Source organism: Camelus ferus, chromosome 23 (genome assembly GCF_009834535.1).
Source record: "Camelus ferus isolate YT-003-E chromosome 23, BCGSAC_Cfer_1.0, whole genome shotgun sequence".
In the NCBI taxonomy this organism is placed as follows: Eukaryota; Metazoa; Chordata; class Mammalia; order Artiodactyla; family Camelidae; genus Camelus; species Camelus ferus.
The window spans coordinates 12,829,745-12,890,692 of record NC_045718.1 but is presented as its reverse complement, the minus strand read 5'-3'; the positions used below and the strand labels follow the sequence as shown (position 1 = coordinate 12,890,692).

The 60,948-nt window shown below is 59.5% G+C and overlaps 3 protein-coding genes and 1 long non-coding RNA gene across 12 annotated transcripts in view; 1 reads left to right on the top strand and 3 right to left on the bottom strand.

Moving 5' to 3' along the window:
* The first annotated feature begins 813 nt into the window (after positions 1-813).
* LMOD1 (leiomodin 1) lies at positions 814-30,278 on the top strand. The gene is made up of 3 exons (XM_032466902.1): positions 814-1,747; positions 27,612-29,051; positions 29,566-30,278. Exons 1-3 carry the CDS (start codon positions 1,487-1,489, stop codon positions 29,590-29,592), a joined length of 1,728 nt encoding a protein of 575 aa, XP_032322793.1. The 5' UTR covers positions 814-1,486; the 3' UTR covers positions 29,593-30,278.
* On the bottom strand, positions 22,324-25,465 carry LOC116659380. 3 transcript variants are annotated; one of them, XR_004314747.1, is made up of 5 exons: positions 25,352-25,465; positions 25,044-25,199; positions 23,528-23,658; positions 22,818-23,005; positions 22,324-22,563 (listed from the first exon to the last, which is right to left on the bottom strand). It is a non-coding gene; the product is annotated as an uncharacterized LOC116659380 (long non-coding RNA). The 3 variants fall into 3 exon arrangements; XR_004314745.1 differs by lacking the exon at positions 25,352-25,465 and having other exon boundaries at positions 25,044-25,351; XR_004314746.1 differs by lacking the exons at positions 23,528-23,658; positions 25,352-25,465 and having other exon boundaries at positions 25,044-25,351.
* A 3,647-nt stretch (positions 30,279-33,925) lies between the features above and the next one.
* Positions 33,926-37,033, bottom strand: SHISA4 (shisa family member 4). Of its 2 annotated transcripts, none has more exons than XM_032466903.1 (5): positions 36,529-37,033; positions 36,202-36,373; positions 35,316-35,449; positions 34,542-34,709; positions 33,926-34,387 (listed from the first exon to the last, which is right to left on the bottom strand). In XM_032466903.1, exons 1-5 carry the CDS (start codon positions 36,689-36,691, stop codon positions 34,341-34,343), a joined length of 684 nt encoding a protein of 227 aa, XP_032322794.1. In that variant the 5' UTR covers positions 36,692-37,033; the 3' UTR covers positions 33,926-34,340. The 2 variants fall into 2 exon arrangements, with proteins under 2 accessions (XP_032322794.1, XP_032322795.1); XM_032466904.1 differs by having other exon boundaries at positions 36,619-37,026.
* Positions 37,034-42,011: 4,978 nt separating this feature from the next.
* IPO9 (importin 9) overlaps positions 42,012-60,948 on the bottom strand; it is a 42,419-nt gene continuing 23,482 nt past the window's right edge. For 3 of the 6 annotated variants that reach the window (XM_032466896.1, XM_032466898.1, XM_032466900.1), the window contains 11 exons: positions 60,868-60,948; positions 54,045-54,271; positions 52,328-52,476; positions 51,825-51,953; positions 50,942-51,217; positions 50,593-50,759; positions 49,877-50,010; positions 49,217-49,339; positions 48,729-48,833; positions 48,560-48,636; positions 42,012-48,274 (listed from right to left, as the gene is read on the bottom strand). The exon at positions 60,868-60,948 is cut by the window's right edge and continues 79 nt beyond it. In XM_032466896.1, the coding sequence (XP_032322787.1) occupies positions 48,164-48,274; positions 48,560-48,636; positions 48,729-48,833; positions 49,217-49,339; positions 49,877-50,010; positions 50,593-50,759; positions 50,942-51,217; positions 51,825-51,953; positions 52,328-52,476; positions 54,045-54,271; positions 60,868-60,948 (1,579 nt within the window). In that variant the 3' untranslated portion in view covers positions 42,012-48,163. Of the gene's footprint in view, positions 48,275-48,559; positions 48,637-48,728; positions 48,834-49,216; positions 49,340-49,876; positions 50,011-50,592; positions 50,782-50,941; positions 51,218-51,824; positions 51,954-52,327; positions 52,477-54,044; positions 54,272-60,867 lie in introns of those variants that run through there. The other 3 variants (XM_032466897.1, XM_032466901.1, XM_032466899.1) reach the window with 3 other exon arrangements.

Here is a 60,948-nt window from a genome sequence, read left to right as displayed (position 1 = left end):
TTCGGGAAGGCAGGGACCACACTGATTTTCTGTTTAGTCACATCCCTCACTCTTGGAGCAGCGCCTGACACGTGGTCAGCACTCATAAGTGTATGCTCACTGACTCATCCACAGCCTCTGAAAAACAACCCCCCCCGGGGGGCCCCAGCCCTTCTCTCACCCTTCCTTTAGGCCTCTCTGCCTCCCCTCTGCACTCCAGTCCCACCTGCCTTAAATGAGAGGGGACTACTGGGCGCTAGACGCCAGGCCAGGTTTTCCTCCCAGCGAGGGCTGATGGGGTGACTGTGTCCGTCTCAGGATGGACTGGCGCCAGGAAGGATGGAAGCCACTGCGTAATGGGTTGCGCGAGGGCTTTTGGAGGGACTTTGTGGCAGGAGATCGAATGTCCTTGCGCCTTGTGCAGGGCGGTGTGATGGGCGAGCAGTGAAAGTCCTCTTACAGAACATGCCAGACCCGCTGCAATAGGATCCCTCCAACAGCCTGGAGTTACGTTTCCCTGAAGAGGCACCAGATCATGCTCCGGGCTTACACGCAGTGGGGACCCGCAGGAGGTCTGTCTCCAGATGCCCCAGCAGAGGAAGGAGCCAAGGAGAGGAAAGAGGCTTGAGCTCTCTTCCCAGGAGCTCAGGGAGGTCGACACCCTGTCAGTTTTCCTGCGTCCGCACATAGCACCTCCTTCTGGGAACAGCCCATCAGCTTTCAGTCTGGGGACTCGGGATCTTTCTCTCCCCCTCCCCCCCCCTCTCTCTCTCTCTCTATCTCTTTCTCACAGCGGCCAAGGCAGCCTGGGGCCTCTGATGCTGGGGTCCTCAGGTTCCTAGGCAGTAGAGACTGGGTGGGCGGGGTGGCTCAGAGCTGCTGGAGTCGAGTCTCGGTTCTGGGGCTGTAAACGCCTGGGAGTCCCCAGCACATTACCAAATACAGTAGAAAGGAGTCAGCGGACCAGCGCTGACCACGGCCACGTCCCCCCGGGTGGGGCCGTCACGTGGGCACTTGAGCCCCACGTCCTGTCTGCCTTCCTGCCCTCCCCCACTGGTCTCATCTGCTCCTGCCAGCCTCTGCATTTTTGTATCTTTTTCCCATTGCGTGGCCCCCTTGTCTTTAAAAGGCTAAATGCTCTGTACTAAATTTGGTCACACAGCGCTCCAAGATTCTCTGGAATGTCCTCAAGTTTCAAACAGCTCTGACGGCAAGGCAGGCCCGCCCCTGCCCAGGGATTGGCTTCTCTCGTTGGGGCTGGGCTGTTGTGGGGCCTTATTGGCCGCTGGTTGGACCAGCCCAGGTCCACTAGCCCTAGGCTCGGGGAGGCGGCTGCTCCCAGTCCACACATCGGCACCTGCGGCAGGCAGGGCAGGGGAGCCTCAGTCCTCCACCAGCTGGGGGTCTGCTCCCAAGCCCACTCCACCCATCCAGATCGGCTCGGCCCCCCTCTCTGCCCACCAGAACCCCTAGAGCCCCTGCAAGAGTGGCAGCCCATTTTGCCAAGATGTCTAAGGTGGCCAAGTATCGCCGGCAGGTGAGCGAGGACCCTGACATCGACAGTCTGCTGTCCACCCTGTCCCCCGAGGAGATGGAGGAGCTGGAGAAGGAGTTGGACGTGGTGGACCCAGACGGGAGCGTTCCCGTGGGGCTGCGGCAGAGAAACCAGACGGAGAAGCTGTCCACGGGCGTGTACAACCGGGAAGCCATGCTCAACTTCTGTGAGAAGGAGACCAAGAAGCTCATCCAGAGGGAGACGTCCACAGATGTGAGTGAGGGAGGGGGCAGGGGACCAATGCCCAGACAAGGATTCTCTTTCCTTAGAAGAAAGGTTGTTGTTGGCAGAGGAGTTAATGTTTCCGGAATGATTGTCATCCCCTGAACTGCAGTGGGAGTTCCCTACCCCTGACTTCTGTTTCATGAAGCAGAGGTTGGCTGTGTTGGAGGACCAGCAGCCACAGCATCTGCAGGGTTACCCATAGTGTGGGAGCCGGAGGGCGCCCTCAGAGTCGTCGTGGTCAAGTTGACTCATCCCCGCCCCTCAACACCTGGCTTTTTCCCTTCCCATCCACCATCTTACTGTGAGGGGGGCAGAACCGTAGAACAGGGCTCGCAGTCTCTTGCCAGCCTTCTCCTTGGGGAGAACAAGTGCCCCCCCACCGAGCCCTCTGATCTCTGGGCATCTCCTGGCATGTGGACCGTGTGAGGTGGCTGGTCACATGCACTTCCCAGGGCACTGAGCCAGGGCCAGGGTCTGTGAGGTGGGAACTGTGCCTTAACCCGCAGCTTCCGTCTCATCCCCAGAAGAGGTGGGGTCTGCGCTTTCTGGAGGAGCCTCTTGAGGGAGCAGCCCTCCCCTTGGTGGTAGGACTGTTACAGGCGTACGAGGCCCCTTCGCCGTATTTCCCAGCCGCTGGGTGTTTTTCCGCCAGGAGGGGCCCGGGGAGGGCCGGAGGGACTGTTCTGGGAGCATCTGTCCACGTCGAGGGTGGGCTTAAGCAGTCGGCTTTGTGTTGTCCTGGGTTGATGCGGAGTTTTTTCTCCCCGTGTGTTCACATGTGGGCTTCTTGGGACAAGGTGGACTGGCCTCACCAGAGCTGGACTTCGTAGAACCCCTTGGTCCAGGGCAGGGGTGTCTGGGGGGGAGACTCTGCTGGCCGTGCGCTGGCCCTCCTGCCCAGCGCTTACTGGCTGCCTCTCTGTGCACCGCGCGTCGCTTGTGAGCCCAGGCAAGGAAGGCTCCGTCTCGGCCGTCCTTCGTTTGACTCCCGTGATGTGGCAGCTCTCAGGGGCGATGAGAAGGGCAGCATTAGCAGCACTCCTGTGAGGGGTCCATCTGAGCCGGGAGTAGTGCGGGTCACCAGCCAGAGCACGCTGGGGGCATGCGTGGCCCCCCGGAGATGGGGTGTGGGGAGGAGGGGCAGGGTGAGGTGGAGGGGCTTTGCCAAAGACTAGAGAGTGGGGGTGTCTGTCATGTGCAGCAGCATCGGAGCCCTGTGCTGGTCACCAGGGACTCGCAGAGCGCTGGGGGTGCTGCACTCCAGGGAAAGCTGGGAGAGGGGGCCCGGGTCAGGCGTGGTGAGGGGAGACGAGCCAGTGCGGGGCTTGCTGCGAGTCCCTGGCTCTGAGCCCACGATGGCCTTGTGTCCAGCAGCCTCTGGGCTCAGGAAGATGCTCTGGAGGCTGAAGACAAACATGAAACCCTCCTAGTCCCACGCAGGCTATGTAGACCGAGACTGCGGTGCACCTGGATTCCTACAAACAAACTGTCTTCCTTAGCCTGTGCACACTGGTCTCCACGGCGGAGCCGAGTCGGGGACCCACGGGGACGCCCTGCTGGGGAGGCGCCCGGAGGTGGGGGTCCCCTGGGGAAGGGCTGCGGTCCACCCACACCTGCTTGCCAAGGCAGGGTCCCCTGTGCGGTCTGGGGGTGGCAGCAAGTGGAGAACGTGGCTCCGCCAGTAGCCATAGCAGAGTCACCTGGTCTGAGACCCAGCGGCTCTCACGGGCTGGTTACTGAGTGGCCCACGGTTAGCTGACCGGCCTGGTCTCCTCATCCAGGGACCAGGGTGGGAGCGCCCATCTCGTGGGGCTGGGGCGAAAGCACTCTGCACCCACCTGGGCAGGTAACAAACACACGACCTCCCATCTCAGTTTACTGGGTGGAGGGGCCGCAAGGTCAGTCAGGGGACAGAGAGCCCCCAGCCCCTCCTGCCCGGTCACCTGGGGACCTGGAGGTCCCTCCGCACGAAGGGTACTTGATCACGGTATTGTGCACATGCTCTTTAAAGGAGCCTCATCTTTTAGACCTAAATACCGAAATACTTACAGGAAGAACCTGCCAAATTAGGGCATTGGCTTTAAAGTAATTGGGCGAGGGAGGGGCTCGCAGGCATTGCTGGCGTGTTGGAGCAGGGCGGGGAGCCCACGGCGCTCTTGGACGAATCTCTCTGCTTCTCTGTGGGAATCTCCAGTAGTAAACACTGTCCTCTGTGATAGGCAGACACTGAGAGGGGGAGGCAGGCCCGGTCCTGCTCTTCCTGGGGCCGGGACCCCAGAACTTGGCTCTGGCTGTGCCGCCAGGCGGGTCTAACTGTGGAAGGGCCTTGCTCTGCCTCTCCCCCTCCTCCCTCGTGACTCTCCCTCCACCCCACCCCGAGCTGCTTCCAGGTCAGCCCCCGTTTGTCCTTGGCTTCCAGACACCACTTACCCCAGGGAGCCTTCCAGACCCCCAGCCCAGCAGGGTCAGGCGCCTCGCTGAGCTGAGCACGCCAGCCACATCCTGGCCAACCTGGTCCTCGTGTCATGTTGTTGTTGACCCTGCTTTTTGTTGTTGCCGTTTGGGGAGGGGATTAATTGGGTTTATTTATTTACTTATTTAGTTATTTTAATGGAGGCACCGAAGGTTAAGCCCGGGACCTTGTGCATACTAAGCACGCACTCTACCACTGAGCTCTACCCGCACCCTCCGGAGCCTGCTTTTTTGTGCAGCTGGTGTGGTTCTGTAGGACAGATGCTAAGCAGGGGTCAGGGTGGGGCGGAGGAGGCTTGACACAGCAGACCCCTGGCTTCCTTCCCTCCCTTTAAAGGGCCTGGTGTGTGACACCCCAGCCCTCCCGCCCAGGTGGAAGACGGCCCCGAGCAGGTGTGTAGCCAGCAGTTCAGTGAAACCCTAGTCCTGGCTCGGGTGTCAGGAACCAGATCCCAACAGGTCAGCCCGCGTGTTCTCTTTCCTTCCCGAGTGGGAAGGAGACCTCCCGCCTGCCTTCCCGGCCTTCCCCCTGGCGTGGCGGGGCTGGGATTAGCACCTGTGTGCAGCCAGGAGCAGGGCAGCTGAGCTGCGTGGACAGAGCTCTCTCGGTCCTCCCTCGGGGTAAACACAGAAGCCCACCAGGACCTCCCCACAAGCCAGCTTCTGGGCCCCAGCCCCCTGAGGTCCCTTCTGCTCGCTGCCCCCCATGGCAGCCCCTCCCCATCCAGTCCCAGTTCCCAGCCCGTGTCTGCAGTTTTCCTGCGAGGCTGGGATGCCAGGAGGAGGCGGGAGCGTAGCCCTCAGACTACCCTTTGCCCGGAGTGCCCTGCGCAGTACGACTCCTTGCTTAAGGAGATTAACCCCGATGGCGGGATGCACAACCAGAATAGCCCTGGAGGCCCAGGGGAGAGGGCAGGAGAGGTGCTGGGGGCCTGGTGCCCTGGGGAGGCAGCATCAGGCGCTGTCGATAGGCAGAAGGCTCAGAGCCTCACCCTGGGTCTGTAAGCTGCCTCCGTCCAGTTTGGGAGAGAACTTGACTGTCTCTTTCTTCTTTTTTTTATTGACTTATAGTCACTTTACAATGTTGAGTCAGATTCCAGTGTGGAGCGCAGTTTTTCAGTCACACGTGAACATTCGTATACTCGTCGTCACATTTGTCTGTTCGCTGTGAGCCACACGGGGTCTTGTGTGCATGTCCCTGTGCTCCCCAGTGTCGTCTTGTTTATCTCCTCTGCGGATGCCTGTCAGTATCTACAGCTTCTGAAATCAACTTCCTTAAACTAGGTGGTGAGACTCACGTGTGTTTGCTTTAATTATTCTTACTGGTTTATTACGATTTCTTCTGTCTGTGTTGGAATATTCAGTGTAACCAATTTTGAGCAAGTGAAGCATCAGTTCCTGCTCCCGCTCAGCTGACCCCCCCAAGGGGGTAAGAGCCAGGCTGAGTGGGACATGTGATGGGGGTGGGCGGATGGCAGGACCACAGCCAAGAAAGTTCAGCAGTGATGGGGGTTCAGAAGCAGGCGTTGGGTGGGTGTCCCACTGGCCAAGCAGAGGTTGGTGCCAGCTTCTGGCCGGCTGGGGACTCAGGGTCCCCAGGCTGAGCAGGCACCCCAGTTGGGGGTGGAGCCCATGCCCGCCCACCCTGTCTGCCTTCCCTCAGCCTGTCCCTGCACCCGGGAGCCTGGAGAGTGTGTGGCAGCTGATATGGCTGCCCACCGGGGCCAAGACGTGTGCTGCCACCTGGGTGACTGCCCCAGGACAGGCTCAAAAGCCCGGTGTGGGGGTCCAGGGCACTGTTCTCCGAGCTCTGAGGTCTGCAGGCTGGGCGCCTGCCACAGTGACACCAAACAGGGAAGGGGGGGGGGGAAGTTGATACTCCACACCTGCCCAGTCGGATAAACAGGAATAGCCTTTCCAGAGGGGCCTGTGCCTGTTTACTGGGCCTCTCAGGGCAAAGCGGACAAAGGAACAGGGTTCCAGATTCAGAGCGTCTGTTCCCCTCCGTCTCGGGCTGAGCTGGAGGTGGGGGTGGAGCACACAGTGTTTGGAGCCCGAGGGGTCCAGGTGCCATCCTGCCCTGCCCCTCTCAGGCTGGAGAACTCGGCAGGTCCCCTCAGAAGGAAGAACGTTTCCTTGCTGAGGACCTTCCAGACAAAAGGCCTCATGAACATGGCTTCGGGCTGCTTTACAGGTCAGGTGACCTTGGAGGGTTACTGAGGGTGGCAGAGACCTTCGCCTCCTCTCCAGAGTTCCACTTCCTGCCTGTGTATGTGCCACATCAGCTTTTTTTCCCAGTCTTTCATGAGATTAAGAAGAATGCCGTGGGTGGGCCTGGGGGCTGACCCACAGGGCGGGTGTGCAACTGCCCCCTCAACCGGGGCCTGGTTCCTGTGCCCAGTTATTTCACACCCTGGCTCCAGAGCCGGAGCTGAGTGCGGGGCAGGCCTCGGCGCAGAAGGGGCTGGGGGAGGTGTCAGGACGCCGTTTACAAACAGCCAGGAATAGAAGGGCCTCCTGACGCCACGCCCTCCTCTCGCGTCCCCTCGCCCGCCTGCCTCAGCGGGGTCCCTGGCCTCCTCAGCCTTTCCTTCCTCCTAGAGACCCAGGCTCCTCAGGACCCCATCCCCAAGACCTGCCCGTGGAAGGGGAGCACCTTGGATGCAGGATAAACTGAGTCTAGAGCTTAGGACGGGGTCTGCAGAGGCAGCTGAGCCTGGGTTCAGTTGATGCCCTGCAGGTTGCCGGCTGTGGGGCTGGGATATGACCCTTTGCCTCTCTGAGCCCGAGCTAGCCGTCCACAAATGGAAATAACACGGGTCATGGGACAGTGTGAGGCTTAGGCGAAACCATGCTGAGAGGCACCTGGCAGGCAGGGTGGGTTGGAGACGTGGAGATGAGGCTGTGAACTTTGCCCTCCCTTCACTCCTGCCCCCACGGCTCCCACTCTTCACAGGCAGGACTCATGAAGCATGGCTTGTGTTTGTAAGGAGGGAGGCAGATCCCAGTAAATCATTAATTCTCCAATATTAGTGAGCTCCCTGTAGGTTCTTAATAAACGCCAGGTCAGCGTCAGGCCATTAGCCCCAGGGAGCTCACACTAATAGGTGGGACACACACACGCACCCCCTGTGTGTGACGTATCGACACGTAACGTCCTGTTATAAAGAAGTGATGAGGATTGGGTTCAGGTGATGCAGGGTGGGTTCAGGTGATGCAGGGTGGGTTCAGGTGATGCGGGGTGGGTTCAGGTGATGCAGGGTGGGGTTCAGGTAGTGGGGAGGTGGGTTCAGGTGATGCAGGGTGGGTTCAGGTGATGGGGGTGGGTTCAGGTGATGTGGGGTGGGGTTCAGATGATGCAGGGTGGGGTTCAGGTGATGCAGGGTGGGTTCAGGTGATGCGGGGCGGGGTTCAGGTAGTGGGGCGTGGGTTCAGGTGATGCGGGGTGGGTTCAGGTGATGCAGGGTGGGTTCAGGTGATGCAGGGTGGGGTTCAGGTAGTGGGAGGTGGGTTCAGGTGATGCAGGGTGGGTTCAGGTGATGGGGGTGGGTTCAGGTGATGTGGGGTGGGGTTCAGATGATGCAGGGTGGGGTTCAGGTGATGCAGGGTAGGGTTCAGGTGATGCAGGGTGGGTTCAGGTGATGCGGGGCGGGGTTCAGGTAGTGAGAGGTGGGTTCAGGTGATGCGAGGTGGGTTCAGGTGATGCAGGGTGGGTTCAGGTGATGCGGGGCAGGGTTCAGGTAGTGGGGGGATGGGTTCAGGTGATACAGGAGCTTACAGGGTAGCTTGCGGGGACAGCATTGTAGGGTTGAGCGAAGGAGAGACGTGGTCTGATCTCTGGGATGTACAGAAGGCAGGAGGGCAGGGCTGGAGGAGGGTGTTGCAGCTGCTCTGGCAAGAGCTCAGGGTGGTTTGGGGGGGAGGATCAAGCTGGAGAAATACTTTGCAGGCGGCACAGCCAGTGGTGGCTCGCGTCTTGCAGGAAAGGGAAGAGTGGGGATACGGTCCTGCCTGAGCTACTGGGTGAGCCTGCTGCCATTACTGATGTGAGGAGTGGCTTTGAGGGAGGGTTTGGATGGGAACAAGCTCGTGGGGCTGAGTGGCCCCCGCGGTGGGTGCTGGCTTGTGGGGAGCTTGGGGGCGAGGAGGGTCGGTGTGGAGGTGACACTGAAACCCTGAGCCTGGAAGCACTAGGGAGTGAGGCAGGTGAGGAGCGCCAGCTCAGGGCCACGGTACATCCCTCCGGCATCGCGGAGCCGAAGGGAGGAGACAGAGCGGTTTCTCAGACGCAGGTGAAAGGGGCTCCCAGGTGGGTCCTGAGTGTCCGTTCTTGCTGAGAGATGTAGTAGGACGAGAACAGAGACTGTGTGGTAGCCGGAAGGACAGAGGCCGCCGGGACCTCGATAGAAGTGAGTTCGCAGTAGGGAGGAGGACGTGGAGAGGTCTGTGGGTGGAGGAAACAGACTAGTCTATTTTTTCTGAGTTTTGTTCTCATGGGGCACAAAGAAGCAGGCTGGAGGCAAACTTGGATCATGGGAGAAGCTTTGAAAGCAGTTTCTGTGCTGGTGGGGAGCGTCAGGAGAGAGGGGACTTCGAAGGTGCAGGACACACTGCGGTGGGGGGAGGGTGCAGATGAGTCACACGGGAACCGTGGGGAGAGGACAGTGTTGCCACGTGCCCGGTGCTGCTCGGGGAAGACACGGGGGCAGCCAAGCACAGGCTGGACTGAAGGGAAGAAACCGGGAGGCTGTGGTCAGAGGTTATGCCTCAGGTCCCGAGAAAAATGCTGCGTGCTCCCCGGGAGACGTGGGAAAACAGGAAATGCTCCCAGATACGAAGCCTGGCCTGTGAACAGTCAGCAGCAACAGCCAGCTGTCAGAGTTGCTTCAAAACCCAGTAGATTGTCACCTCCAGGGCATCCATCTCCTGTGCACAAGGCCACCGTGCCCAGCAGGAGGGGAGACTGTGGTCCTCTACTGGTACGTGGCCGGCTGGTGGGTTGAGCTTGGGGCTGCAGGCCAAGCAGAGGTCCTGAGCCCTTCCCGGCTTCACTGCTCACCCGCTGAGCAGCCTCAGATACACGCCGACCGTTTCTAAGCTGTACTTTGTTTTTATTCCTCAATGTCTGTATCTCATTGTATTTGACAACAGTGGATTTTTTTCCTAGCACGTGTTTTTATTGAAATATAAAATACATAAAGAAAAGTGCACAAAACACGTATGTAGAGTTTCCCAGACTCTCAGAAACCAAAGAAGAACCAGAACGTGGCGACCGCGGAGTCCCTGCACGCCCCCCCCCTCCGCCCTGCTTCCTCCCCCAGGAACCCTGCCCTGCCGCCCGTGGGCTAGTGCTGCCTGCTTGAAACGACGCAGTCAGACTGTGCGTGCCCCGCTCGGCCTCACGCCTGTGGGGCTCAGCCGTGCCGTCTGTGGTGGCTTTTACTTTCACTGCTGCACCGTATCCCTTCGTACGAATGATTATGTCTCACGCCACTGTTGACGGACGGGGGTTGGTTTCAGTTTGGGGTTATTGCAAACAATGACGTGATGTACGTCTCTGGGTGCACTTGTGGCTTCATTTCTGTTGGGTGTGCACCTGGAGTGGAATTGCTGGGACGTAGGAAACACATGAAGCTTTAATTTCTTCGCCTGTAGACAGAGGTCGTCCTCCCTGATCTGGTGTCTCTGTGAGACAGAGGTGCTTGGAGAAGGCCCAGCACAGCGATGAGCAAACAGCATGCGTTTAATTAAGTGGTGGCCCATCGGCATGTCTACTGGAGGCCCTCTCGGAGCAACCAGTGCCGTCTAGTCTTGGGACACTTGCTGCCTCTGTCCGACCCGGCCTGTTCGGATTTGGACGCTGCACCAAGACCCGGTCGGACTTCTCGACCCCACGCTCGTCCTTTCCAGGGGTCGTGGCCCCTTCCCATGCTTGGCTGACTTACCCCATGTGGACAGACTTCCCAGGGCCCAGGCCCTTTCCGGCTCTGCTCAGGACTCTCCCGTTGGCTGTTCTCAGCATTGTCCCAGTTCTCAGGAGGAGGCCCCCGTCTCATCACCACAGCCCAGTGGGACTAACTGTCGGTGTCCCTGCTCCCACCCCAAGCCGCTCCTCACGCCTGGAGGAAGTAGACATGTATGTAACCTCGGCCTGGCCCCAGGGCTGCCTGGGGACCTCTGCACCCTGCCGTATTCCAGAGGTAGCCTCTCTACCAGGCCACTGCTTCCTCAGCAGGTGCCCTGGCATCATACCTCACTGAGAAACTTGAAGCCTTCGGGTGAGAATACCTTTGAGTTCCTCTTCTGCTGCCGGAAAACTTAGAGCCCCAGACCAGAGGCCCTTCCGCTCCCCTCTCCTCTCGTGGAGAAGGTGGACTCCTCGGAGACCCTCGTTCCTTTCACCATCTGTTTTCTCTGTGTCTGTCTGTCCTCTCTGTCCCTCCTCACCCTCCCTTCCTACTGGCTCTTCCTCTCCCTGCCCCCGCCTGGCTCCTTCACGGAGACCACGGGAACAGCTCACCCACGCTGGCCGTCACCATGGACCTCGGAGTGGCCATACTCCTCCAGGCGCTCTCCAGCCCCGTCCTGCGAGCTCTCTGTGTTGGCCGACCCCTGCCAGTTCTCACACTCAATGTCGCTGCTCTGTGCCCGCTGGTTCCCTCCTCTCCCCTGCCGCCGTCCTCATCCGCTCCCTAGCCCCTCTGCCGCCGGGGCCCAGACTCAGCTGTTCTCAGGGCTCTGCCCGTCCGGTCCCGCGGACTCAATGCCACTGTGTGCTAGCCCGCTATCTCTGGCCTAGATCTCTGTCCTGAGTTCTGGGTCGTCCACAGGCCTTGGGGCCTCCTCAAGTGTCTCGGCTTCAGCTCGTGTGAGATAAATTAATCATCGCCACCCCACTCCACACTTGCCTTCCCCTGTACTTTGGTGACTAGAAGGTGACTAACCTCTGCCCGTGTCCCCAGTTCTCTAGGGGACAGAACCTGATGCATCCACCTGTCCCCCTCCTCCCACCTGGCTCACTTCTCTGCTCGGAGGATGCCTGACCTTGCCGCCCACCGCCCTGCCCTTTCGTCCACCCTGTCTGACCGTCCACCCCACAGCTACCAGCGCCTTCTAACAAAGAGAAGTTGTGATCCTGACACCATCCTGCTCGAGAGCCTTGAGTTGCTCAGCGTAACGGCCCTGGTCCAACCCACACGCCTTCGCACAGCCTTGGGGGTCCTGGGCAATTCAGCACCTCCCTGCCCCTCCAGCTGCTAACACTCCTCTCCTTGACCTCTGCCCTCTGCCACTTCCAGGCCGGACAGCTGGCCCTGAGAGGCACCGTGCTTATCCTGCGGCCCCTGTGCCTACCCCCCACCCCACTGGCCAGGCTAATCCTCGCCCCCCCCCCCCCGATTCAGCTCAGGGACAGCCAGTCCTGTGCAGTGCGCCTCCCCTGTCCTGCCCAGCAGGAACGGAACGCGATGTTTGGCATTGTCTGTGCTTCCCCCAACACCTGAGGGCAGGGCCTGAGCCATCCCCTTGTCCCTGCAGCGGGCACGGTGCCCAGCTCAGTTGACACCTGGGGCAGAGCTGGGAGGAGGGCCCTGCAGACGAACAGTCTGCGTGTCTCTGTCAGGGTGCGCTCTGCAGAACCAAGCCCATCAGAACGCTGGCTGAGCAACTGTCTCCTCTTCTTCCAAAGATGCAGTACCTGGTCCTGTTCTAAACACGTGGGCGAGAAAGCAACTTGTTGCCTGCGCCGATGCCCTAGGGCTGTCTCCAGAGGCCCAGCTGACAAGTGTCCCCAGAGTGGGTCACCCCACGTGCCCCAGTGGCGGGGCAGTCCCCCTGCCTGTTCCTGCATATTTAGAAACACGTGTTCTCTAAGTCCTGGCCTGGAGCGCTGGAGACCCCCGTGTTCCTAAGGTCAGGGCTCTCCCGCCCTGCACCCTGGCCTGAGGCGGGAGGAGGCAGCGGTGCACTGCGGGAGGTGAGCTGCTCCAGAAACTGACTTACTGTTGTGGTGTGATGGGGCTCATCACAGGTGCTGTCAAACACGGGGAAAGAGCGAAAGTGAGAGGAGCCCCGTCACCAGCCACGGCTGTCAGCACCGCCGAGTCGCGGGGGAGGCCCGCACGCGCTCCCTTCTCCGGTCGAGGTCGCCTTATGCGCAGACACAGATTCATGTGATTTGTCTGCTGCTGCTGCTTATTTGCTGTCATGCGATCGTGGCCATTTCCCACGTCACTGACAATTCTGAACGTCTCAAGGTCGTAATCATCCGTTGTGTGGCTGGGGGAGCCTCTGCCTGTATTTACAAACTTTGGAGTAAATACACTTTCCAGGTCCCCGAAGGAATCCCCAGACGCAGGCTCCTTCCCCTGGCCTGGGCGCCCATCCCCAGAGAGATGGAGCCAAACTCGATAAACAGAACCTTTGACGCGCTGTTCCCAGCTGAGGCTTGCGGCCAGAGGGGCGGGATAGCTCGGAAGCAGAGGAGAGGCTCCCTGGACTCTGGAGACGGAGGGTCCGCTCCCAGGGCAGGGGACGTGAGGCCACACAGGCTGTGCTCCGGTGGCTCAAGTTCCTGGTGCCGGCCCATAGGCCAAGCAGGGCAGCCCCGCTCCCCCAGGCTGTGTCCTCCTGCAGCACCGTGAGCAGTCGCGCTGGGGGAGGGGACAGCCTAGTGGTGGAGCTCATGCTGAGCACGCACGAGGTCCTGGGTTCCATCCCCAGTACCTCCATTTAAAAAAAAAGGGGGGAAAAAGAATTTTTTTCTCTACTTGAAAAGAGAATTGAGGCTGCAGCCTTGAGAAATTCCAGGTGTGGGAGGATGTCAAGGAGGGAAGGTCACTGTTGCCTCCTCCTGCTTCCAAGGTCCTGTGCTAGAGGTGGCCCTGGTACCGGTTCCTCCCCCCAGAAAAGCAGAGGGAGAGTGTTGGGGCCCAGCTGCCCCCAGGGAGCCCTCAGCTGTCTTGGGACATCCACCTGCAACCCAGCCCTTCCAGGCTGGATGAGAGGCCGAACGCTGCTGTCGCATCCGGGCTCACAGGCCTCCGCACACTCAGCCTGAGGTGCGCTCGCATCAGCCGTGCAGGGTGGATGGGATAAAGGAACTGGGGCTTATCGAGGTTGCCCAGCAGGTGATCGTGGAAGGTCTCTAAGTCCTTCTGACTTCAAGTTAACAGGAAAAGAACCTGTCCCTCAGCCTCCTTTCTGGGCCTCCCTTGAATGGGGGCCATGTCTGCTGCACGCCCACCTCGGGGACAGGCGCTGGGCAGGTGCCTGGGCTGGCTGCTCCTGCAGCCGTGCTGTGCTCGAGGTGGGGGCTGGCCTGGCCCCACCCCTACCCCGGCTCGGGTGCCCCTTCCCCCAAGGGTGGGCCCAGGCCTGCTCACCACCTGCTCTCTGCGGGAGCTGGGCTGTGGGAGGGGCCGTGGGCCGTCCCGCTTGCCACCTCCAGGTGATGGGGGCCCCCGAGTGTCTGTGGTCGCACGGGAGCTGTTATTTAGGGCGTTTGTTGCTCATCACAAGCGGAAACAGAAGGAGGCAGAACCGGTTGTCCTGGGTCCGCTCCGTTCAGGGCAGGACCGCCCCCCCGCCCTGTCCCACGCCTCAAGGCTGCCGAATGCTGGGGACGTGGCCAGTGGGGGACGAGCGAGCCGTGGTCTGAGTGTGAGGCTCACACCCGGTCCCCACGCCTTAGCAGGAGGCACGAACGTGAAGGGAGCCCTTCGGGAGTGCCATTGTTGGTCACTTGTTGACGTAATTCAGGGATGGCTTTTAAACATTTATGTTTTATTTTAAAAAGCACAGGGTTTATTGGGGAATCTTGCTGTCAGCACTTCCTGCCGTGTGTCCCTAACGCACATCACAGAGAGACGCCAGGCGTGGCGCTGGGTGTGCACATGTGTGCACGTGTGTGTGCGCATGTGAGCGTGTGCCTGGGCTGCTGGGAAGCGGAGAACTGGCTCAAGGTCGTGTTTAGGCAACGCCTGTCAGCTCCGCTCAGCACCTGAGACCTCAGCACAGACGCCACTCAAGTTCACCTCACTCGTTTCTCCTCCCTTTTGCAAATGTGACCCCTGGAGCACTTGCGGTGCCTGCAGAGCGTGGAGCTCCCGCTTCCTCTGGGTGCCGCTTGTCCGCGAGACAGCGTTTCCAGCAACCGCCCCGGCACACAGGTGTTTTGGCCTGGTTTTTTATGTTTTCTGTTCTTCCTTTAGTCTTTATCCTTCAGAAATTAAAGCAGGAGGAGGTGAGCGCAGCAGGTTAGGTAAGGCTTTGCTTAGTGCGCCCCTCCTGTCATCCTGCATGTGATCAGGAGCAGGATCTCTTAATTGTCGTTAGGATGTTTACTGAGATACAATTCACCTGTAGCTTTTACCCTTTTAAAGTGTGCGCTTCAGTGGGTTTTTACTAATTCATAAGTGATGCTACCAATTCCTCTAATTCCAGAAAACTTTTTTCACCCCAAAAAGAAACCCCACACCCACCAGCAGTTCCTCCGCAGTCCCCCTTCTGCCAGAGCCCGGAAACCACTCGTCTGCTTTCTGTCTCTGAACTTGCCTGTTCCGGGCGTTTCACATACATGGAGCCACAGCATGTGGCCTGTGGCTCTGCCTTCCCATCACGTGTCGAGGTTCATCCCGCTGGCGTGCACCGTCGTTGCTCGTCCGGCTGAATGGCGTTAATTTGTGCGGTTCACCGCGTCGTGTCTGCTCAGCACTTCATGAGTTTTTGGGTTATTTCCACTTTCTGGTTCTTATGAAAGATGCCGCTCTGAACAACCATGGGTTCGTTTTTTTGCGGACATGAGTTTCCGGTCTCCTTGGACATACACCCGGGAGCGGAATTGCCGGGTCACGGGGCGGCTCTGTGTTTAGCTGTTCAGGAAGCACCAGACGGATTTCAAAGCAGCTGTGCCGCTCACACCCCCGCCAGCTGCGGAGGCAAGCTCCGGTTGCTCCGCGTCCTCACTCGGCCTGTCCTCGTCTGCCTTGTCAGCGCGGCCGTCCCCGTCTCTGGGAAGGGCGTCTCACTAAAGTTTTGCTCAGCTCAGCGGGTTTCACTCTATCAAATAATGTGGCGACTCACTTGCTCTTGGCCCTCAAAGCCCCGTCCTCCTCCTGAGGCTCCCTCGTCCACAGTCACCGGATTTGTTCTTGTGGTCTCAGGGCTGCTTGCACACCTGCGGCCCCCAGGGCTGTGTCTTGAGCCCGGATCGTGCTCCTGAGCTACCGGCCCTCATGGGCGCCGACTCCTCAGGCATTTAGACGTTGGCTCGGCCCCCAACCACCGTCCCAGTCCCGCCTGCCCCCCTGTTCCCTCGTCCTGGTTTTAAGCCTCGCCGTGTCTCCAGTCCACCGAGCTGGAAACCTCGGGGTCACCTCCCAGTCTTCCTGCTGTTCCCCACTTGACCGAGTCTTACTAACTGGCCCCCAGAAACATCCACAGACTTCCTCTCCTCGGCTCACGGGCTCAGCCCAGTGCGGTCTAGGCCCTACCACGTCCTGCCTCAGCTCCTCTCTCTGCCAGAGCTGCCGTCCTAGGTGCAAACCTGATTGTCACCCCTCAGGGTAAATCCGTGTGCTTTTCTGTTGGCCCTCGCGTGACGCCCACACCCCTCAGTGTGAAGTCCAGGTCAGGTCTCCTCCCCTCCCCCGACCCTGGGGACAGAGAGCATCTCCACGTCCTTGGACAGGCTCGTGTGCTCTGCCCGTGAGCGTCCGCTGCCCGCCTCCTGTGCCCGGACCAGCCCCCTGAAGGGGCCACCTGGGTGGCTCGCTGTCCCCTCTTCCTGGCCCCCCATCGCGTGTTCTCCGGGTCCTGCACTGTGGGGCTCCCGGCCTCCCCGACGTGAGGCTTTGACATCCTCGCCTGCCCCTCTCCTCCCCTATATCTCTACCTCGCCTCTCCCCTCCGTGGAATGACGTGACCCACCTCCAGTTGTCCTGGAGTTTGAAGGAGCTAAGTGCTCAGGCCAGTCCCCAGCTCGGACGGACTTCCCTATGTGTCTCAGAAGGACAGACCCAGACTCTTAGCTCAGCTATGAGGGAGTCCCAGCCCTGTCGCTCTGGCACGGGGAGGCCCGGCACCTTCTTGGGTTCAGCTGCAGGAAGGGAGCTGCGTCCGGGAGTCGTGGTGACCCCCCCACTCGCAGGAGGGAACCTTCTAAAACAGTTTGCAGGTGCCCGAAACCTTGGCAGTGGGGCTCAGGGGTGTCATTTTATTCCAGAAGCGTCAGCAGTGGGTGGAGGTACAGTGGAAGCCAGTGATTCCCACTTGTCCGAGTCCTCCCCGCTGAGATGGCAGCGGAGAGCGGAGGAGGCCCCTCGGGACAGCTCCATGGCCGGCTCGGCGGGGGCCTGGGGGCTCAGGCTCCCAGAGGCTTCTGGCAGGTGCCTGAGAGCTGTCGTCAGTCTGCCTGCCCGGTGGGTGTGAGCACACCTGCCGGGTCTGAAGCAGAAAGGGACCATGAACTTTGGGTTTGGGGTTTTTTTGTTTGTTTTTTAATTGTTTGGGGGGTAGTCAGGTTTATTTATTAGTGGAGGTGCTGGGGATTGAGCCCAGGACCTGGTGCGTGTAAGCACGTGCTCCACCACTGCTCTGTCCATCCTCCCCACCACCATGAGCTTTCAAACAGCAGAACCCAGATCCAGAAAGTTCTGGTCAGACGGGGTGATGGGCTCAGTGTAGCAGGTGAAAGGAGCACATGAGGGGAAGAAGGAGGCTGCGCTCCATACGACCCAGGGGCAGAACCGGAACCAGAACCAGGAGGACTTTCCGAGATGGAATCAGCTTTAAAAAACAAGAAAAGGCCTAGCTGCCTCTGGGGACTGAGCTGTCCGTCCCAGGAGGTGTTCAGGTGCTGCGGACCCGGGAGGCACCCTGTAAGCAGGACTGAGATGTCTTCATTTCATCCCAGCGGTTGTTAAGTGCAGAGCGTGAGGCCAGGGCCGGGGCCCAAGTAAAGGCTGGCCCTGGCCCTCCCGCCGCCCCCGTCCCATCCGGGCGCAGAGCAGAGCAGGCAGCGCTCGGCCGGCCGTGGGCCCGGGGTAGCTGCGGGTCTGCGAGGGGCCCTGGGCCAGGCGCTGACGGCCACCGGAGGAAGCGGTCCGGCCGGCACGAGGCGAGGCCGTGGTGCAGCTGTCGTTCTTTACAGTCTCTGTCTTGCACAGAAACATGCTGATGAATTTGAACAGGAAACGATACACCTGGGCTTTGCTCCGGGGTAACCTGAGGGCAGAGGAACACGGGTGGGAGGTGTCAGTGCCTGAGGAGCTGGCCTTGGGGCCTTGAGGTCCCTGTGCCGCTTTCTCTGGTTTGGCGCACAGTTGAAGTTCCTCACAGTAAAGAGTTAGGAGGAGAGTGAGGAGTTGGGCAGACGGGGGACAGGACACTCTCAGGTGCAGGGATACAGTCCCCACGGGGGCAGCCAGGCCACAGAGAGCGCACGCGTGTCCCACTTGGTGACCGGAGTGCAGGCAGGACACGGGCTTCGTCCTGAGAGCCTGGGGGCTGCTGACCAGACTGACATTTCAGAGCGAGGGTGTGGGCTATGGCGCGCAGGAGGCTCAAAGAGAGAAGGGAGACGGGGCTGGGGGCCAGTCAGGAAGGTGGGTGGAGGCGGGTGGCCAGGGAGCAGGAGGAGCAAAGACTGCCGTCCCCGAGTCCAGGTCCACAGTGGAGACAGAGGAGGCAGAGGGCTGAGCTCCGCTCCTGTTTCTCTATTCAGCCTGGGCCTGGCCGCAGAGTCTTTGGGACCCGCTGCAGAACAGACACGTGGGGCCCCTTGTTCAAACACCTCTAAGCCCTTCAAGAGCGGACAGCAGAGCCTGACACCGAGCGCCGGCCCCCCTGCGCGTGGGGCCCCGAGCAGAGTCCAGTGCTGCCCAGGCCGGCGCGGCCCTGGGAAGAGGACAGCATGTCCCTCCTGCCACCCCTGGGACCTAGTGGGACCCGGCGCTGCTGGGGACAGACGGCTTCCATGTCAGGCTCTCCTCAGGGCCTCCACGCTGGCCGGGCCGTGTCTGCGTGGGGGTCTGGGGCACGGGAGAGGGCAGAGCGCCACCCAGACTTGTTTGTGTCTACAGAGCGCTTCCCCAGTTTCTCCAAAAATGGGGTTTGCCGCACACTTCCCAGGATGAGTCACCCGACCCGGCGGCCAAGACTTAGGTCTGCAGGGGGCACTGGGGCCAAGTCTCCGTCCACCCTGAGCCCTCCTGCCCTGGACAAGGCTTCCCCACGGCCTCCCAGCTGCCCATGTCGGCCTGGCCAGTGCGGGCCCAGGGCAGCCGTGACCGGCGCCGGGTGACAGCAGACAGGCCCCCTCCCGTCTCAGTACTGCGCCCGCTGCCTGGTCTCCTTCCCCTGGGTGACATTTGACATCCCTTCACAAGAAGGCCTTGCCTTCAGACTCCACGCAGTCCAGTGGCCGAGTCTGGTGACACGTTTGGTGCAGGGGCCCAACCACCAAGTCTGCACTTTATCGACTTTTCTGGAAGACGCTTCCCCCGCTTCACTCACGGGGCAAAGCAGGTACGGAGGTGGCCTGGCCTCGCGCTGGACTGCAGTGGTGTCCTGGTCCCGGGCTCACTTAGCTCTGCCCTGCCTTGTCCACCCCTCCGCCCCCAGAGCCTGGGATGTGAGGCGCACATTTCTGTCCACACCGGAGTCGGAGGCTGTGCGGAGACCCTCCGGCCCCTCTGCTGGGCCCTGACGTTCACGAAGTGCTGGCTTTGCGGTCGAGATACCTGATCCAACTGAGGCAGGGGCTGGGCTCCAGGGCAGGTCCCTGCACAGCACAGCTGGGCTGTGCGACCGGGAGTCACCACCCCCTCCTCAGTCCCTGTCCAGCCCTTGTCGCTGCCACTGGCCTGAGGAGTCTTGGTGTGTTCGTTTTGTTTCCCTTTTTGTTGCTATGAAACTGAAGTTTTAAAAGACAGTTTTTTTTGGGGGGGAGGGTACAGCACAGTGGTAGAGTGCGTGCCTGGCATGCATGCGGTCCTGGATTTAATCCCCAGTACCTATCAAAAACGAACCTAATTACCCCCCCCCAAAAAAAAACAATTAAAAAAAGATAATTTTTTAAATGAAATAACTTTTGTTTTTTTTCTGATTATAAAAATAATCCGGACATTATATATCTGGGGGAAGAAATAAAATCCAGATGAATTAAAGATCTAAGCTAAGCGTTCTCAAGGCTAAAACTTAGGGTCAGAGTTTACCGGGACAGGAGAGGACGAGCTAAGTAGTCAGACCATCAGTGCAGAAGCCCAGAGTCTGGTTCCCGCAAGAACCAGGAGTAGCCAGCAGGCGGGGAGTGGGGGCTTGTGTGAAGGACTTCAAGGGAGGAGGGGGCAGGGGGTCCTGGCTTGGCCAAGCGGGGGTGGCCCTGGGGAGCCGCCTGGAGGTTTCCGGGACGGGAGTGAGTTGGCAGATCTGCACTCCAGGAGGATCCCGATGGCTGCGGTGGGAGGCTGTCCTGCGGAGTTCAGGCCTCTTAGAGGCGGTTGCAGTGACCAGGGAGAGGTGTGAGCGCTTGGACCAAGGGAGCATCAGAGACGCTGGGAGAAGAGTGTTGAGGATGTAGGTCATCTGCGTGTAGGAGACATGGGAATAAAACTTTCTTTTATGAAACAGGTTGATTTCACAGCCGCCCCCCAATCCCTTGGGCTGGAGGAGGAGTGAGGGCAGAGGGATCCACATGCCCCACCACGGGCTACTCCCACCCTTGCTCATCAGGGCTTCTGATTTGAGCCACTGGCCTGGGGGCCCACCTGCCCCGAGGAGGGCAGGGTTGCCCAGTCCTCTTCAGGAGCCCTGGCCCCCAATGCTGCCCTGACCTGCTGGCCTCCACAGTCTCGGGGTGAAGGGCCGGGGCTGGCTCAGGCTGCAGCGTAGCGTGGACTCTGCCCTTCCGCCGTATGTGCTGGCAGAGCACCCGTTCCCGCCACGTCGGCCTCAGGGTTGGTTTACTCGGCACTCAGTTATCTGTGCACAGCTCCATGTGCTCAGACCCTCCCCGTCCTCATCCTTCCAGCTTCTGGCTTCACCTGTGAGCTGTCCACTCTTTCCTTCATCTGCCCAGCACTGACCACTTGCAAGGCCCTAAGCTGTCCTCTGGGGACCCAGTGGATCAGGGAATCACTTTGTGCCCGCAGCCCCATGGGGGAGAGGGACCAGGGCCGAGTGGCGGGGGCACCGGTGGGGAGGGGTGCAGGGGGGCGTCGGAGGTGACTTTCCAGAGCAGACCGTGCCTGAAGGTCACGGGGACCCTGAGTGACAGGTAGGGGGAGCTGCTTAGGGGAGGCTGGGGATCGGGGCCTGCTCTGCCCGCTCTGCCCCTCACCCACTTCCTGGCCCTGACGGTCCTTCAGGATCAGCTGGAGCATCTGTGCCTTTGGACGGTGCTCCCTCCCTTTCCGAGGGGCTCTGCTCCAGCTCACCTCCGCCGGCAAACCCGCCGGGTTCTTGCTCCTGTCCAGCCAGTCCCTGCTCCTCATGCGCTGGGGTCGCCCTACCCTTTGGGTTAATTTTTCCAAGCCGGGCTGACTTCTAAGCCTCCCTCTATTTCACTTTTGACCCCAAACTTAAACACACAGGCCCTTTGAATTTCGGAGTCTCGTTGCCAAGCAAGGTAGGAAAACTGCGGTGGGGAAAGGAAAGCCTTGCAGGGCTGCGCAGAGGCTGGGTGACAGATCTGCTCCTGCTCAGGTGCAGCTCGGACATGGCGTGGCTTCTGACCTTGGGTTCCTTTCCTCGAGGCTGTTCCCCCCCAACCTGCCTTAGCAGAAGCCCCGGGGCCCCTCCCCGAGCCTGGACGTGAAATCCAAGGAGCCGGTCGCCACCTCCCTGCCTGGCTTGGGGAGAGTCACGCCCTGCCTCTCTCTGCATCCCCAGGGCTGAGCCTGGGGCCTGGGGCCGAGCCGTGCCTCCGTGCGTGTCCCAAGGAGCAGATGCCCAAGTGGCAAACATCAGATGTGCACCGTGCGCTTTGCCAGGAGCTCCTGGCTTAGCTGTGCTAAAGGGAAGGGCAGTGAAGAGGGGGTGTCAGAGCCCGGGAGCTCTGAGCCTGCCTGTCAGCCCCCCACTTCCGTCCACCACACTGTGTGCAGGGCAGACAGGGTGTTAGCACGGACCCCCAGGAGCCGCTCGAGGTCGCTGTCCTCGAGGTGTGAGTCCTCAGTGCTTTACCTCTGAGATGCTGTGATGACGCGAGTCATTAAGGGCAGATACAGGCTCAGAGGGACAGGGAAAGGCCGCCCACAAGACACAAGGGAAGGTCATTGCGTGTGAGGCCTCCCTCGGCCCCAAGCCTCCTCCTGCTGAGCCTAGAGCCCAGCGCGCTCTGCCCACTGGGACAGACGGACAGGCAGAGCACTGAGGAGTCGCTGGACAGACGGCCTGTGTCAAACCCTCAGTGCCCAGTAAGCCCTGGATGGGTGGAGCTGTTACTAACACCTCATCTCTGTGCTGGGCGACAAGGGGCTCTGGACAGGTGTCCCCGCGGAGGCAGTAAGGTGGGAAGTAGAGAAAGGTTCAGACCCTGGAGCCCGAGCCCGAGCCCCCGCATCCTCAGGAGCAGCTTCGAGGCTTGGGGCTTCAGCTCCTTCTGGTCTAAGTGGGGACAGTGGGGCTGGGGACGTGGGCACTGACCGTGAAGTGCTCACCTGGCTAGCAGCTGCTGGCTGGACAAGTGGGGGGTCTGAGGCTCCCTGGTTGGGGGTGTGGGGGAGGAGGCAGACGGTGCCCTTTACAGACATGCCAGAAGCCGCAAAGCGACCCCCGTTTTGCACCTTCTCTGTTTCCTCACTGGCACGAGGGACGGTGGGTCTGTCTTGCTGCCATCCTGGACCTGCATCCCCAGACCCGGGCTGGCCTGTCCCCACCCCGCAGCGGTGCACAGGCTGGGGTAAGCAGGCGGCGAGGACACGGCAGGTGGCGAGGACGCTGCAGGCACGGCCCTTCAGCGCCTTGACCTTGACCCCTCCGCTCAGAGCTCACCGTGCGCACGTCCTGGGTGCCAGGCAGGCTGGAGGCTCTCTTTGGGGGGATGAGGGGCACAGCCTGCAGCCCAGCTCGTGGTGGTTGTGGGTGGACTCGAGGCTGCGAGCGGGGAGGGGCCCCCCTTGCCTGCCGTTCCCGTGCGGACCAGCGAGGGTAGACCACATGGCCGTCGACGACTGGCAGTGAGCACGAGTGGGCCGCGGAGGGGCTCCCACGGAATGGGAACCAACCCCGACCCGATCTGGGGAGTTGCGTCTCCAGCCCACGTCTCTCCCAGGGACTGACGAGACACCAGTCACAGGCAGGAGCCGAGTGTACGCACCAGCCCTGAACACCTAAAGAAGTATGTTTCCAGAGGTGTTACCTGTGGGGGTCGGGTCAGAGCCCCCCCCCCCCGCCTTCCCCACGGCCTTCCCCTCTCCAAGCCAGCCTCTAAGTTGCAGCTTCCCCACCACCCCCTTACAGCTCCGAGGGACTCCCCGGACTTGTCCTGCAAGGGCCACGGGGGAGAGTCTGCTCCCCACCCCGGGGGCCCGGAAAGAGGGAAGCTGGCGCAGGGCGATCTGGGGAGGGTCAGGGCGGGGGTTACCAGAAAGGGAGCTGCAGGCCGGGCTGGGCGGCAGTGACCCCTGGGCCAGCTGTCAGCTGGAGTGGGAACTTCTGGGAGGGGACGTCCCTCTGTCTGCACACTCTGCCGCTTGCTCTCCGATGTCAGCCTCGTCCCACACCCTCCACACAGGCAGGACAGTGTCCCAGGGCGCTGTGCAGTCTTGCCTCCTGAGGAGTGAGATGGGGGGGCGGGCTGGGTAGGGGGCCCCGGGGGGTTTCCGGGGGGCTGGCCTAGAGGACAGCTCTGTCCCCCCAGCCCCACCTAGGACTCAGCACTCACAGGTGTCTGGTGCCAGCCGTCACTGTTGGCGGGTGACGCCTGTCCCCACCGCACTCCACCCCTGCCAGGTCCCCACAGGACTGGGGCGGGGCTAGGGGAGACTTCCCAAAGCGACCCAGTCCCTCCCCAGCTTCCAGCCCTCCTGCAGCCCCAGGGCTGGGATGTGGTCAGTTTTCACGGAAGAAACTAGATGCAGTTCCACCGACTGCTGGGTGCGGGCGGGACTTCACCCCCTGAGCAAGGCTGGGCGGCTAAGTGCAGGGTGGGCCGGAGCTGGGGGGGCGGGGGCAGGCTCTCCTGCCTGTCCTCATGGCTCGAACATGTTTCATGAGGGAGGGACGCTGAATTGTGGCCGCTTAGCTCTTCAGGCCCTTCTGGGCATCAGGACCTTTGAGTCCCCTGCTACTTACAACCCAGCGAGGCTCTCCGAGGGCTCGGTTCCATTTTGCATATGAGACAACAGGTCCAGAGAGGGTAAGTGACTCGCCCAAGGTCACACAGCTGGTCAGGGCACAGCCAGGATTGGCACGCAGTCAGCTGCCTGCAGAGCCAGTGAATTCCCCTGCTACTCACGGCAGGACTTTATCAGAACAGTTGGGTTCCTGACAGCCCTGGAGAGAACCTGTGGCCTTCTCGGGGGGAGACCTGTTGCTACAGATCTGGAGCTCTGTCTAATGAGCTGGCCCGAGCCTCAGCAGGGACTCCTGCCCGCAGACCACCGAGGGACACAGGCACTGCCAGCCTTCTCAGGACGGCCAGCCCAGGAACACAACTTTCCCAAAAGGCAGTGGAACATCCTGAAGCTTCTTGTCAGGAGAATCTACTAGAATCTTGCTTCCTGGCAGGGGACAATGAGAGTTGCCCTCCATGCAGCAGGAGCCTGCGGAAGTGAGCTCCCCGTCCCTCCCCAGGGCCGCCCTATAAGGGAGCCTCTCTCCTGGGCTGTGGTGGCTCCTCCCTGCCCGCCCTTGTAGACAGATGGGCCTGGCAGCTGCAGCACCCGACATCAGGAGGTCACCAGGGGGCTGGAGGAGGGCACCAGGGCCCCAGCCCTCGGCCACCAGCTCCACAGGAAAAGCAGGCGGTGTGAGCTGGGCTCGGAGACATGGAGGGGCTTGGGGGCCACTGGTGCAGGACCGGGTGGAGGGGGGTGGGAGTGTGAGCGCAGGAGCAGCCCCCCCCCCCCACCGGCCAAGCCTTCCTGGTAACTGTAACCTTGATCCAGGAGCAAGCAGAAGCCGCCCAGGGCCAGGGCGAGCATGCCGTCTCCCGGTGAGCTCCACTCACCCTGCAGCTCTGTGCCCCCAGGGACTTCGGCGAAGGCCTAGGGACAGGGCGCTGACACAGTGTCTGAGCCCCAGCCTGGAGCCTGGGCTGGGCCTTCTGGACACTCCAGACAGAGGGCCATCAGGGGCCCCCCGGCAACCCCAGGTCGGCGCCACCTCACTCTGACTCTGGGGGAGGCCCAGGTGCCAGGTGCCCGCCCTCACCGGGCACCCTCTCCTTCCTTGGCTCCACCCCCTCCAGGCAAGCCGGGGCTCCTGTCCCCCACCTCCTGTTAGAGACATTTCCCCAGGCTCCACCGCCCTCTGGGGGTGCTGCAGACCACCCCCCTTACAATTGCCTCAGGCTGGGATTCCTCTGCCGAGAATTACTCCACTCAGGTGACAGGAAGGGCAGAGGGGCGCTCAGCGTGAGCTCAGCATGAACTCCTGGGGCCGAGAGGGCGGGGCTGAGTGCCGCAAACGGTTGGGGGGGCTCCCGTTTGTTAGGGACCTCCTGATAGACGACTCTTTCCCTCTCCTGCTTTGGGAATGGAAGTGGTGGAACGTTCTCTGCTCTGCCCAGTCAGACGAGACTCACAGAGGGGTAGCAGCAGCCGCCCAGGGTCAGGGAAAGAGGCTACCTTCTGCCACCAGAGCTTACCAGACACGTCACCTGGATCCTGACCAAGCGACAGGCACGGGGCAACATCACGCGGCCACGAGGCCTGGAGGGGTCAGGGTCAGGGCCCTGCATCACCGGTCCTGAGAGGTTTCCCGGCGTCATCCTTTCCAGGCCTCCACCTCCACTGCCCTGTGGCTTCTCCCACAGGAGAGAAGTACTGTCACTGAGGGCTCATCCAGGGGCCACAGCCCTTCTCCAGGGAGGCGCTTTGTTACCCGAAAGCCCTCCCAGCTGAGGCAGAGGCTGGGAGCAGGCAGAAGGTAACCTCGGGGGTCACGGGGACGCACCGCCTGTCTCAGAGGTAGATGGCGGCCTGGCCTCCCTCGCGGGCCCGGAGGGGGCAGCTCTGCTGAGCGCCCTGCAGTCCGCCCCGTGGAGACCTGGGCTCGGGAGGACGCAGGCCTCCTTCTCCTTTTAAGGCAACGTCTGAGTCTCAGGCTGCGGGAGCAGCCCCAGCCCCGCTCATTCCTGACTGTTTGGAGGAAATGATGATTAATCACCCCCCGCCTGTTTTCCATTAGATTCTTTTTAAAGGGTGCCCTGAGCAGACACGGGGAGACCCAAGCCCACTAGGACCCTGTGCGGGGGAGCACGTGGCGGGAGACTGCTGGTGCAGATGGGGAGGGACAGAGTCTGGGGCTCCAGGGCAGGGAGAGGGCAGACTCGGAGAGCAGTCCTGAAGGGAGGGGACGGAAGCCTGGGTCTGGAAGGGTTTGGGTGGGAGGGGAGGCTGGGGTACAGGTGCTTTGCAGGGACACCCAGGGACCAAGGGTGCAGGCAGGTGTAGAGGGGGTGCGTTTGCCCCCAGTGGGGAAGGTCGGGGGACGGCACGTCGACCTGGGGCTGCTAGTGGACAGGCCAGAGCCTCAGTTTTTCCCAAAGGTGGGGTGTTCTCTCGGGGGCTCCAGTTCCCTCTAGTGAGGCCTGTGGGCTCTGCGGAGGCAGCTGGGCTGAGTCTGGGGGGCGATCCGTGGGGCACAGTGTGTGCAGGTCTGGGGAGGTGGGGTCTGACCTCTGTCCGGAGCGTGGGCTGGACTCTCCCTCCCCGGCTCCTCAAGTGGGTGGACTCTATGATGAAACCAGAATCCCTGAACCTGGAGGGGTGGGCGGGGCAGAGGGCCCCCTGGTGGTCATGAGTGTCCTCAAAGGGCTGACCCAAGGGCCCCTCACGGGCCTTCTGTTCGCCAGAGCCACACTCTGTTTCAAAGCCAGGCTCCATCATCACCCCTGGTGCCCCAGCCCCATGAGTCCCCTGGCGTGGCAGCCCAGGCCCGCGGGTGGGGAGGGCGGGGGTGCACGCCAAGGCCCTGTCTCACCGGGCCCTGTGCCCCTTGGCGGCCCCCTGTGATTCTGCCAGAGGCGCCAAGAACTGCTGCTGCTAAACAAACGGTCCCCAGGGGCCAGTCTGTGGTCCAGGTTCACACCGTTTCCTGGGCCCGCCCAGCACCACACTCCCTCTGGGACATGGGGTGGTAGAGCATTGCTTCTCTCCCCGCACCCCGGGAACCTCTGACAGTCAGGCCATGGTGCCTTCCTGTTAGAACTTCAGAAGGTCATGCGGTGTCCCTGGGTGCCAGCTGCCCTGGGGTCTGGCATTGTCGGACAGAGGACAGTGTATCTAACATCTCCTCTTAGGCAGTTCAGCTACTCCCTCGGCCCCACGACAGGGATGGGAAGTGTGCTCGCAGGATAAGGAGCAGACTCTACATGGTTTTGTGGAGGTGCAGGGTGGCCACTGGCCCCTCCCACGCCCCCAGCCACCTGATCATTGGGCCCAGTCAGGCAGGGCCCCAAGGTCAGCTGACTGGCTGGGTCCCGGGCTCCTCACAGACAGGGCAGTAGCAAAGCATTTACTGAAAAAATAAGGAAAATGTTGCAGATTTCCCAAAAAGCCACATGTATCTGATGCTGAAAGTCCATCCTTTATTTAGGGCCCCCTTATTTCAATGAGATGAGGATGGTACTGAATTTATAAATAACCTTAACTGCTAAAATGAAATGTCAGTAGTCCTCGGTGGGTCCCTCTGACCTCTTTGCCCCTGGGGCCAGGGTACGGCCCTGGTGCTCCTGCCTGGAGCGCAGGATACGAGGGGCCCAGGAGCCCAGAGAGCAAGACAACTGGTGTCTCAGTGAATACTGTAAAAAATAAAATTTAACACAAAAAACCCCACAATGAACGAAAACGCAAAATTTGAAACAAAGACAGACCCAGCGTTGGTGAGCTTTCCTTCGCCTCCGGCTCCAGCGAGGCTCAGCCGGCAGCCCCTTCCCCGTCACCCCACAGAGGAGGGCAGCTCTGGATCTGGCTCCTGGGAAGGAACGGCTGCAGCCCCCCAGCGTTCACTTGGGCGTCTCGCGGCCCTCAGGTCCTGGGAGTGTGCCGTCAGCGCGGTCCGCACAGCTCACACCTGAGTCCCGGCCGTGTCCTCTCGGAGACTGTCCAGAGGCTTTGGGCGGTTATAGACGCGCCCCCATGCCGTCCCCACCCCCATCCCTCTCCCTCCAAAGCCAGCCCTTCATGTTTGTTTTTCTTTTCTGAATTCTTAGGAGGGCAAGCAAGTGGAGACCAAGACAGATGCCAAGAACGGAGAGCAAAGGGGCAGGGGTGCCAGCAGAAAGCCCCTGGGCCCCAGGCAGGACTCGGACCAGGGGAGGGAGCCACAGAGCGGTGGTTTGAAGAAAAGCTTCTCAAGAGACAAGGAAGAAGCCGAGGGCAAAGGTGCAGAGAGGCCCAAGGAGGAGAAAGTCATCAGGGGCCTGGAGAAGGGCCGGGTCAGGGCCGCGGTGGACAAGAAGGAGGCCGGGAAGGGGGGGCGGGCAGACGAGGAGACTGCGGCCCCCAGGAGGGACGAGGACAGGCAGGGGGCTGAAAGGAGTGCAGGGGGGAGCAGAGACAGGGGGCGGAAGGGGGCGGACAGGAAGGAGGCGAGCGAGAGAGAGGAGGCTGCAAAGGTGAAGGGGCCCAGCCAGGGCGTGGGTGCCCGGATGGAGGCCGAGAAGGTGGAGAGAGGGGGTGGCAGCGTGCTCGCGGGGAAGGGGGCTGAGAGAGCCAGGAAAGACGAGGCCCCCAGCCCAAAGGCCCCCGGAGAAGAGGGCAAGACGCCTGCACCAGAGAGGCCGGCCCCCGGGGCCCCCGCCAAGGCCGAGGAGGAGGCAGCCCCCAGCATCTTCGACGAGCCCCTGGAGAGGGTGAAGAGCAACGACCCAGAGGTGACAGAGGTCAACGTGAACAACTCGGACTGCATCACCACGGAGATCCTGGTGCGCTTCGCTGAGGCGCTGGAGTTCAACACCGTGGTCAAGACCTTCGCCCTAGCCAACACGCGGGCGGACGACCACGTGGCCTTCGCCATCGCCATCATGCTCAAGGCCAACAAGACCATCACCAGCCTGAACCTGGACTCCAACCACATCACCGGCAAGGGCATCCTGGCCATCTTCCGGGCCCTGCTCCAGAACAGCTCGCTGACCGAGCTGCGTTTCCACAACCAGCGCCACATCTGCGGCGGCAAGACGGAGATGGAGATGGCCAGGCTGCTCAAGGACAACACCACCCTGCTCAAGCTGGGCTACCACTTCGAGCTGGCTGGGCCCCGCATGACCGTCACCAACCTGCTCAGCCGCAACATGGACCGGCAGCGGCAGAAACGGCAGCAGCAGCGGAGGGCGCAGGAGGCCGGCGGGGAGAAGGCGCTGCTGGAAGTGCCTAAGGCCGGGGCCCCCGCCAAGGGCTCTCCCAGGCCCTCCCCGCAGCCGTCCCCCAAGGCCGCCCCCAAGAACTTGCCCGGGAAAGGGGGCGGCCCGGCCGCGCCCCCGCCGCCCCCGCCCCCCCTGGCCCCACCCCTCATCATGGAGAACCTGAGGAACTCGCTGTCCCCGGCTACCCAGCGGAAGATGGGCGACAGAGCCCTTCCCGCCCAGGAGAAGAACTCCCGGGACCAGCTGCTGGCCGCCATCCGCTCCAGCAACCTCAAGCAGCTCAAGAAGTTAAGTAGCTGTGGGCGGGGCTGGCCCCAGGCCGGCCACCCCTGCAGCTCCCCAGGGGAGACTGTCCCTCCTCCTGGAGGAGCTTCCTTTAGCCCCTCACCCCTGCAGCCTCAGACCCTTCCTCTGAGTCCTCCCTCCCCTTCCCAGAACAAACATGGTCTGTTTGCCTGATTCTCAGAACCAGCCAAGTCCTCAGGTCAGTCTACCCCGAAGGTCTGTGGGAGATTCAGCCTCAGGAGACCCTGCTTGTTGAGGCTCCCTGGGGGCAGATCCCCAGTCCCCGCCGGTCCCGACACCAGAGATAAAGCACCCTCTGACTGTGACTCCAGGGTCATTTGCTGTCATCCAGTTTTTACAGAAAAGGGAGAATGCAGGCTCTGCCCAAACCCCACGTCTCTGTTCTGCAGACGCACGCACTCTGAGTGTCTGGTCTCCGGAAGGAAGGGAGGTGAGGGATTCCAGGGCCCGCATCCGGGACCCCCTCCTCTAAACCGCCTCTGCTTTGATCTTGCAGGTGGAGGTGCCCAAGCTGCTGCAGTAGGACCGCCACGGGCTGCCAACGCCACGCCGCCCAGACCCCGCCCACCCGCCTGGCTGACCTGCTCTGCACGCCCCTGCTCTGCCAGGGGGCAGCTGGAGGCCGGGCCAGCTCCGGGAAGGACGCCTTCTCTCTCCTCACTTTCCTTTTCTTGTCTCTGAGGCTCTCCAAAAATACCGTTTATAGCCGGAGCTGAGCTTTCAGGACAAGAAGAGTCCTTTCAGACCGAGAAGATGGCACACCTGGGGCCCATGTGGCTGGCCAGCTGCCAAAGGCCTATGATCCAGGAAAGATGTCCCACAGGGACCACAGGACCCGCCCGGCCCCACTGCCCACCCAGGGTCAGGATTCAGGCCTCTGAGGAGCCCTTGGGGCAAAGCTGCTCGGCCAGTCCTCTCTGTGCCAGGCAAGGGCAGAAGGCTGGGGGTCCAAGGGCGCAAGGCGGAAGGGGCTGAGGATACCCCCAGACCCCTCCCAGCTAACGAGAGGACATGACACAGGTAGTGGGCCTGGATGGACATGCCCGGTGGGGAGCGGGCTCCAGACGGGAGGAGGGGACAGACTGCAGCTGGACCTGAAGGTTTGATGCCAAAGCAGACACTTCCTCACACACACCTGCTGTTGTATGAATAGCTGTGTCTCTGTTTTTCCATAAGATTTTGATAATATATACAAGCCTTTAGCTGTGACGGCTGGGCTCACCTTGTGCTGTCCGGAGGGTCCCCTGCCACGCCACCCCAGTGGGCCGGGACACAAGCTCCCGTCCACAGAAAGCATGGCGGTGGGGACTCAGGAGGGGGCTCCCCTGCCCTGGCTGTCCAGGCCCAGGAGAGCTGGCCTCAGCCAGGGTCCACTTCAGACTAGCCGGGCTGCCTGGGGTCACTGGGCAGAGGTGCTGTCGGTGGGTGGTAGCGGAGTGGAGCTGGGGTGGCTGTATTAGGCATGTTTGGGGGACGCTCAGTCCCTGACTCTTCCTAACTTCAGGATTGGGGCCAGCTCCTCGCCGCAGTCCCAGGCCTGGGAAGGCAAAGAACTGACGTGACCACTCGGGGGAGGCCCTGTCGTCCCTGCTGCCCGATCTCCCCTTCTGCCCCCACGCCCTCCATGGCAGGGACATCAGAGGCAACTTTCTGGTCCCACTGGCTCCGAGGTGGTGCACCCCTGTGGCTCTGGGTCTCGTGTGCGGGCGGGCACTGCAGGTTCCCGTTTCAGGGTGCCAGTCTGGCCGAAAACAGGGCAGGCTAGTGTCCCAGGGCCCACCCTGCCCCCTGCCTCCACCCACGTCCCCAGGAACCTAACCAAGGCCGCCCGAGGGGGCGCACTGCTGCCCACTGCCTCACACGCTGTCCGCCCAGCGGAGCGCAGCGTGCGTGTCTGCGGGGCTGGCGGCGCCGGCGCGGAGCCTGCCGCTCTGTGAGCTGGTGCCGGTACCGACGTCACCTCCGCGTCGCAGACAAAGCTGGGCCCAGACAGGGTGACGCACAGGTCCGTGACCACACAGCTCAGCCCGGAGACCGAGCTCCGCCCCAGAAGGCTTCTGGCGCCGGAGCCCCTCGCGGCTCCGGCACGCGCCCAGGGAGCCCAGGCCACCCGGACCACCAGGGTCCGGATCTTAACGCTCCAGCTGGCCCTGTCGCTGTAGGGCACGGCAACTTAAATCAAGGTTTGGCCGACTGAAAAGCACCTGCGGCTGTCGGCTCGCGGCCGGGGCATCGCCCCCGAGCCCCGCCCCGCCCTCCTCCACTCCTTCCCCGCCCCTCCCGCTCCGCGGGCGCTGCCGGCCGGTGACGTCATCCGCTCCGAGCTGGGGGGCGGGGCGCAGCGCCACCTGGCGGACACCTCGGCCCGGGGCCTCCCGCCACCCCGCGCGCCGCGTCCCGAGCCCTGAGGGTGGGCTGCCGCCTGGGGTCGGGCGGCCTGGGGAGCGTCCCGGAGGCGTGGGCGCTCAGGGTTCAGCTGAACTGCGGGGAGGGCTCGCTGCCCACCTGCCCTTCGGCCTGGGCCCCCCACTAAGCACCCGGCTGCCCGTCGGAGGCCAGGGTGAAGGAGCAGGAGGGAAGAAATGACGGTGGAAGAGCGCAAACGGTGCAGATGACCTGACAGCTGATGGATTCGGCCTCAAACCCAGGTCTCCCACCGGCCTGGACCAGGAGGCTCCCCAGGGGCTCTCTAGCCGCCGTACACCCCCCACCCCGTCCAGGGGTCACTCTGAGTCTCCCGCCCTGGTGAGGGGGCTCCAGGGCTGGCTCCGCGTCCCACTTACTGTCACAGGAGGCCCAGGCTGCAGATCGGGACCGTGGCCACTCAGGTGGCTTCTCTGAGACGCAGAAGCTCCAAACGCCGGTCAGACCATCCATCCGGGAGAGCCACATGCCGGCCTCCCTCGCTCCTCAGGTCTCAGGACCTGAACCCGCAGGTGTGGGCTTTGCCACCTGTGTCGGGGGGGCAGGCTGCTGGCCTGGGGTAGGGGTCCCCCCCTCCGCCACCACGCCCTGTGCTCTACGTGCCCTATCTGACCACGCACCGTTCCATCTCTTGGCTGCCTCCTGCAGGCCTCTAACCGGCTTTACCCCATGCCACCCTCATGTAGGCTTCCCCAGCTGCCTTCATTTTACCCCCGCCGGCCGCCTCCCCCAGCGCTCCGGTTCCTGCTAACCTTTCCCTCGGCCCCTCGGAATCGCCCGGTACCTCCGCCCTCCCTCCTTGCTGTTCCCTCTGAACGCAGCCTCCCCACCACGGGAGGAGGCCCTGCTGCCCCCAGAATGCAGGCCCGTGATTTTGTGTGAACTGCTCCCCTTCTCCGAGACCCCCTCCGGGTCCTCACTCCAGCCTGGCAGGACCCCACTCACACCACTGCAGACCCAGTCCTTGAAGGCCACCGCTCCTCCCCCCACACCACCTTGCCGGGAGACAGCGGCTTCAGGCCTGCTAGTGGGGAACGGCTGCGCCTTGGGCCCCGGTGAAGAGCAGGTGAACTGGGGTCGCCGGAGACACATGGGTGTTGCCCTCTTAAAACCTCGGGGACTGAGGGGCCTCCTCCCTGCTCCCGGCACATGAAAGCTCTACTCTGTCACCATCTCCCCCTTTTTCTTAAAATTCTCTATTTTCAGTGCTTTGCAGAGTTAGTTGGTTGGAAATGTTGGAAGGGGGAGTCCACCCTTGGTGGGGCAGCGGTGCCACCCATCCCAGGCTGCCCGGCAGTCTGTAACTGGCCCCAGGCTGTTGATTTGAGGATAATGAATTCTGGCTGCTGTGGCCTCGCATCCACTGACACATTTCTTAGAGAAGCTCAAAAACCTTATCCTGCCAACCTCCTCTGCCTCCCAGCTTCAGGGGAGACGGGGGTGGGGAACACTGCAGACCTGGAGCTGACCCGGTGACTCTCTCTCCTGACCTGTGAGGGCAGAACCAGCAGACTGGATGCCAGGACCCTCATGGCCCCCTCCCACCTCTCAGCTCTGTCCCCTGCAGCAGGTCTGGGTCAGGTCCGGGGCAGAGGTCTGACCCTGGCCCCTTGACAGTTGGCCCAGGAGCGCCCCTTCCAGGTTGTGTGACAAGGGCCTCCAGGGGCCCTGACGAGCACAGTGGCCGCACAGACAAGGCTGCACGGCCCAGAGGCCTGAGGAGACCCAGAGGGAAGGCAGGTTGCAGTGGGCGGGAGCACCTGCGGGCGGAGGGAAGGGGGCCGAGCAGAGGGCCTTGGGAGCAGGGACACGGCCTGCAAGGTGGCTTTCCAAGCTGACCTGGCACTTTCCTCACTTGAATCCAAAACTATAAAACTTCCTGTCACCAGACAGGGCCGAGGGCACAAGGCCTGTTCCTCAGGGAGCAAGGCTGGGGAAGGGGGTGGGGCAGGCACCTGCCTGGCCCGGTTTGGGCCCTGTCTGGGCCGGAGGCCTCCGGTCTGGGGCTCCCTCTATGGCCCAAGGCAGCTGACAGCACCCTTCCCGGCCCCTTGGGTGGACCAGTCTCTCTCAGCTGCTCGTCAGGAAGACCAGGCCTCACCGTTTAGAGCCGGTGGGGGACTCGTCGGTCAGATGGGCATGGGGCCCAAGTGTGAGTCCAAGTGTAGCGGACGGGGAACGTGCCTTCGGGCAGCTCGAGGGCCCATGTGAGGACTCTGGAAGGCAAACGAGCACCCTCTTCTGGGAAGCAGCATGACCCACCTCCCCAACTCTGGGAACTGAGAAGCCCTCAGCCTGGGTGCTTCTGCCTGTGCCCCCAGCCTGGAACCTGCCTTCCCTTGCTTAGGGGACATGGACCTGGCAACAGTGAGGGCCCAGCTGAAGACAGTGTACGGAAGGGGTGGACAAGCCAATGATGCGACCGACAGGAGTTCTGTCTTTAGAGCTTTAATCCAGCCACACAGAGCCCTGCCAGCGGGGCAGCCAGGAGGGCTTCTGCCGCAGCTGACGGAGCCCCGCCCAGCCCCGCCCAGCCCGCAGAGGGCAGACGGGAGGGCCCAGCATTCCTGGCTGGGGTCGTGGGGGCGAGCAGAAGGACTGTGAGAAGGCAGAGCTGTGGCCCAGGCTTTCCTGTCTTCCCCTGTGAAACCGCCCATGCACCCAAGCCCTCCCCAGCCTCCCCTCATTCATGGCCAAGTTCCAGCTCAGCTCCTATTCCTCCTCCCTGGGGCCCTGTTCCCAGAAGGTCTCAGGGCTTGGCCAGGAGAGGCCCCCGACCACCCCCAGGGCCGATGGAGGTACAGGAGGGAGGCATCCCTGAGGGGCGGCAGAGACACAGCTGGCTTCTCAGGCTCCCGGGTAGGAGGTCTGGGGTGGCATGTACGGGGGAGGGGCTGCAAGCCAAGGAGACAGGACGACGGTCAGGGTGGCACAGGAAGTGCAAAGGACCCCCCTACCCCAGGGCATGCAGCATCCATGGAGCAGAGCCGGCCTGGAGGTCTGGGAGAGGCAGTGTGGTGGGGGGGCAGGAGCAGAGGGCTCACTTACCTGCAGGGTTATAGACAGGGGGCCCCGCCGGGTAGAGTGGATACTGGGGTGCAGGACCACTAGGTGGGTACATGAAGCCAGGCTGTGGGGGTGCAGGGCCAGCTTTAGGGTCCTGGGGGTACGGGTACACTGGCTGCACGGGGATGCCTGTCATTGGAATCTCCTGGCCTAGTTGGGGGAGAAAGACAGGCACTTAGAGCTCTGCCTCCCTAGGAAGCGCCCCCTCCCTCCCAGAGCCCAAGGTAGGGAGGGTCCAGGCTGGCCACGCTGCCTCTCTCCAGACCTTGCTCCGCAGGGTCCAGCAGGGACCCCGCAGGTGGCCCCGGCGGGTCAGTCTGGGTTTAGCACTTCGCTCCCCTGAGCCAGAGAGCACAGCCTGGGGAATGTCCTACCTGGGCAAGGAGATGCCAGCTCCAGGGCTGGAATCTTGCAGCCAACCCCAAGGGGATCCTCCCCAGCCCTTCCCTCCCACACGGTGTCACCGTTCCCACGCCCACCAGCTTTGGGCATGTGTGCGGTCCCACCAACTCAGGCACACGGAGCAGCGCCTTCCTGATAAAGGCTGTTACTGCAGACCCTACCCCATGCACTTCCTGGGAGCCATGTGCATGTGCACCACGGCCAGCAGGACACGGGCACGTAGGTGCACACAGTCCAAGGTTCATGCTCCCGTCTCTGGGGTTACATGCTGGCATGCATCCTTGAAACCAGTGCCCATCATGGGGCTCAGCCCAGCCTGTCTCAGGCTCACCACACCCAGCCCCACACAGGTACCTTCAAATGGGCTCTGCAGCTGCTGGCGCCGGCGGTACAGGTAGCAGCAGGAACAGAGGAAGCAACAGATGGTGGTGGCAACCACGGCCACGAAGAGGATGACGGCTGAGGCAATGCCGGCTATGGTCTTGGGACTTAGAGAAAGAACAGGTTCCCTCACCTTCTGACCTCAAGGAGGGAGGCCTCAGTATGGTGACCTGAGAGCTGTGCTTGGACTCCTGGCCGGCAGGGGGCCACAGCGAGCTGAGACTTGGGGTTCCTGGTAGGGTTCTGCCGGACCTTGGAGATCTTAGAGAACCTCCACTTCCCGGAATGCTGGGCAGCCTGCTGGCCAGCGAGCGGCATGCTGGGATCCGAAGTGTGTGCCTGGCTTGTACAGCTGAACTGGTCAGACTCCCAGCACGTTAGCCCTGACAGGCCCGTGGGAAGTGACCCAGAGCTGTTTTTTGGCTCCCACTTCAGTCAGTCTCCCTGTACCTGCCCATGCCAGTGGTCCTCTTCAAAAAGAAGTTTGAAAACCACTAATTGTGGCACACTTCAGTTTCATGAAGGGGAAACATGGACCCACTGGGGATGTGCCTTCCCCAAGATCGCACAGCTAGAGAGGATTGCACCCGGGAATCAGACCCAGTCTGATGCAGCTACACTGCACCTGGGTGCCGACCCGACACCCTCCCTCCGCAAGGCGGGGCCGACGGGAGGGCCCGGCCCAGCCGGCAGATGACTGAATGGCAGTAACTAACGTGCCCTCCGGGAAGTCCCCAGACCCACACTAAAGCCTCTCGCTTTGTCCCCAAGCTGGAGTCCTGGGTTTGGGCTAAGAATGTGGAGTGGACAGGGACAGCAGGAGACCTGGGCAGGCCCCTTGGGAGGGGCCAGAGCCCACCTGAAGGCCAGGCAGTGCTTCTGCTGCCTCTCCGTGATGAGTAAGGTCAGGTCCCTGCAGCAGTACCGCTGGTAGCAGGTCCCGCAGCAGAAGGTGAAGAACTCGCAGTTAAAGCCCGGATGCCAAGAGCCATTGCGGTCCAGGTACCACAGGCAGTCCTCGCTGGCCAGCGCTGCGGGCAGAGGAGAGGGTGCCCAGGGGCCACAGCGCCCGCGCCTCTGGCCACCCAGCCCCACTCCCACTCCCCGGCGGCCCACCCTGGGCCCTGAGCTAGGAGGCCTCTGCCTGGAGCCCCGCCCAGCCCCCCGGGCCTCCCCTTTCACGGACCCGCAGCTCCGGGCGCCGGCTCCCCCAGGGTCTCCGGGGGCCCCGCGTCGAGGCCGGGCCCTCCCCCTCGGCCGGCGCCCCCGCCCTTACCCAGGGGCGCCCCCAGCACCAGGAGGGCGATCGCGGCGAGCGGCGCGGCCCCGCGGAGCCTGGTGGGCGGCATGGCGGGGCGCTGGGAGCGGCCGCGGGGCGCGCAGGAAGACGCGGCCGCCCAGCTCCGCGGGGCCAGCGCGCCCGCCCGGCTCCTCTCCGCCTCCGCGGGGCGGGGCTCGGCCGGTCTGCGGTGACCCTGCCTCCGCGCACCGCCCGCCCGCCCGCCCAGGTCCTCCCGCGGCCCCGCCACCGCCCGCGGCCCCGCGCGGGCTCCTCCCGTCCCAGCCGCCGGCACAGTGGCCGCGGGGCGCAGTGGCCGCGGGGCCTGCCGCGCCTGGGCCCGCCCCTCGCCTCGGCCCAATCAGTGTCCGGGACCCCAGAAGCCCCGAGCCTGGTGCCATCTCCGAGTGCCCAGGCACACGGGCCAGCCCTGACCTTCCCCGTGCCGGACCTCCTCTGCCCAGCGTCCAGCCCAGGACGTCCGGCGGCGGCGGCGGCGGCGGCGGGAAGGGAGGAGGCCGGAGCCACCCCGCCCCCACCACGGAACACAGGCGCCCATTGAGAGGCGGCTCAGAGCAGCTTTGTCCCGGGCCGAGCCCACAGGCCTGGACCCTGCCAGCTGCACTGGCTCCCTGAGCGGCCCCTTCCCCCTCCGAGTGGACAGCGCTGGCACGCGCCAGCCTATGGCCTCCCCAGTCCGGATGGCAGGCCGCTGGGGCCACCTGGGGCCCATCCAGTCAGACACCCTCGACCGTGAAAACCCCTTTCTTCACAGAGCAGCCCCGCAGAGAGCGCAGTGGCCGGGGAGCACAGGGAAGCCAGAGTTCATTCCACGGAGACCTGGTTGAGGGTGGGGGAGCCATCGGTGTCCTTACAAGTTTGTTCCCGACCAGGAATGTGCAGGGCTCCAGGCTGGTGAGAGAATCCAAGGTCTCCTGGACCCCTCTGGGTGCAGCCTCAGGCACTCGGGCGTATCCCTCGTTTGGGGGTCCCCACAGTCCCATGAGCTAAACCAGGCTGGCTGGGGTCATCGGTCCATTTTATGGACAGAGAAACTGGGACTCAGGGAGTTAAAGGACTTGCCCAATGTAACAGAGCCAGTAAGTGGCAGAAGCACGCTAACTCCAGGTGGCTTCGCCTACTGCGTGGAGAAGATATTTGTAAATGATATATCTAATAAGGGTTAATACTCAAAATATACAAAGAACTCGTACACCTCAACGTCAAAAGCAAAACAACAAGGACAAAAACCCCACGACTGAAGCGGCAGAGGCCCTGATGGTCACGTCTCCACAGGAGACGCATGGATGGCTGCCCCGCACGCGGAAGGACGCTCAGCATCACTGGTCGTCAGGGAAGCACAAAGGGAACCCACAACTGCCTCACGCCTGTCAGAATGAGTTTCACCAAACAGAACACAAATAACAAATGTTGGCGAGGGTGTGAGTAAAGGGAACCCTCATACACTGTTGGTGGGAATGTAAATTGGTGCAGCCACTGTGGAAAAACAGTATGGAAATTCCTCAAAAAATTAAAAATAGAACTACCAAACAATTCAGCAATTCCACTCCTGGGTATTTGCCTAAAAAAACAAAAACACTAATTCGAAAAGACACCTGCACCCTAATGTTCACAGCAGCACTATTTACAACAGCCAAGACATGGAAGCAACTTAAATGACTATCAGCAGATGCCTGGATAAAGAAGACGTGGTGTATATATACAATGGAATACTATTCAGTCATAAAAAGAATGGAATCTTGCCATTTGCAACAGCAGTGGATGGACCTGGAGGATATTACGCTAAGTGAAAAAAATCAGACAGAGAAACAAATACTGAATGATATCACTTACATGTGGAATCTTAAAAAACAAAACAAATGTACAAACACAGCAAAACAGAAGCTGAGTTACAGCTACAGAGAACAGACAGGTGACTACCAGAGGGGAGGGGCTTCCAGGGGGGGAAACAGGTGAGCGAGACTAGGAGGTGCAAACTTCCAGGGACAAAATAAACAAGCCCTGGCTTTGAAATGCACTGTCAGGGTCTAGCCAACGACCAAGCACTAACCTCTGTGTGGTGACGGATGTGACCAGACGTCTGGCAGTGGTCATTCTGAAATGCACAGAAATATCGAGTCACTGTGTTGTGTAACAGGAGCTGACACAGAGTTGTAGGTCAATTATGCTTCAAAACAAACACAAACAAATGAACTGACAGAGAGAGAGGCTGGAATTGCGGTATGGAGGCCGTCAGCGGGTAAGATACCCAGTTCTGAGGTGGACGGCAGGTCCGCACAGGGCTGCAGCGCGCACAGCAGGAGGGGGACGCTCAGCACTGCTGCACATCACACAGGGACGCTGTGAAGAGTGACTGCTCAGTGTTCTCGTCACAAGGAGCGATGGCTCCATCAGCCAGGGGCCCCATGCCCCAACAGCAGATGGGGGTCTTCCCAGTCTCTGAGGCGAGGTAACCAGGGCCACGCGAGGAAGGCCCTACGTAGTTCAGGGAAGGGTGGCCAAACGCAGAGCTGCCCATCCAGGCCCCGTGGATGCGGGCGCCCCACCACACCGGGAAAGCGGGAGGCAGGAGGGGGTGGCTTGTGGTCTGCTGGGGGCAAGTGTGCCTCTGTCCTTGCGCAGGGTGGTTTCGCACGTGCAGCAGACACTGGAGAGCGTGTCCCTTCCCACTGCCTCCTCGCTCCAGACCGCCGGCTCGAGTGCAGGGACCAGCAGCCCTGGGCTCACTGCCGTCCCCGCCCCGCGTGCGCTCCGTCGCTCCGTCGGGGTGGTTGAGGGCCACCTCTCTTGCTCTCTTCCCGCCCAGGCTGGCCGCCTGCAGGTGCTCGGACCCCGCCAGGTCCAGCTTGTCTGCAGCGCCCCTCTTCTGGGTCTTTAGTTTCTCCTTCCTCGGAAGCACCTCAAGTCCCTTCTGTGAAAGCAAAGCAAAGCAAAGCAAAACGACAGGCTTCTCGGAACTCAGCCCTTTCCAGTTATTTCTCTGCTTTTCTTCTTTTCCTCCAACTAGCTCTTGTCGCAGCTTATAGCCTGGTTGACGCTCCCAGCTCCCTGTGACATCTGGCTGTCACAGCCAGCATCAGTGATTTTCTAACTGCAACATACTAGGAAACTTTTCAGTCCACGTGGTGGGAGGCGGTGAGACGAGGGCAGAGGGTGAGGAAGGAAGGGGCTGTGGGCAGGGCAGAGGGGAGGGACTGGCACTTCTCAGCAGGGGACATGGGAGCCGGAGGCCAGAGCTGAGCCGACTTTGGCCAGGACAGGACAGAGCCACGTGCCACCCAGGGCCACCGGGCTAGGAGGGAGTGAGGAAGCGGCTTGGGTGGGGAGGCTTGGGGCCCTGGAAGCTGGTTGCACAAATCTTCAGGCCTGGAGGGGCTTCACCCTACCTGCTGCAGGCAAAGGCACGTGGAAGCACCCCCTTCTCTGGGCCCGTCTCCTGGCCCTGGCCCTCGGCGAGGGCAGAGGCTCTCCCCAGGGTGCCTGGGGTCTGACGATGATAATACCAACAGCTGACTCCACAAATGAGTGTCCCCTCGTTCAGATGAGGAAACTGGAGTTGGAAGAGGTTAGTTTTCCCAGCCCACACGGCTGGGATCTGGAATGGGACGTCTGAGATTTCAAAGCCCAGGCCCTTCTGCTCCACCTCCTGCCTGTCCTCGAGCAGGTCCACAACACTCGGGGTGTGCCCGCACGCACACCCACTCCCCCCCAGGAGTCCGGGAGCTGGGGGGAAGGCCTGCAGGGGGGAGGCGGGGAAGCAGGTGGAGGGGAGGGCTGGGACCAGGCCTGTGACCCAGTTTGGGCTTGGCCTGGGGCAGCGGTAGGAGTGCTCTGCTGAGTCATCTGCTGCTGGGCCGGGTGACCAGCCCAGGCTTCCCAGACGCCAACCCCTTTCCCGCTCCTCTTCAGATAGGAGCAGACTGACCTGGGCACCCCCAAGGCCCTCCTTCCCGTCTCTGTTCCAGAGGCTCCTGCCCCACCCCGCTCCCTGGCCCCATGGTTTGAGCCAGGCCATCCTGAGATCAGAGTAACTCCCTGCCCCTCACTTGCCTGTGGTCAGTCAGGGCTCTCTTCATAACCCAGGACTAGCCTGCCCTCCTCCTCCCCGTGGGCCTGTCCACCCAGCTCCTTCAGACAGGTCCTCGCACGGGCCTCTCCTCTGTCTGGTGTAATCTCATTACAGCGAAGGACTGGGGTCTCCTGGATCCCACTGCAACACCATAAGCAAACATTTCTCCTCCATTGGAAGTTCTTCCTGGTGTCTAGCTTGAACCTTTCTTGCTGTAAATGGCCCTCTGGGTGGGAGGGGTGTGGGGAGCGGAGGGGCAGTGGGGATCAGCTCCTGGTCAGGATTTTGATCAATGCCTTTGCAGGGTCACCTCTCCCAGAACGCCAGGCTTCGGCTTCTTTGCAGAGTCCCAGGACTGTCCAAGCAAAACGTGGGCAGCCAGAGCCCAGGAGAGGGGGTGGAGGGTGGGCGGCCAGGCTGGCTAGGGTGGCAGCTGTGAACAGCCTGCTCCCGTGGCTGTGGGAGCAGCAGCGGCTCCGGTCCAGCCCAGCCGGCGGGGCCGACGGGGTGGGGTGGGGGGGGAGCCAGGTTATCTCTCAAACAACCTCACTCAGTATGCAGCCCTGCCCCCCGGGCAGGGTGGGGGCAGACAAGTGCTATTTTGGGACCTGGGGGTAAGAGAGGAGGAGGCTCTGTTTACAGCTCCCCTGGGCCTGTCCCCGTTCCCTCTCCTGGGAAGGTCTGGGGACATGGGCCTCAGCCTTCCACTGACCTTTTCTACCTGGGGCCTGTTTTCAGCCTAGCGCTGCGGTAACCCTCTGCACAGGTGGGAACTGGTGGTCTTCCTTGGCGAGACCAGCTTTGTATGGGCAGGTTCAGGCGGTGGGAGCCGTGCTGGACTTGGACCAGAGTAACCACAGCCACGTGGACACACGAGGCAGCGCTGTGCAGTCGGTCAGTCCGTGCGACAGATGTGACCAGCACACATTCCTGCACACCGGGAGACGGAGGCCCGGATCCTGAAGCAGATGGCCAGCAGAGCCAGGGTGCATGGCCCATGCTCGGAACCACCAGCCAGGGCGGAAGCCCAGCTCCACCACTTACTGGCTCTGCAGACTTGGAGGGACCGCCTAACCCCTTTGGCCTCAACTTCCTCACTGGTCAACGGACCAGGGCTCAGCCAAACCCACCAGAACCCCCCAGTCAGCGGGCAGAGGTGCCCTGGTCCTTCTCTCTCCCTCTTCAACGGAAAATGGATCTACTCAAGGTCACATGGCAGGTCGCTGGTAGGACTGGGTGCTCAAATGAGCGTCCGCCGTGAGGCCAGGAGCCAGGTGAGGGGCGCAGACACAACACCAGGTGTGCAAGACACACATTTATTTTCCTTTAATCAAATTAAGTCAGACCGCGTCTCCATCCTGCCAGCTGGTGGCGAGTTGGCTCTGTTGTTGCGTAACACAGCAGGACCCTCTGGGCCGTCCTGGGACAGACCCCTCCATGCCCTCCACCTGTCTCTCTGCAGAACTTTAGTCAAAGAATACACTGCATCAGAGCAGTGAGAAAACACAGAAACAAGGGAAACCACTCAAGCAAGACCAAACAGTAACAGTTCAGCCATTAAACAAAGTCAGGGACCCTCAGTTCCTCCTCGAGGGCTAGAGATCATATTCCGAGCCACGCGTGGCCCTGTCCTGCAGACACCTGAAACCCCCACCGGGCAGAGGTCGACTGTGTGTTGACCAGACTGTGGCCATGACAGAAGCTGCCACGATTCCGAGAACTGGACTCAAGAAAATGGGAGCCGACCCTGGAGCTGAAGAGTAACTGCACTTAAAACAATCAAGATGCTGCTGACCAGTCACCGCAGGACGGATCTCAAATGCCTGTCAGAGCGGACCGTGCCCTTCTGCACACAGCCCCTCCCTCCCAGCCCCTGTGCACCCCTGAAGCCCCCCTTTAAAAGCTCTCGCCCTGATCGGCAGGGGGAAGCTGGCTTTTGGACACGTGTCTGGCTTCTCCCTAGGTAGTGGCCTCTTGAATAAAAGCAAACTTTCCTTTCCTACCAACACTGGTCTCTAGAGTACTGGCTTCCTAGTGCAGAGCAGCTGAATCCGAGGTCAGCAACACCACTACGGTTTGCTCCGCCTGCCAGGATCAGAAGGCCCCAGGATCTCACACAGCACAAGACGCAGGGGTGGGCCCTGCAGCCCCGTGCCCACGGGCTCTGCTGATAGAAGCCCCGGGACCCTCGAGGCCCGCACCCTCGGCTCGGCTCACGCACCCAGGCAGCCCTGGTGCCCCGCGTCCAGCCTCCCCAGGGACGCCGCAGGCACATCCTCAGGCAGGTCTCTGCCAGGGGCCGGGCAGGGCCCTCACCACTCACAGGCCCCATCGACTTCTGCCCCGTTCTTGTCTTCTGGGACCCCTCTCCCTTCCCCTCTCCCTCGTCCTCCAAGATCGTGGGCCTAGTCTCAGTTCACGCAAGATTTCCACACAGGCTCCTGAAGCCAGCTACCCTCGGACAGCTCTGCTTCCCGGGCAAGAGCAACGAAGGCAGGGAAACAAGGAGAGCTCAGCTGTGTTCTCGGAACAAATGGAGGGAGAAAACCTGGTGAAGACAAACACACTGACCATTCACAACGTCACGTAGGTGATCGCGTCAAAGCCCTGCTTAGCAGGGGGAAGGCAGGTGCTGCAGCCACCAACTCTTCTGTCCCCTGCCCCCAGGCAGGGCTGCTGGACCCTCGCAGAGGCGGCCTCCCCGAGTCTCACGCAGTCCCCAGTGTAGCAGTGGCATCTGTGAAGCTGAACTGAGTCATCTAAGCTGGTGAGTCAGCGAGGCTGCCAAACAGAGCTCTCAGCGACTGGGTGGGGGTCCAGGCCGAGACAGCCCCCGCCCCAGGCTCCCTGAGGAACCCTCTTTACTCCCAGCCACAGCCCCGAGGGAGGTATCACTTCCACTTTCCAGCGGAGACCAAGGACCGGGGGTTTCACCAACCCCAGCCATGATGTCATGCCGCAGGGGCTTCCTCGCCCTGCCGATCTGCCTGGGCTCCTCACCGCCTTCCCGCCTGCAGCACACCTGGACAGCTACCGCTCGAAAAGGCCTCGTGTGATCTGTCATTTTAGGAGAACAGTAATGCCACCCCCTTTCCACCTACTCAAAAAAAAAAAAAAAAAAAAAATTGGAACGTGAGGTCCTGGGTAGATGATTAATGTTGAACGCGTACCAACCCATCAGAGAACGGTAAATAATTCACCAATTTCTGAATTTTATTAACAATTTTTTTGGCTGCTTTGTGACTGGACTCCTAACAAGTGTGGTTAAGGTCTGGTGGGAAGGGGTGTCCCCGCGAGATGCCAAGTCAGCGTCCAGCCCCCGCTGGGCGCCCCCGCCAACAGGCAGGGACTTGCGGTGACGTGACGCCCTTAACGGCGGCCGTCCCACGGGGCCGCTCCTCCCCTCGTCCAGGCGCGCCCGGACTCCTGCTGCTCACCGGCACCGCTGCCGCTGCCGCGCCCAGACCAGCGTGCACCCCCTCCCCAAGCCGGGGGCCCAGTCACCCTTCTGGTCGCATCACGACTGTCAGAACGCTTTCTAGAACGTAAGCCTCATGCCACTTCTCTGCATAAATGCTTGTGAGGTCTCCCGCTCCGGAGAGGACCCTTTACCATCCGGCCCTCCCTTGTGCCTCCAGCTATTTCTGGCCAAGACCCCTGTGAGCCAGTACTCTCCCAACACTCCCACCCCTCTGGAGCTCAGAGCGCAGCTGCACTCCTTCCCAGCCCTCGAGGCTCTTTTCTCCAGCAGGTCCCACCCCGCCTGACCTCCAGGCAAGGGCACGGGGAGGCAGGGCGGAGGGCTGGTGGACTAGAACCTCTCCTGCCGTGCGACCTCGGGCAGGTTAACACTCAGCACCCTCGCACCTCAATTTCATCAACTTGGAAACGAGACAGACACGACCCCCTGCTTTGTAAGGTTATTAGAGCTGACCCTCGACCACCACAGGTCTGAGCCACGCGGGTCCACATCTACCCGCACTTTCTCAGTAGTAAACACCGCAGGACTGCACCGTCACGGCTGGATCTGCGCACACGGGGGGCTGAGCACTAGCAGGGACCGCTCCAACACCCTCCCCAACCACGTCCAAGGGTCAGCTGCAGAAGGCCTAAATGATAACCCAGGTGACACGCAGGACGTCCTAGCCCTGGCGTTTGGCAAGTGCTTCTGGAATGCCAGCCTGTCTGCCCACCACCTGCACACGCTCGCCTCCCCCACCGGCCTCCGCCATCACCACCAACCACTCTGAGCCCAGAACTTACTTCCCACACGACGCTACCCACATTTACTGTCCTACTTCTGATCCCCGAGGGGACTAGCTCCGTGGGGGAGAGCAACAAGGCTCTCCAGCACCCAGCACTGGCCTTGCTTGTAACAGAGGCTCCACATTTGCTGTAATAGGGCAAAACAGAGTAGCCAGAAACTGGCTGTGTGGTAATCATCCACTTAACGGCCACAGGCCCACTGGCTGGGGTGAGAATTGCGGGCTCCTTCACTGGGCAACTCCCTAACCTTCCAGAGCAGTCTCCTGGTCTTCCTGGTCCTTCGAGCTTCTTTTCTGGACACGATTCAGGTCTTCCACCTGGTTTCCTCTTGCAGACGGGCCTCCTCCACCTGGGAGCCCAGGTTGGGCACCAGAACGGAACAGAGCGCTCTGAGTCCACTGCTGGGCACAGGAAGGCCAGATGAGCGTACACGCCGCTCTGGACAGCGTGTCTGCTGCCCCAGCCTTGCCCACACTGGGGTTTTGTGAAGACACGCAGACAGCTCCGGACGCCATCGCGCCCATTACCGGCGTGCGGGCGCAGGGTGGCTGTTACTCCACTCTCTCTCACAGACGCTCCTGGCAATCTGCGTTTTCAGAGAACTGCCTTACATAAAGATTCTGCCCATTTTTGCAGTGCACAGGGGTATCTGTGTAGGCCCCAAGCGACCACCCTTCCCAGGGCTTTCCTGTTTCTTGAGTTGGATCAGCACCTCTCCCTCGCCTAGTACTACTCTTGTAAATGGCCTCAAGTTCTCCTTTGGAAGAGGTAGGGCCAAAAATCTTCACCAGCCACTTACATCAAAGGAGGGGCCGAGGCTGGGAGAGCCTTGGGGCACGTCACAGACCAGCCCACAGTGGGCTCACGTGCGTCTGACAGCTGGCTACTCACTCCTGCCTTCCTCCTGCTCCGATTCCCCACGTCCAGATCGTATCTGTTCTGCTAATAACACCAGCCCCCGAGGCCAGCTCGGCACGACCTGCTCTTAAGACCTATTAAATGCCGTCTGTTCAACTCGGTCACTCGCGTCCGCCTGAGTCACGGCCGGCTCACTCCTCGCTGGCCCCCTGGCTGAGGCCGGCGGCCTCTGCTGGACTTTGGCTCCCACCCGCCGTTCAGTTCCCTCCCAGGGAGCTTCCCAGGAAAGCCCTGGTGTCCCAGCTGCGGTCCCCCGGGTCTCAGAACAGCCGCATGTTACCATCATCCCCCAGCTGTCTTCCCGGGAGCCTCCCCTCCTTCTAACCGAGCAGCTTGCCCTTTCATGCTGAAGTTAGCTTCCTCTGGCCAAGAAGACAGGACGCAAAAGAGGAGCTAGAGTTCAACTGCCTGTCCCCACAGGGGCCTCCTTCCTGCTCGGACAACGGGAACCATCTCCCAACTCCCTCCCTCGTCAGTGGGATGGGATGATGCCCCCACGCATGCACCTGCTGTAAAGGCAGATGGGAAAGCGAATGTGAAAGCTCTGGAAACACGGGGCTGTGCCTGAGCACCACGGGGTCCGAGACCCTCTGCTCTCAGCCATGGCGTGTCCTGGGGCAGGGCTGGCCCCTAAGGGACGCTAGGACCCTTTCCTTCAGGATTCAAGATCTCGAGGCCCCTGGCCCAGGGCCGACCTGGAGGCAGGGAGGAGTCGAGGCCCAGAGACGGTCTGGCACCAGACACGACTGCTTCTAACAGGTTGAAGCTGCTGGCATGAGACCGTTCTTTTGTGCCAAATCAAGGTTGGTTGACTTGGCCTCTTGGAACCCAGCTGGCATTGCCTGGAGGTCCGCAACTGTAGAGGGAGCCTCTGGGCACCGGCCAGCCATCACTCCCCCAGAATCCGCAGCTCCCGCTGCGCAGGGCAGAGTCAGTGCTGGCCTGGGGACCCAGCCACACTGTGAACACAGGCCCGTAGGCTATTTCCAACCGCCCCCCCGCCCCAGAGGTGGGGTGAGCAGCAGGGACACCTACTGGCCCCAGGTCACTACTGGCTGAAGTCCTTGGGCTCCCACAACAGTCCTGCAAGATAAGTGCCCACAGGGGGCCCTTTCCTGGAAAACAGAGTCAAGTTCACTTCATATCCTGTTTCCTACTTGTGAGACCACCAACCGAAAGAGACATTCTGTAGCTGTTAAAAAAGGGCACTGGGTGTGGGCCCGACCGAAAGGAGCCGGCTCTCACTTCTTCCCCGTGAATTTTATCCTCATTCACCTTTGAATCCACAACAGACTAAACTCCTAAGTGAGGGACCGCCCTTAGAGATGCCTGACTGGACACCACCCCGTCTCCGACGGTCATCTCGACAAGGCTTGCTGAAGCACACGGGGGTCTGAGCGGCTCTACCTACTCTTCTCCGTGTCTGTATCTTCCTTCTAAAAGGAACGGGAGGCAGAGGTGCGCAGACACCTTGCACCATGCGGACTAAACTCATTTGTAAAGATTGCTTTACTCTCCTAGAAAAATACACATTGCAAATTTGAGGGCTACAACTTAACCACTTGAGAGGGTTCCTGAGGAAGCGGGGACCTCTGCACGTCAGACTGCATGGTAATGTGGGGAGACATATTAAATATAGTTGGGTCAGGAGGACTTAAAAAAAAATGTTTTTCCCAATTTTTTTCTTTCTAAAAAAGGAAAACCAAGTTGCCATCTGTCTGGCTTGCCCTGTGTGCATGGACATGGAGGAACAGCTTCAGGAGGGGCTGCCATGCGACGAGGCAGAACCGACGTCCGGGAGGAGAGGCCCCCGGGGCTCCTTCCTCTCGCTCCTGAGACCCCGGCGTCTGTGGCGGAGGGCGGAGGGCACACCTCTCTCAAGGGTGTTCCTACCCGGACACGTGAGATGTCCTACGAAGGTAAACAGGTCTGTTTTAGAACATAAATGGTCCTGTGCTCCTGGGCCGGGGCAAAGTAATCCATGACACACACTCCTTCTGGGCAGCCTGTTTCCGGACTGGCCAGCAGAGGACTCTAGGAACAGAGGTGGGGGACGGTCGGGGGGAGGAAGGTTCTTCGGGGGCCTCTGGAAAGGGTCCTTTGTCCCAGCATTCCTTAGCGACAGCACTAAGTGGGCTTGTCTGAACGGACACTGTCACTCTGCAAAGGCCAAGGGCCAGGTCACGAGGCCACTCTAGGTTGAGAGAAAAGTGCATCTCACGGCCAGGAAGCGCTGCGAACCGGTGTGGCCGGGCCAGGGGGGGCCAGTTAGATGCCGATGGTCTGCAGCACCCGCCTCTCGCCATCGCTGAGGTGGCCCGAGAACACGGCGTAGCAGGGCTGCTGTGCGAACTGGCACAGGAAGTCCGTGAGGTACGCCTGCGGGGGAAGGGGTGGTCACCCAGGGGCCTGGCCCCGCGTGGGGACACACACAGAGCCTCCCACCCTCCCGGAGGGCGCGGAGGTTCCACAGGGGGCCGCATGCACAGGGCTGCACGGGACTGGATCTCGCAGTCCGCCCGAGGACAGGGCCTCAGGACACGAGGCCACAGCACTGGTGGGAGAAGCCCACGTGCAGAGCCTGGGTCACCCTTAGCCTTGACGGCGGAGCAGGATGGGTGAGCCTGGACTGGCTCGCCAGGCATCTTCCCTGGGTGGCCTCACCTGGAGGTCGATCTGATAGAGGGGGTCCTTCAGGGCATCAGGGTCGTCTTCCTCATCGTCCTCGTAGTAATCCTCCTCTGCCAGAAACACCACGCGCGGTCAGGGCCAGCGCACGCCGAGGGCCCTGGGGCGCCCAGTTCTTGGTGCCACCGTGCAGGGCACTGCTTACCGTATTTACTCGTAGCAAGGATGTCCGACAGGAGCTGGCCAGCAAGCCCGTCCTCCTCCTCGTCCTCGTCCTCCTCCTGGTCCTCCCACATGTCATTGGCATCATCTGTGGGAAACAAGAAGCAGCTGGAGCGCACACACCCTCTCCCCACACCCAGACCGGCCAGGACAGGACGGCCCGAGGGTCTCTGCACCGCTCCTGCAGTCCCCCTGCAGTCCCAGGGGGGAGAGGCCTGCGGGGTGGGGGCAAGCCCTCCCCAGTGAGTCTGAATGCGAGACAGGGCATGTTCCGGTGGGGAGAGAGCAGGCAAGAGGCTGTGTCTGGAGGACAATCTGACCAGGAAGGGCCTGCCTCCTGGCTGCTCCAGACCCTGCACACAGCATGGCCAGCCCTGGACAGGCCACGAGGGACTCGACAGCCCCAGTGGAGAGTCTGAAAGTCTGTGAGTTGACAGCCAGGTGCGAGTCCCCGGGGAGCCCGCACGGCACCTGGGCCCCAGCCCGCGGGTGTGGCCTGGCGGGCGGCATTTGCCTCCATGACGCTCGACAGCTCGTTGATGATCAGCTTCAGGATCTTGACCAGCAGGGGGACGTTCGTCCAGCGCTCGGGGTCTGGGGAGGGAGAGGGTGGCTTCCATCAGACCGCCACCGGGCCGCTCCTCCCACAGCGCCCAGGCTTCCCACGCCCCACACCGCCTCCAGCCGCCAGGGACAACTTAAATAACTCCATTCTGTTCACATCAGGAGGGCTCAGAAGTCAGGGGAGATGAGAGAACAGGAAGCCCTGGTCGTGAGGCTTGGACAGCAGGGCAGCGCAGGTGGTAACAAGCCCGTAGCAGAGAGGGCAGCTCTGCGTTCACTGCCCACCACGCGTTGGGGCCATAAGCCAAAAGCAATCCAGTAACAGATGGACTGACAGTGGGTGTCCAGGCCCGAGGGGAGCCAAGCTGGGGTGCTTGTCCTTGAGACTGCTTTTGTCCCTTCTCAGCAACGGGAAGGAACCAAGCGTTCCAATCCACTGTTTACCTAGTCTCTGCTTCCTATCAGCCCCCCACTAACAACCATGCTCTAAAAACAGGAGTCACAGTCCATCCCGCTTCCAGCCCCAGGGTCCTGAGCCCCAGTGAGGGCCGGGGATGCGTCACCCACTCTTGGCCGACTTGGAGCGGGTGCGGACGCCCTCATCCAGGCCGTAGATCTCCTCGCCCTTCACGCGTATGTCCTGCAGCCGCCTGTCGTCCGCGGTGATGCCATGCTGGAGCAGCTTGCACAGCGCCACGGAGCTGCAGGGGAAGACTGGGTCAGGCCGCCCCATGGCTCCCTCCGAGGGCACCGCACCTCTGTCGCACTAGAGAGAGGGCATCTGCGGATGGTGTGCTGAGAGCAGAGCTGGAGCGGGCCAAGAGTCCACGCGGGAGGTGCGCGGGGTATGGGAACCGCAGACAGAAGTCCAGGAGGGGAAGCTAGAGAGCCTCTTCACCAAGAGAGGAGGCCGCCAGCAGTGCTTGGCTGGTGGAGTCGGGGGCAGAGGAGGGTCTCCAGCCAGCAGAGGTCAAAAACATATGGTCTGGGGGTGGGGAGGGTAGAGTTCAGTGGCGGAGCGCAGGCTTAGCATGCACCAGGCCCTGGGTTCGATCCCTGGAACTGCCATTAAATGAATACATACATAAACCTAATTACCTACCCCACCCTTCCCCGCCAAAAAACACACAGTCTACTGGTGCGGCTGTATTTTGGGAACTTCAAGATGGCAGCTCCTTGAACATACAGTCAGCGATAAAGAAACAATGGGCAAAGGGGACCCAAGGAGCAGGTCGGCACGGCAAGGAGGGGAGAGGATCGGCGAGGGGCAGGCGAGGCCCCACCTGACTTTGCCCTCGTACTGCCCGTAGAACAGGTGCTGCCGGCTGGTCCACTCGGCCATCACGAATTCCAGGGCGGGCTTGCCGGTGGGTCCCGGGAGGCTGCACAGGAACTCCAGGAGGGGCTCCAGCTGAGTGTGCACCAGGTGGGCGAACACCATGATCAGGGACTGTGGAGGACAAGGAGGACGCCTACTTCCGAGGGTCAGCAGACGACAGGGCCTGGGCCGGCCGGTCAAGAGCTGGGGGACGTGGCCACTTTCCCGTCGATGTTCCCTGGGCCGGTGCAAGGGCGCTGGGCTTGCCGGCTCCACAAGGGCAGCGCAGTCCGGGGCGCCATCCGTCCACCTACCTGCATGACGCTGAGCGTCTCCGCCTGCTGCATCTTGCTGAGGATGGCACGGAGAATCTGGTCGAGGTTCTCCCCCAGCTCCTGCCCGGCCTTGGAGATGAGGGTGGACACGAGGCGGCCCACAAAGGCGGCGGTGAACTCAGAGGTGCGGGGGTCCAGGAGCTGGCTCACCACCTGCATCACGTACCACAGCCCACTGTGGCCCTGCTCATCGCGCCACTGGGCCACCTGCTCCAGCGCCACCGACACATAGGCCCGCAGGCACTCTCCGCCGTTCTGCAGGACGAGGGAGGCAAGCGGGTCAGCAGAAGTGAAGCCCGAGGCCTCCGTCTGCAGGGGCACAGACGCTCAGGCCCGGGTCTCGAGGCCGGCGAGCCTGTAGGGGCCGTGCTGGGCTCACCCCACCGGAGTCGGGAACGCAGTACAGACAGACGTGCACTACCTGTCCCCGCTGCACTCGTCAGCTACCTCAGAAGCACAGATTTCCGATCAAAGGGACAGTGGACAAGCCAGCCGAGTTTCACCATAAAGATCTCGCCCTGGCACTGAACAAATATCTAAGAGAGCAAAGACTGGGGCGTCTACAGGTCTTCACGGGAATGAAGACAGACCTTACACAGACCACCATCTGCCTAGAGACACCCAAAGCGCATCCATTTGCTGACTTTATCAACAGAAGCATCTTATGGCCCCAGGTCCACAGGCCTGTAACCTCTCCTGTCGCAGCAGTACCCAGACCCAGACCCAGACGGCAGGGTGCCTGGCACCCACACCTCTAAGCTGCTCAGAATGCTTGGCTTTTGCAGGCTTCCCAAGTTCTTTGGGTAAACACAGATTTGAGAGGTGAGCTTCTCCACCTGCTCTGTGCTGGCCACGCTGGTACCTGCATGGTGGCATTGTCGTCCGTGTGGAGGGTGCACTGGGCCACGGCAGGGAAAGCCTGGCAGATGAGAAGCTGGGAAAGGGGGGGCTTCGTATTCCGCACCACCGTGGTCAGGATGTCGATGGCTGTCTGCAGGACAGAAGACAGAGTCAGAACTGTCCCTGGGGTGGGGGGCCCACCAACCAGGATCCTCACTGCATGGATCCCACCTAGCAACCCAGAGGGAGCTCGTTAATAAAAGGCAAGTTTCTGAAGAAAAAGAGAGCAGACGGCATCTCGGCCTCTGCGTGACGCTCGTTATTTGAGATGCCGTGGACAATCAGGTATGGTGTGGTGACAGCGGTTCGATTCCCTGAGAGCACTGTGGGAATGAGAGCCACTTCTTAGGCCTGAGAGTCCCTGTGGGTGAAGCAGCCAGGCAGCGGCGAGGCTCGGCAAGATGTGCAGCCTCCCTGTCCCCCTCCCTTCCACAGCCACGCCAGCCATGCCGACGGCGGACTCACCGCGCAGAGCCCGGCGGGGATCTTGTCTGTGGGGGCCTGCATGATGCTGACCAGAGTGGGAATCAGCCTCATCTGCATTGGGCCCTGACAGGCCTCAATCTGGGACAGCTCCTTGAAGATGTCTTGAGCCAACGAGGCGACCACAGGATCTGAAGTGGGCGAGGCAACACGGACCCCGCCTGACGGTCTGCATGTGTGTCTGGCTGAACCATACCTGCCGTTGGCCCCCACCCAAGGTAACGCATCACACACATGGGGCCTGGGGGCACGAGCGACACGAGGACCGGGGAGCACTGCTCAGTGTCGGGGGGCAGGGAGCGCGTGGTCGTGCCAGCACCAGCTTCTCCCAGGATAAAATCTGGCTCTCTTCCCGGGACAAAGCTTTAATGTCTAAGATCTTGTGAAACTTAGATTGATTATGAAACCAAATGCTTAAGGGAAAAAAAGCCCCACTGATTCTTGGTTAAGATATCAAAGTTTCAGAGACAGCCTGAACCCTGACTTTCCCCAGGTTTCTGTGTCAAGGAGGACCTCAGACATCTCTGCGGGGGTCCATGGTGGATGAGAACTGCCAAAGCCATTTAGGGCAAAAGGGAAAACTTCAGAAAGGGAAGTTTAGTTTGACTTGCTTTACCTACATAAGAAAAATATAAATGTCTTCCTCACTCTAGCATGAAAAAATGTATGCAGTGTGCAGTGCACTGAGATGTACGTAAAAGACCACCACAGCATTATCTGTCACAGGAAAAACACTGTCAACAACCTAGGTGTCCATAAACAGAGTGAGCAGGTCAATCACGACACACCCATGCATGGGACATCATGTGACAGGGGAGAGGAGCTACGCCCAGGAGCCCAGCGTGGAAACCTCTCCAGGACACAGTCACGCAGAAAAGCCAATCAGACACAACGTTCAGTACGACATCACGTTACATACCCAGCCCTGTGCCTACACATCATCTGAACGTCAACATTCCTTCTTCAGAAACAAATATCCTTAACACATTTTCTGACAATAAAATGTTACTAATATACACTCACTACCGAAAAACTTAAAATGCAAAGAAGTATTAAAGGAAAGAACACAGCTCTCGTTCCCCCACCTGGAGATAACTACCCTTCACACTCTGACGTCTTTTCTTCTGCTATTTTTTCTATATACGTTATCTACACACACCTCTTGTTCTAAAACAAAACCGAACCTTCGGATTATACTCTGTGCATCTTGGGAAACCACCTATTCGCTTACTATAACGTGAGTGCTTCCCCATGGCTTTAATTACTCCTGAGAAGTTTGATTTTTAATGGCTGCATAGCATTCCACTTAATGGATATAATTAATTAATTTTTATTATTTCTAAATTTTTGCTACTATGGAAAAATGCAATGAACACCTTATTCATAAACTTCCAGGTGTGCTTTCTTCAGTATGTCCTTTTCTCATTATATTTCTTGGCCTTTTCTTTTAGAAAGTTTTGGATTTAGCTGCTCAATTTCCTACTTCGTCACCAGGGTTCTGAATCACACCGCCTGCTGGTTAGCGCTTCATTCATCATCTCTCCCCAGTTCCCACCGGAGACTAAGAGTCACAGGAGCGGGCACTCTACCTCTCAGGCCTGCTGTTCCCTACCCTCTGCGGCTGGCGCCTGGACCGGCAGGCCGACGTGCTTCCTGCCTGCACCCCGCTGCCATGGTGCCCGCCCGCCCTGGTGCCTACCGTTACTGTACTTGAGGAAGATGGCGATGGTGAAGGGGCAGATTTTGCCTTCCACGCTGGCTGTGAACTCCGGGTCCACCGTGCAGACGATGCACAGGGTCTCCATCACAAGGTTGAGGACCTCTGAGCTAAACTGGGCCGCCAGGTGGATCAAGCCGTCCAGGATGCTGGGGAGGAAGGGCTGAAGCACGTGGGTGCTCTCGGAGACCTTGAGCTGGTCACAGTACCTGCGGGGACAGGGAAGCAGGGCTGCTCACAAGGGGCCCTCAAGTACGGGTCTCCCCAGCCAGCAGCCGCACGCGTGACGGCCCTTCCGCGAGCAGCTCTGTGGAGCCGCTCCTGCAGCTGGCCCGCTTTCCACACCTTCTGTGGCACACTCTGTGAACGCCAGCACCCCCGGTTCTGGCGTCTGATTCATCTCTGCTTTGGTCTTTGTTCTTTCCTTTAATGCTTCTTTCACCCTCCATTCTGTCTTGAAACAAATTCAGTCATACGATTCTACGCCCAAATTACTAAGATGTTAAGTCAAACGTCCTATGATTCCTCAGACTGCTGTTTTAGTCACATCCCTAAGATGAGAATGAACAGTTTCAGACGCGAGCCAGGCTGTAACCGGCCAGAAAGTGAAGAGGGAAGCGACCCCAGGGGGCCTCTGGCTGCGAGGAGGAGGGCAGCTGGGCCCCTGGCCCGCGACCAGGGGCCGCACAAGGGGTCCAGTCTTCAACACGCTACGTAACGTGCACGAGTGTCCCCGCCTCTGGTGTGCATGTTGGTGGCTTGTCACTTCTCCAGAGACAGCTGTTACACCTTTCAAGAAAATCCTTACTCGTGTACTCAGAGAACAGAAAATCATTTAAGAAAAAGTTCTCTTCACATAATATAAACTTGTTTAAAAAAACTTAAAATTTTTCAGATTTATTTTTCAGTTCTATTGCAGTATAACTGACATACAAAACTGTAAGATTTAAAATGTGCACTGTGGTCTGACATACATCTACGTTCTGAAAGGTCTTCCTCGCCTAATTTATTAACGCACTCAGCGCCTCAGATCTATCTTACACTTAATTCCTACTTTCAATTATACACTACAGCGTCACCAGCTATTGTCACCGTGCCTTACGTCAGACCCTCAGACCTCACTCATCCTACAGACGAGAGCCTGGGCCCTTTCATCAGTCTCTCCACATCCCCTACCCCAACAACCACTTTTCCAGTCTCTTTCACAATGAGTTTGACTTTAAGATTCCACATGCAGCGTTTGTCTTCCTCTGACTTACTTCCCTTAGCACAATGCCCTCAAGGTCCACTCGTGCTGCTGCAAATGGCAGGATCTCCTTCTCTTTCTCGCAGTTGAGTAGCAGTCCGCCGACCACACGGCACATCTGCACCCGTCCATCCACAGACGCACATTTGGGCTGTTTCCATGTCCTGGCTGTGGTGGCCAGCGCGGCAGCGAGCCCGGGAGCGCAGGTATCTCTGGGGTCCTGTTTTCACTCCTTTCACTTCATTTCAACGTCAGAAGTGACGTTGCTGGTACACGGGAGTTCTATTACTAACTTTCTGAGGAGCCTCCACACTTTACATTCCTACCAACAGTGCACAAGGGCCCCCTTTTCTCCACATTCTCGCCAACACACTATTTCCCGAATTTCTGATAGCAGCCATTTTGACAGGTGTGAGGCGGTACCTGAGGCTCTGATTTACATCCTCCTCCTAACAAGTGATGTCGAGCACCCTTTCATGCACCTGTCGTCTACCTGCCTGTATGTCTCCTTCAGAAAAAAATGTTCATTCAAGTCACCTGCCGTTTTCAAAATCAAGACTATTTTGTCTGGTACTGAGCTGTGTGAGTTCTTCATATATTCTGGACCTTAACCCCTTATCAGCTAAATGGTTTGCAAACATTGTCTCCCATGAGGTAGGGTGCCTTTTCGTTTGGCTTATGGTTTCCTTTCCTGTGCTTTTTTAGTCTGATGTAGTCCCACACTTGTTTATTTTTGCCGTTGTTCTTGGTGTCAATTCTAAAACATCACTGCCAAGACTACTGTCAAGGAGCTTAACTTCTGTTTTCTTACAGGAGTCTTATGGTTTCACATCTTATGTTCAAGTCTTCAGTCTGTTTTGAGTCAGCTTCAGTACATGGTGTTAAGATAAGGGTCCAGTTTTCCCAGCATCATCTCCTTCCCCACTGCATATGCTTGGCTTCTCTGTTGTAAAGTAAGTGACCATATGTGTCTGGGTTCATAGAGAGGCTCTCACTTCTGCTCCACTGATCTTTCTGTCTGTTTTTATGCCAATACCATAATGCTTTGATTACTATAGCTTTAATACGGTTTAAAATCAGGAAGCGTTTTCTTTCCCCAATATCTTATAATGTTCCACGTACAGATCTTTCACCACCCGGGTTAAACTTATTCTTAAGTATTTCATTGCTCTTGATGCAACTGCAAATAATGTTTTTAAAATTTGTTTCTGACCATTTCTTTCCCAGCTGTCCTGGCTGGGACTTCCAGTGCCACGGCGACAGGAGTGGTGAGAGTGGATGCCCTCTTCTAGATCCCGGTCTCAGAGGAGCTTTCAGCTTTTCGCTGTTGAACATGTTGCCCAGGGGCTCGTCACACGTGGCCTTCATTGTGCCGAGGCATGCTCCTTCTATACCCACTTTGCTGGAAGCTTTTTATCATGAGTGGATGTTGCACTTTGTCAAGTCTTCTCTGCGTCTATGGAGGTAGCCGGTCTGTGACCCCCCATGCTATCAGCGCGGTGGTCCAGGCGTGCTGGCGCACGCTGGGCAGAGCCCTGACCTGTGCTGGACTTGGCGTGCTGACGCCGTGCTGAGAGCTTCTGCATCTGCATTTATGAGGCAGCTGGCCGGCAGCTTTCCTCTCCTGCAAGGGTCCCTGTGTGGCCAGCCTTGTCAAATTCGTTTGGAAGTGCTCCCTCCTCTTCAATGTTTTTGGCCGAGTCTGAGAGGGACTGGCATTAATTCTTTAGATGCTGGGTAGAATTCACCAGCGAAATCCTCGTGGTCCTGGGCTTTTCCCTTACTGGAGGCTTCTGACTCAGTCTCTGTTTTAGCCATTGGTCTGCTCATTCGTTCTGCATGACTCGGTTTTGGCGGCCCGTGTGTTTCTAGGAGCTTGCCCACTCCTTCCAGGTTCCCCGGTTTGTAGGCACAGACTTGTCCACAGGGTCTTTTCCGACCCTGTGTCTCTGTGGTGCTGGCTGTGGCGTCTCTGCCTTCTGCTTTAGTATCTGAGTTTCTCTCTTTTCTTTTTAGTTTGCCTTAAGTTTGTCAATTTTATCTTTTCAAAAAACCAGTCCTAAAAAAACAAACCAAAAAACCCCCCAAAAACCAGTTCTACTTTCACTGAACTTTTCTAATATTTTCTGGTCTCTGTTTTACTTATTTCTGCTCTGACCTCTGGGCTTTGTTCTTTTTCTAGTCCCTTGAGGTGTAAAGTTACGCTGTTAGTTTTTGCTTTTGTTTTTGTTTTGCAGGAGGATAGTAATTAATTACTTTTACTTATTTATTTGCTTTTTGATGGAGGTATCGGGGGTTGAACCCAGGACCTTGTGTGTGCAAGGCATGCGCTGTTATCACTGAGCTGTACCCTCCCCAAGATATTTCTTTTTTCTTAATGTAGATGTTTTTCTAATCTATAAAATTCCTTTTTAGAACTTTTTCTGCTGCATCCCGTAAGTTTTGGTATGTTGTGCATCCATTTTCAATTGTTTCAAGACATTTTAGATTTCTCTTTTGATTTCTTCTTTGAAATCGAAGAGCTTTTCATTGGTTGTTGAGAAACGTGTTGTTCAATTTCCACATATTTGTAATGTTTTTTTACAGTTTCCCACTGTAATTTCTAGTTTCATCCCAATGTGGTCAGAAAAGATATGTAGTATGATTTTAATTTTCTTAAATTCACGGATACCTGTTTTATGACCTATCCTGGAGAACGTTCCATGCATGCTTGAGAAGGATGTGTGTTGCGCGGCTGTTGGATAAACATTCTGCATGTCCGTTAGGTCCATACAGCTGAAAGCATGGTTTAAGTCCAACGTCCCCTCATTCGTTCTTCGTTTGGATGGGCTAACCATGCTGAGTGAGTATAAGCTTCATGCTATTACTGGATTCTTGCCTGCCTCTTCTTCCAGATACTAACATGTGCTCAACGTCTTAGGGGCGCTGATGTCAGGGCATGTGTATTTGTAATCGCTGTATCTTCCTGATGAATTAACCCCTTTATCGTATAATGACCTTTGTTTCTTGCTACAGCTTTTGAATTAAGTCCATTTTGTCTGATAAAAGCATAGCTACCCTGGCTCTCTTGGTTTCTACTTGCACGGAGTATCTTTTTCCTTCCCCTCACTCTGAGCTTACGTGTGTCCTTAAACCTGTGGTCTCCCTAGGTGGCACACAGTTAGGTCTTTCTTTTTTTTTTTTAATTCATTCAGCTACTCTAACTTTTGATTAGAGAATGTATCCATTTATATTTAAAGTAATTTTGAAAGGGAAGCCCATTTTATTTATTGCTTTCTGGCTTTTCTGTGGTTCCTCTGTTCCCCTCTTGCTAGGATCCTTTCATTTCAGTTTGAAGAACTCCTTCAGCTTTGTTTGTCTGGGAAAGTCTTCATTTTGGCTTCGTTCCTGGAGGACACCTTTGCTGGGTAAAGCACTCTGGTAGGCAGTTTTTTCTGTCATCCCACTCTCTCTGGGCTTGCAAAGTTTCTGCTGGGAAACCTGCTGACAGCCTTATGTGAGTTCACTTGTAAGGGAGAATTTTTTTCCCCTCTTGCTGCCTTTTTTTTTTTCTAAGTTTATTTATGTATTTTTTGGTGGGGTGAGGTAATTAGGTTTATTCAGGATTGATTTATTCTTGGAGGAGGTAGTGGGGATGGAACACATGACCTCGTGCACGCTGAGCATGCGCTCTACCACTTGAGCTACACCTTCCCCTCTTCTCTTGCTGCTTTTCAATTCTTTGTCTTTGACTTTAGATAGTTTCATTGTATTGTGTCTTGGAGAAGGTACTTTTGGACGGAAAGTCTGGGGTGATACATTAGCGTTGTAAGTGGGATGCACAAATCTCTCCTCAGATTTGGCCAGCTCTCAGACATTACTTCTCTAAAAACTTTCTGCTCCCTCCCCCTCTTCCCTGGGGACCCCACAGTCCACACGCTCTTCACTCCTTTTCTCCTTTCTTCTCCTCCCCCTCTGACAGGATAATGTCAGAAGCCCTGTCCTCCAGCTCAGATCCTTCCTCGGCGCGCCCCCGCTGCTGCTGCTCCCTGCCGCACCTCTCATTTCACTCTGTGTGCCCTCCTGCTCTAGAGTTTCTGCTCGGTTCTTTTTTATGATTTCCCCCTCTTTGTTGAACTTATTTTGTTTGTGAGCAGTTCTTTTGATTTCACTGGATTGTCTTTCCTGTGTTTTCTTGTGTTTTCACTGAGCTCCTTAAAATGGCTATTTTGGACTCTTTATTGGGTAAATCACAGATTTGGCGCTGGCCACTGGAAAATTATTGTTTTCTTTCGTGGTGTCACACTTCCTTGGTTTTTCGAGTTCCTTTATGTCTTGCATTGCTGTCTTCACAGGAGAAGTAGCAGTCACTTCCTCTAGTCTTTACTGACTGACCTCTTCAAGGTGTCCAATCTTGGATTTTTCGCTCCAGGGGTGTGCTGGAACTTCTCCACTAGACTTCTGGACTTTAACGAAGGCCCCCTGGTTCAAAGGTGACTGTCTAAATCAGTGCTCCTCAGGGGCTCCTGGGCCATGGCTGAGAGGCGCTAGGGCTAGTCCATGGGCCACAAAGGGTCCACAGCTGGGACCGAGGTCTGTGTGCCTGTTACCTGACACACAGGTGGGTGAGGACCCCCCCCCCGGGCCCTGGTGTGTGGTGCTGGTGGCAGAACCAAAGCCAGACGGGGCTGGAGCCAAGTCCTCAGGGACTGAAGTCACATCCAGGGCTGCAGCCAGGACTGGGGGTGGTGACTTAGTCACTGGGGTCTGGGCTTGTCTTCTCAGAACGGCTCTCCTTGGTTTAGATGGCACCAGGTGTGACAATCTCCTCCCCTGGACAGATGCCAAACTGTTGCTGAGGGAGGGTAAGAGCAACGGGCGCCTGAGACATCTTGCTGACACCACCCCCACCACTGCTTTCTAGGACATGTAATCACGCATCTCAATCTCTGCTTCAAAGTAGGAAGACAGTACAGGCAGGTGGAAGACAAACTCTGTTTTTAGGGTTTTTGGCAATTTTTAGGATTCAAATGAGACTCTTAAGTTTGAACTTCAAAATACTCTGAAAATAACAATGCTCTGTCTGGTCTGGGAAGGAATACGAATAAATGACAAGTTGGGGCATTAGTATACGTGTTGTGAAAAAGAAATAAAAATCGGGAAAAAGTGAGCAGTGTTTCCAGGCCACACTGTTCCCAGTTTGGACTCTAACAAGGGGCAATCAATCACCAAATGACCAGGGCTCTGACTGCTTCACGCCCCGGGGCTGTGCAGCCCCAGGCAGCTGGTTCTGCCTCTCAGAGCCTCGGGTCCTCCAGCTCTGTGAGGAGGGGAGGGGTCCAGGTGATTCCAGCGGGAGGGAGAGGGGAGGGCTGAGGAGTAAAAGGGAACGGGCTATCTCTGGGATGCACAGAAGCCACGCTCCTGGCACGGCTCCCTCCTTGTCCTTCCAGCATCCGTTCTGCAGCTAATCTTCAGAAACTTCCAAGCAGCATAACCCCTGGACACCTGCTGTCCAGGACTCCTACCGAGTAATTTTCTCTTGAAACAGTGTTTACTGTCCTAAGGCGGCGTACTCACCCCCAGATGGCTCGCACAGCAGAAATTCGAACTGACGGGGGCTGTGTCTCATGAAGACCACTAACTGTTGCCTGAAGAAAC

Coding starts and splice junctions, on each gene's coding strand:
- LMOD1 (XM_032466902.1), top strand. CDS start 1,487: ATGTCTAAGGTGGCCAAGTATCGCCGGCAGGTGAGCGAGGACCCTGAC. Junction 1,748..27,611: donor AGAGGGAGACGTCCACAGAT/GTGAGTGAGGGA, acceptor CTGAATTCTTAG/GAGGGCAAGCAAGTGGAGAC. Junction 29,052..29,565: donor ACCTCAAGCAGCTCAAGAAG/TTAAGTAGCTGT, acceptor TTGATCTTGCAG/GTGGAGGTGCCCAAGCTGCT.
- SHISA4 (XM_032466903.1), bottom strand. CDS start 36,691: ATGCCGCCCACCAGGCTCCGCGGGGCCGCGCCGCTCGCCGCGATCGCC. Junction 36,374..36,528: donor GCCGGCGCCCGGAGCTGCGG/GTCCGTGAAAGG, acceptor CTCTGCCCGCAG/CGCTGGCCAGCGAGGACTGC. Junction 34,710..35,315: donor GCTGCAGAGCCCATTTGAAG/GTACCTGTGTGG, acceptor TCCCCCAACTAG/GCCAGGAGATTCCAATGACA.